The sequence below is a fragment of the Chiloscyllium plagiosum genome, unplaced genomic scaffold (assembly GCF_037043375.1).
Source record: "Chiloscyllium plagiosum isolate Xiang-an unplaced genomic scaffold, Cpla_swu_hap1 HiC_scaffold_9, whole genome shotgun sequence".
Classification (NCBI taxonomy): domain Eukaryota; kingdom Metazoa; phylum Chordata; class Chondrichthyes; order Orectolobiformes; family Hemiscylliidae; genus Chiloscyllium; species Chiloscyllium plagiosum.
In genome coordinates, this window is record NW_028270147.1 from 12,367,831 (window position 1) to 12,432,228 (window position 64,398).

General features: G+C 42.8%; 1 protein-coding gene across 1 annotated transcript; it reads left to right on the top strand.

Moving 5' to 3' along the window:
• Positions 1 to 20,337: 20,337 nt before the first annotated feature.
• On the top strand, positions 20,338 to 47,785 carry LOC122554145 (interferon-induced protein 44-like). Its single transcript, XM_087990403.1, has 8 exons — positions 20,338 to 20,556; positions 23,584 to 24,076; positions 30,307 to 30,346; positions 36,199 to 36,394; positions 38,586 to 38,726; positions 39,180 to 39,342; positions 44,991 to 45,091; positions 46,317 to 47,785. The coding sequence occupies exons 2-8, from the start codon at positions 23,593 to 23,595 to the stop codon at positions 46,479 to 46,481; spliced, it is 1,290 nt and encodes a 429-aa protein (XP_087846529.1). The 5' UTR covers positions 20,338 to 20,556; positions 23,584 to 23,592; the 3' UTR covers positions 46,482 to 47,785.
• Positions 47,786 to 64,398: the final 16,613 nt, after the last annotated feature.

Consider the following 64,398-nt stretch of genomic DNA (forward strand, 5'->3'; position numbering starts at 1 on the left):
TGTGTGTTTGTGTGAATATTTACAGAGAGTGTGAATATTTACAGTTGTGTGTGTGTGAATATTTCTAGGGTGTGTGTGTGTGAATATTTACAGGGTGGGTGGGTGTGAATATTTACAGGGGGTGTGTGTGTGTGAGAATATTTCCAGGGTGTGTGAATATTTACAGTTGTGTGTGTGTGAATATTTCTAGGGTGTGTGTGTGTGTGAATATTTACAGGGTGTGTGTGAGTGTGTGTGAATATTTACAGGGTGTGTGTGTGTGTGTGAATATTTACAGGATGTGTGGGTGCGTGTGAATATTTACAAGGAGTGTGTGTGTGTGTGAGAATATTTCCAGGGTGTGTGAATATTTACAGGTGTGTGTGTGTGTGTGAATATTTCCAGGGTGTGTGAATATTTCCAGGGGGTGTGTGTGTGAATATTTACAGGGTGTGTGTGTGTGTGAATATTTACAGGGTGTGTATGTGTGTGAATATTTACAGAGTGTGTGTGTGAATATTTACAGTGGGTGTGTGTGAATATTTACAGGGTGTGTGTGTGTGTGTATGTGAATATTTGCAGGGTGCGTGTGTGTGAATATTTACGGAGTGTGTGTGAATATTTACAGGGTGTGTGTGTGTGTGAATATTTACAGGGTGTGTGTGTGAATATTTACGGTGTGTGAATATTTACGGTGTGTGTGTGAATATTTACAGGGTGTGTGTGTGTATGTGAATATTTGCAGGGTGCGTGTGTGTGAATATTTACGGAGTGTGTGTGAATATTTACAGGGTGTGTGTGAATATTTACAGTGTGTGTTTATGTGTGTGAATATTTACAGTGTGTGTGAATATTTACAGGGTTTTGTGTGTGTGTGTTTGTAAATAGTTACAGGGTATGTTTGTGTGTGTGAATATAAGGTTTCTTTGTGCGTATATGTGCTTGATAATATTTACAGGGTGTGTGTGTGTGAATAGTTACAGGGTTTGTGTTTGTGTGTATGATCGCTTGTGTGAATATTTAGAGGGTTTGGGTGTGTGCTTGTGTGAATATTTACAGGGTGTGTGTGTGGGCGTGTGTGAATGTTTACAGGGTGTGTGTGTGTGGGTGGGTGTGTGTGTGTGTGTGAATATTTGCAGGGTGTGTGTGTGAATATTTACAGGGTGTGTGTGTGTATGTGAATATTTACTGTGTGTGTGTGAATATTTACAGGGTATGCATGTGTGAATATTTACAGTGTGTGTGAATATTTACAGGGTATGAGTGTGTGAATATTTACAGGGTATGAGTGTGTGAATATTTACAGGGTATGCGTGTGTGAATATTTACAGGGTGTGTGTGTGAATATTTACAGGGTGTGTGTGTGAAAATTTACAGGGTGTGTGTGTGTGAATATTTAGAGGGTGTGTGTGTGAATATTTAGAGGGTGTGTGTGTGTGTGTGAATATTTACAGGGTGTGTGTGTGTGAATATTTCCAGAGTGTGTGAATATTTACAGGGTGTGTATGTGTGAATATTTACAGGGGGTGTGTGTGTGTGTGGGTGTGTGTGAATATTTACAGGGTGTGTGTGGATATTTACATGGTGTGTGTGAATATTTACAGGAAGTGTGGGTGTGTGTGAATATTTGCAGGGTGTATGTGTGTGAATATTTACAGGGAGTGTGCGTGTGAATATTTATAGGGTGTGCGTGTGATTATTTACAGGGTGGGTGGGTGTGAATATTTACAGGGTGGGTGGGTGTGAATATTTACAGGGTGTGTGTGTGTGTGAATATTTACAGGGAGTGTGTGTGTGAATATTTACAGGGTGTGTGTGTGTGAATATTTACATGGTGTGTGTGAATATTTACTGTGTGTATGTGTGTGTGAATATTTACTGTGTGTGTATGTGTGTGTGAATATTTACTGTGTGTGTGTGAATATTTACAGGGTGTGTGTGTGTGAATATTTACAGGGTGTGTGTGTGAATATTTACAGGGTATGCGTGTGTATGTGAATATTTACAGTGTGTGTGGGAATATTTACAGGGTGTGTGTGTGTGTATGTGAATATTTGCAGGGTGCGTGTGTGTGAATATTTATGGAGTGTGTGTGAATATTTACAGGGTGTGTGTGTGTGTGTGAATATTTACAGGGTTTGTGTGTGAATATTTACAGGGTGTGTGTGAATATTTACAGGGTGTTTTTATGTGTGTCAATATTTACAGTGTGTGAATATTTACAGGGTGTGTATGTGAATACTTACAGAGTGTGTATGTGTGTGAATATTTACAGAGTGTGTGTGTGAATATTTACAGTGTGTGTGTGAATATTTACAGTGTGTGTGTGAATATTTACAGGGTGTGTGTGTGTATGTGAATATTTGCAGGGTGCGTGTGTGTGAATATTTACGGAGTGTGTGTGAATATTTACAGGGTGTGTGTGTGTGAATATTTAGAGGGTGTGTGTGTGAATATTTACGGTGTGTGTGTGAATATTTACGGTGTGTGTGTGAATATTTACAGGGTGTGTGTGTGTATGTGAATATTTGCAGGGTGCGTGTGTGTGAATATTTACGGAGTGTGTGTGTGAATATTTACAGGGTGTGTGTGTGTGAATATTTACGGTGTGTGAGTGAATATTTACAGGGTGTGTGTGAATATTTACAGGGTGTGTGTGTTTTACTGTGTGTGCGTGTGAATACTTACAGTGTGTGAATATTTACAGCGTGTGTGTGTGAATATTTACAGCGTGTGTGTGTGAATATTTACAGCGTGTGTGTGAGTGTGTGTGAATATTTACAGGGTGTGTTTATGTGTGTCAATATTTACAGTGTGTGAATATTTACAGGGTGTGTATGTGAATATTTACAGGGTGTGTATGTGTGTGAATATTTACAGGGTGTGTATGTGTGTGAATATTTACAGGGTGTGTGTGTGTATGTGAATATTTGCAGGGTGCGTGTGTGTGAATATTTACGGTGTGTGTGTGAATATTTACGGTGTGTGAGTGAATATTTACAGGGTGTGTGTGAATATTTACAGGGTGTGTGTGTTTTACTGTGTGTGTGTGTGTGAATATTTACAGGGTGTGAATATTTACAGCGTGTGTGTGTGAATATTTACAGCGTGTGTGTGTGAATATTTACAGGGTGTGTATGTGTGTGAATATTTACAGGGTGTGTATGTGTGTGAATATTTACAGAGTGTGTGTGTGAATATTTACAGTGTGTGTGTGAATATTTACGGAGTGTGTGTGAATATTTACAGGGTGTGTGTGTGAATATTTACGGTGTGTGTGTGAATATTTACAGGGTGTGTGTGAATATTTACAGGGTGTGTGTGTGTATGTGAATATTTGCAGGGTGCGTGTGTGTGAATATTTACGGAGTGTGTGTGAATATTTACAGGGTGTGTGTGTGTGAATATTTACGGTGTGTGTGTGAATATTGACGGTGTGTGTGTGAATATTTACAGGGTGTGTGTGAATATTTACAGGGTGTGTTTATATGTGTGAATATTTACAGTGTGTGAATATTTACAGCGTGTGTGAATATTTCCAGCGTGTGTGTGTGAATATTTACAGGGTGTGTGTGTGAATATTTACGGTGTGTGTGTGTGTGTGAATAGTTACAGGGTGTGTGTGTGAATAGTTACAGGGTTTGTGTGTGTGAATAGTTACGTAGTTTTCTTCGTGTGTGTGAATAATTACAGGGTTTTGTGTGTGTGTGTGTGTGTAAATAGTTACAGGGTATGTTTGTGTGTGCATATAAGTTTTCTTTGTGCGTATATGTGCTTGATAATATTTACAGGGTGTGTGTGTGTGAATAGTTACAGGGTTTGTGTTTGTGTGTATGATCGCTTGTGTGAATATTTACAGGGTTTGGGTGTGTGCGTGTGTGAATATTTACAGGGTGTGTGTGTGGGCGTGTGTGAATGTTTACAGGGTGTGTGTGTGTGGGTGGGTGTGTGTGTGGGTGTGTGTGAATATTTACAGGGTGTGTGTGTGAATATTTACAGGGTGTGTGTGTGTGTGTGAATATTTGCAGGGTGTGTGTGTGAATATTTACAGGGTGTGTGTGTGAATATTTACAGGGTGTGTGTGTGTATGTGAATATTTACGATGTGTGTGTGTGAATATTTACAGGGTTTGTGTGTGAATATTTACTGTGTGTGTGTGTGAATATTTACAGGGTATGCATGTGTGAATATTTACAGTGTGTGTGTGAATATTTACAGGGTGTGTGTGTGAATATTTACAGAGTATGCGTGTGTGAATAGTTACAGGGTGTGTGTGTGAATATTTACAGGGTGTGTGTGTGAATATTTACAGAGTATGCGTGTGTGAATAGTTACAGGGTGTGCGTGTGAATAGTTACAGGGTTTGTGTGTGTGAATAGTTACGTGGTTTTCTTCGTGTGTGTGAATAATTACAGGGTTTTGTGTGTGTGTGTGTGTGTAAATAGTTACAGGGTATGTTTGTGTGTGAATATAAGGTTTCTTTGTGCGTATATGTGCTTGATAATATTTACAGGGTGTGTGTGTGTGAATAGTTACAGGGTTTGTGTTTGTGTGTATGATCGCTTGTGTGAATATTTACAGGGTTTGGGTGTGCGCGTGTGTGAATATTTATAGGGTGTGTGTGTGGGCGTGTGTGAATGTTTACAGGGTGTGTGTGGGTGTGTGTGTGTGTGTGTGAATATTTGCAGGGTGTGTGTGTGAATATTTGCAGGGTGTGTGTGTGAATATTTGCAGGGTGTGTGTGTGAATATTTACAGTGTGTGTGTGTGAATATTTACAGGGTGTGTGTGTGTATGTGAATATTTACGGTGTGTGTGTGAATATTTACAGGGTTTGTGTGTGAATATTTACTGTGTGTGTGTGTGTGAATATTTACAGGGTGTGTGTGTGTGAATATTTACAGGGTATGAGTGTGTGAATATTTACAGGGTGTGTGTGTGTGTGAATATTTACAGGGTGTGTGTGTGTGAATATTTACGGTGTGTGTGTGAATATTTACAGGGTGTGTGTGTGTGAATATTTACTGTGTGTGTGTGAATATTTACTGTGTGTGTGTGTGAATGTTTACTGTGTGTGTGTGTGTGAATATTTACAGGGTGTGTGTGTGTGTGAATATTTACAGGGTGTGTGTGAATGTTTACAGGGTGTGTGTGAATATTTACAGGGTATGCGTGTGTGAATATTTACTGTGTGTGTGTGAATATTTACAGGGTATGCATGTGTGAATATTTACAGTGTGTGTGAATATTTACAGGGTGTGTGTGTGTGAATATTTACAGGGTATGAGTGTGTGAATATTTACAGGGTGTGTGTGTGAATATTTACAGGGTGTGTGTGTGAAAATTTAGAGGGTGTGTGTGTGAATATTTAGAGGGTGTGTGTGTGTATATTTAGAGGGTGTGTGTGTGAATATTTACAGGGTGTGTGTGTGTGCGTGTGTGAATATTTACAGGGTGTGTGTGTGTGAATATTTCCAGGGTGTGTGAATATTAACAGGTGTGTGTGTGTGAATATTTCCAGAGTGTGTGAATATTTACAGGGTGTGTATGTGTGAATATTTACAGGGTGTGTGTGTGTGTGTGGGTGTGTGTGAATATTTACAGGGTGTGTGTGTGTGTGAATATTTACAGGGTGTGTGTGGATATTTACATGGTGGGTGTGAATATTTACAGGATGTGTGGGTGTGTGTGAATATTTGCAGGGTGTATGTGTGTGAATATTTACAGGGAGTGTGCGTGTGAATATTTATAGGGTGTGCGTGTGATTATTTACAGGGTGGGTGGGTGTGAATATTTACAGGGGGTGTGTGTGTGTGTGTGAATATTTACAGGGAGTGTGTGTGTGAATATTTACAGGGTGTGTGTGTGTGTGAAAATTGACATGGTGTGTGTGAATATTTACAGGGTGTGTGTGTGTGAATATTTACTGTGTGTATGTGTGTGAATATTTACGGTGTGTGTGTGAATATTTACAGGGTGTGTGTGTGTGTATGTGAATATTTGCAGGGTGCGTGTGTGTGAATATTTACAGGGTCTGTGTGTGTGAATATTTACGGTGTGTGTGTGAATATCTACGGTGTGTGAGTGAATATTTACAGGGTGTGTGTGAATATTTACAGGGTGTGTGTGTTTTACTGTGTGTGTGCGTGTGAATATTTACAGGGTGTGAATATTTACAGCGTGTGTGTGTGAATATTTACAGCGTGTGTGTGTGAATATTTACAGGGTGTGTGTGAGTGTGTGTGAATATTTACAGGGTGTGTGTGTGTGTGTGAATATTTACAGGGTGTGTGTGTATGTGTGTGAATATTTACAGAGTGTGTGTGTGAATATTTACAGTGTGTGTGGGAATATTTACAGGGTGTGTGTGTGTATGTGAATATTTGCAGGGTGCGTGTGTGTGAATATTTACGGTGTGTGTGTGAATATTTACAGGGTGTGTGTGTGAATATTTACGATGTGTGTGTGAATATTTACAGGGTGTGTGTGAATATTTACAGGGTGTGTGTGTGTATGTGAATATTTGCAGGGTGCGTGTGTGTGAATATTTACGGAGTGTGTGTGAATATTTACAGGGTGTGTGTGTGTGAATATTGACGGTGTGTGTGTGAATATTGACGGTGTGTGTGTGAATATTTACAGGGTGTGTGTGAATATTTACAGGGTGTGTTTATATGTGTGAATATTTACAGTGTGTGAATATTTACAGCGTGTGTGAATATTTACAGCGTGTGTGTGTGAATATTTACAGGGTGTGTGTGTGAATATTTACAGGGTGTGTGTGTGAATATTTACGGTGTGTGTGTGTGTGAATAGTTACAGGGTGTGTGTGTGAATAGTTACAGGGTTTGTGTGTGTGAATAGTTACGTAGTTTTCTTCGTGTGTGTGAATAATTACAGGGTTTTGTGTGTGTGTGTGTGTGTAAATAGTTACAGGGTATGTTTGTGTGTGAATATAAGGTTTCTTTGTGCGTATATGTGCTTGATAATATTTACAGGGTGTGTGTGAATAGTTACAGGGTTTGTGTTTGTGTGTATGATCGCTTGTGTGAATATTTACAGGGTTTGGGTGTGTGCGTGTGTGAATATTTACAGGGTGTGTGTGGGCGTGTTTGAATGTTTACAGGGTGTGTGTGTGTGGGTGGGTGTGTGTGTGGGTGTGTGTGAATATTTACAGGGTTTGTGTGTGAATATTTACAGGGTGTGTGTGTGTGTGTGAATATTTGCAGGGTGTGTGTGTGAATATTTGCAGGGTGTGTGTGTGAATATTTACAGGGTGTGTGTGTGAATATTTACAGGGTGTGTGTGTGTGTATGTGAATATTTACGGTGTGTGTGTGTGAATATTTACAGGGTTTGTGTGTGAATATTTACTGTGTGTGTGTGAATATTTACAGGGTATGCATGTGTGAATATTTACAGTGTGTGTGTGAATATTTACAGGGTGTGTGTGTGAATATGTACAGAGTATGCGTGTGTGAATAGTTACAGGGTGTGTGTGTGAATATTTACAGGGTGTGTGTGTGAATATTTACAGAGTATGCGTGTGTGAATAGTTACAGGGTGTGTGTGTGAATAGTTACAGGGTTTGTGTGTGTGAATACTTACGTGGTTTTCTTCGTGTGTGTGAATAATTACAGGGTTTTGTGTGTGTGTGTGTGTGTGTGTGTAAATAGTTACAGGGTATGTTTGTGTGTGAATATAAGGTTTCTTTGTGCGTATATGTGCTTGATAATATTTACAGGGTGTGTGTGTGAATAGTTACAGGGTTTGTGTTTGTGTGTATGATCGCTTGTGTGAATATTTACAGGGTTTGGGTGTGCGCGTGTGTGAATATTTACAGGGTGTGTGTGTGGGCGTGTGTGAATGTTTACAGGGTGTGTGTGTGTGGGTGGGTGTGTGTGTGGGTGTGTGTGTGAATATTTACAGGGTGTGTGTGTGAATATTTACAGGGTGTGTGTGTGAATATTTGCAGGGTTTGTGTGTGAATATTTACAGGGTGTGTGTGTGTATGTGAATATTTACGGTGTGTGTGTGTGAATATTTACAGGGTTCGTGTGTGAATATTTACTGTGTGTGTGTGAATATTTACAGGGTATGCATGTGTGAATATTTACAGTGTGTGTGTGAATATTTACAGGGTGTGTGTGTGTGAATATTTACAGGGTATGAGTGTGTGAATATTTACAGGGTGTGTGTGTGAATATTTACAGGGTGTGTGTGTGAAAATTTAGAGGGTGTGTGTGTGAATATTTAGAGGGTGTGTGTGTGTATATTTAGAGGGTGTGTGTGTGAATATTTACAGGGTGTGTGTGTATATTTACAGGGTGTGTGTGTGAATATTTACAGGGTGTGTGTGTGTGTGAATATTTACAGGGTGTGTGTGTGAATATTTACAGGGTGTGTGTGTGAATATTTACAGGGTGTGTGTGTATATTTACAGGGTGTGTGTGTGTGAATATTTACAGGGTGTGTGTGTGTGTGTGTGAATATTTACAGGGTGTGTGTGTGTGAATATTTCCAGGGTGTGTGAATATTTACAGGGTGTGTGTGTGTGAATATTTCCAGGGTGTGTGAATATTAACAGGTGTGTGTGTGTGAATATTTCCAGAGTGTGTGAATATTTACAGGGTGTGTATGTATGAATATTTACATGGTGTGTGTGTGTGTGTGGGTGTGTGTGAATATTTACAGTGTGTGTGTGAATATTTACAGGGTGTGTGTGTGAATATTTACAGAGTATGCGTGTGTGAATAGTTACAGGGTGTGTGTGTGAATAGTTACAGGGTTTGTGTGTGTGAATAGTTACGTGGTTTTGTTTGTGTGTGTGAATAATTACAGGGTTTTGTGTGTGTGTGTAAATAGTTACAGGGTATGTTTGTGTGTGAATATAAGGTTTCTTTGTGCGTATATGTGCTTGTTAATATTTACAGGGTGTGTGTGTGAATAGTTACAGGGTTTGTGTTTGTGTGTATGATCGCTTGTGTGAATATTTACAGGGTTTGGGTGTGCGCGTGTGTGAATATTTACAGAGTATGCGTGTGTGAATAGTTACAGGGTGTGTGTGTGAATAGTTACAGGGTTTGTGTGTGTGAATAGTTACGTGGTTTTCTTCGTGTGTGTGAATAATTACAGGGTTTTGTGTGTGTGTGTGTGTGTAAATAGTTACAGGGTATGTTTGTGTGTGAATATAAGGTTTCTTTGTGCGTATATGTGCTTGATAATATTTACAGGGTGTGTGTGTGTGAATAGTTATAGGGTTTGTGTTTGTGTGTATGATCGCTTGTGTGAATATTTACAGGGTTTGGGTGTGCGCGTGTGTGAATATTTACAGGGTGAGTGTGTGGGCGTGTGTGAATGTTTACAGGGTGTGTGTGTGAATATTTACAGGGTGTGTGTTTGAATATTTGCAGGGTGTGTGTGTGTATGTGAATATTTACGGTGTGTGTGTGTGAATATTTACAGGGTTTGTGTGTGAATATTTACTGTGTGTGTATGTGAATATTTACAGGGTATGCATGTGTGAATATTTACAGGGTGTGTGTGAATATTTACAGGGTGTGTGTGAATATTTACAGGGTGTGTGTGTTTTACTGTGTGTGTGTGTGAATATTTACAGGGTGTGAATATTTACAGCGTGTGTGTGTGAATATTTACAGGGTGTGTGTGAGTGTGTGTGAATATTTACAGGGTGTGTGTGTGTGTGTGAATATTTACAGGGTGTGTGTGTATGTGTGTGAATATTTACAGAGTGTGTGTGTGAATATTTACAGTGTGTGTGGGAATATTTACAGGGTGTGTGTGTGTATGTGAATATTTGCAGGGTGCGTGTGTGTGAATATTTACGGAGTGTGTGTGAATATTTACAGGGTGTGTGTGTGAATATTTACGGTGTGTGTGTGAATATTTACAGGGTGTGTGTGAATATTTACAGGGTGTGTGTGTGTATGTGAATATTTGCAGGGTGCGTGTGTGTGAATATTTACGGAGTGTGTGTGAATATTTACAGGGTGTGTGTGTGTGAATATTTACGGTGTGTGTGTGAATATTGACGGTGTGTGTGTGAATATTTACAGGGTGTGTGTGAATATTTACAGGGTGTGTTTATATGTGTGAATATTTACAGTGTGTGAATATTTACAGCGTGTGTGAATATTTACAGCGTGTGTGTGTGTGAATATTTACAGGGTGGGTGTGTGTGAATATTTACAGGGTGTGTGTGTGAATATTTACGGTGTGTGTGTGTGTGAATAGTTACAGGGTGTGTGTGTGAATAGTTACAGGGTGTGTGTGAATATTTACAGTGTGTGAATATTTACAGCGTGTGTGAATATTTACAGCATGTGTGTGTGAATATTTACAGGGTGGGTGTGTGTGAATATTTACAGGGTGTGTGTGTGAATATTTACAGAGTATGCGTGTGTGAATAGTTACAGGGTGTGTGTGTGAATAGTTACAGGGTTTGTGTGTGTGAATAGTTACGTGGTTTTCTTCGTGTGTGTGAATAATTACAGGGTTTTGTGTGTGTGTGTGTGTGTGTAAATAGTTACAGGGTATGTTTGTGTGTGAATATAAGGTTTCTTTGTGCGTATATGTGCTTGATAATATTTACAGGGTGTGTGTGTGTGAATAGTTATAGGGTTTGTGTTTGTGTGTATGATCGCTTGTGTGAATATTTACAGGGTTTGGGTGTGCGCGTGTGTGAATATTTACAGGGTGAGTGTGTGGGCGTGTGTGAATGTTTACATGGTGTGTGTGTGAATATTTACAGGGTGTGTGTGTGAATATTTGCAGGGTGTGTGTGTATATGTGAATATTTACGGTGTGTGTGTGTGAATATTTACAGGGTTTGTGTGTGAATATTTACTGTGTGTGTATGTGAATATTTACAGGGTATGCATGTGTGAATATTTACAGTGTGTGTGTGAATATTTACAGGGTGTGTGTGAATATTTACAGGGTGTGTGTGAATATTTACAGGGTGTGTGTGTTTTACTGTGTGTGTGTGTGTGAATATTTACAGGGTGTGAATATTTACAGCGTGTGTGTGTGAATATTTACAGGGTGTGTGTGAGTGTGTGTGAATATTTACAGGGTGTGTGTGTGTGTGAATATTTACAGGGTGTGTGTGTATGTGTGTGAATATTTACAGAGTGTGTGTGTGAATATTTACAGTGTGTGTGGGAATATTTACAGGGTGTGTGTGTGTATGTGAATATTTGCAGGGTGCGTGTGTGTGAATATTTACGGAGTGTGTGTGAATATTTACAGGGTGTGTGTGTGTGAATATTTACGGTGTGTGTGTGAATATTTACGGTGTGTGTGTGAATATTTACAGGGTGTGTGTGAATATTTACAGGGTGTGTTTATATGTGTGAATATTTACAGTGTGTGAATATTTACAGCGTGTGTGAATATTTACAGCGTGTGTGTGTGAATATTTACAGGGTGGGTGTGTGTGAATATTTACAGGGTGTGTGTGTGAATATTTACGGTGTGTGTGTGTGTGAATAGTTACAGGGTGTGTGTGTGAATAGTTACAGGGTGTGTGTGTATATTTACAGGGTGTGTGTGTGTGAATATTTACAGGGTGTGTGTGTGTGTGTGTGAATATTTACAGGGTGTGTGTGTGTGAATATTTCCAGGGTGTGTGAATATTTACAGGGTGTGTGTGTGTGTGAATACTTACAGGGTGTGTGTGTGTGAATATTTCCAGGGTGTGTGAATATTAACAGGTGTGTGTGTGTGAATATTTCCAGAGTGTGTGAATATTTACAGGGTGTGTATGTGTGAATATTTACAGTGTGTGTGTGAATATTTACAGGGTGTGTGTGTGAATATTTACAGAGTATGCGTGTGTGAATAGTTACAGGGTGTGTGTGTGAATAGTTACAGGGTTTGTGTGTGTGAATAGTTACGTGGTTTTCTTCGTGTGTGTGAATAATTACAGGGTTTTGTGTGTGTGTGTGTGTGTAAATAGTTACAGGGTATGTTTGTGTGTGAATATAAGGTTTCTTTGTGCGTATATGTGCTTGATAATATTTACAGGGTGTGTGTGTGTGAATAGTTACAGGGTTTGTGTTTGTGTGTGAATATTTACAGGGTGTGTGTGTGTGAATATTTACAGGGTATGAGTGTGTGAATATTTACAGGGTGTGTGTGTGAATATTTACAGGGTGTGTGTGTGAAAATTTAGAGGGTGTGTGTGTGAATATTTAGAGGGTGTGTGTGTGTATATTTAGAGGGTGTGTGTGTGAATATTTACAGGGTGTGTGTGTATATTTACAGGGTGTGTGTGTGAATATTTACAGGGTGTGTGTGTGTGTGAATATTTACAGGGTGTGTGTGTGAATATTTACAGGGTGTGTGTGTGAATATTTACAGGGTGTGTGTGTATATTTACAGGGTGTGTGTGTGTGAATATTTACAGGGTGTGTGTGTGTGTGTGAATATTTACAGGGTGTGTGTGTGTGAATATTTCCAGGGTGTGTGAATATTTACAGGGTGTGTGTGTGTGAATATTTCCAGGGTGTGTGAATATTAACAGGTGTGTGTGTGTGAATATTTCCAGAGTGTGTGAATATTTACAGGGTGTGTATGTATGAATATTTACATGGTGTGTGTGTGTGTGTGGGTGTGTGTGAATATTTACAGTGTGTGTGTGAATATTTACAGGGTGTGTGTGTGAATATTTACAGAGTATGCGTGTGTGAATAGTTACAGGGTGTGTGTGTGAATAGTTACAGGGTTTGTGTGTGTGAATAGTTACGTGGTTTTCTTCGTGTGTGTGAATAATTACAGGGTTTTGTGTGTGTGTGTGTGTGTAAATAGTTACAGGGTATGTTTGTGTGTGAATATAAGGTTTCTTTGTGCGTATATGTGCTTGATAATATTTACAAGGTGTGTGTGTGTGAATAGTTATAGGGTTTGTGTTTGTGTGTATGATCGCTTGTGTGAATATTTACAGGGTTTGGGTGTGCGTGTGTGTGAATATTTACAGGGTGAGTGTGTGGGCGTGTGTGAATGTTTACAGGGTGTGTGTGTGAATATTTACAGGGTGTGTGTTTGAATATTTGCAGGGTGTGTGTGTGTATGTGAATATTTACGGTGTGTGTGTGTGAATATTTACAGGGTTTGTGTGTGAATATTTACTGTGTGTGTATGTGAATATTTACAGGGTATGCATGTGTGAATATTTACAGGGTGTGTGTGAATATTTACAGGGTGTGTGTGAATATTTACAGGGTGTGTGTGTTTTACTGTGTGTGTGTGTGAATATTTACAGGGTGTGAATATTTACAGCGTGTGTGTGTGAATATTTACAGGGTGTGTGTGAGTGTGTGTGAATATTTACAGGGTGTGTGTGTGTGTGTGAATATTTACAGGGTGTGTGTGTATGTGTGTGAATATTTACAGTGTGTGTGGGAATATTTACAGGGTGTGTGTGTGTATGTGAATATTTGCAGGGTGCGTGTGTGTGAATATTTACGGAGTGTGTGTGAATATTTACAGGGTGTGTGTGTGAATATTTACGGTGTGTGTGTGAATATTTACAGGGTGTGTGTGAATATTTACAGGGTGTGTGTGTGTATGTGAATATTTGCAGGGTGCGTGTGTGTGAATATTTACGGAGTGTGTGTGAATATTTACAGGGTGTGTGTGTGTGAATATTTACGGTGTGTGTGTGAATATTGACGGTGTGTGTGTGAATATTTACAGGGTGTGTGTGAATATTTACAGGGTGTGTTTATATGTGTGAATATTTACAGTGTGTGAATATTTACAGCGTGTGTGAATATTTACAGCGTGTGTGAATATTTACAGCGTGTGTGTGTGAATATTTACAGGGTGGGTGTGTGTGAATATTTACAGGGTGTGTGTGTGAATATTTACGGTGTGTGTGTGTGTGAATAGTTACAGGGTGTGTGTGTGAATAGTTACAGGGTGTGTGTGAATATTTACAGTGTGTGAATATTTACAGCGTGTGTGAATATTTACAGCGTGTGTGTGTGAATATTTACAGGGTGGGTGTGTGTGAATATTTACAGGGTGTGTGTGTGAATATTTACAGAGTATGCGTGTGTGAATAGTTACAGGGTGTGTGTGTGAATAGTTACAGGGTTTGTGTGTGTGAATAGTTACGTGGTTTTCTTCGTGTGTGTGAATAATTACAGGGTTTTGTGTGTGTGTGTGTGTGTGTAAATAGTTACAGGGTATGTTTGTGTGTGAATATAAGGTTTCTTTGTGCGTATATGTGCTTGATAATATTTACAGGGTGTGTGTGTGTGAATAGTTATAGGGTTTGTGTTTGTGTGTATGATCGCTTGTGTGAATATTTACAGGGTTTGGGTGTGCGCGTGTGTGAATATTTACAGGGTGAGTGTGTGGGCGTGTGTGAATGTTTACAGGGTGTGTGTGTGAATATTTACAGGGTGTGTGTGTGAATATTTGCAGGGTGTGTGTGTATATGTGAATATTTACGGTGTGTGTGTGTGAATATTTACAGGGTTTGTGTGTGAATATTTACTGTGTGTGTATGTGAATATTTACAGGGTATGCATGTGTGAATATTTACAGTGTGTGTGTGAATATTTACAGGGTGTGTGTGAATATTTACAGGGTGTGTGTGAATATTTACAGGGTGTGTGTGTTTTACTGTGCGTGTGTGTGTGAATATTTACAGGGTGTGAATATTTACAGCGTGTGTGTGTGAATATTTACAGGGTGTGTGTGAGTGTGTGTGAATATTTACAGGGTGTGTGTGTGTGTGTGTGAATATTTACAGGGTGTGTGTGTATGTGTGTGAATATTTACAGAGTGTGTGTGTGAATATTTACAGTGTGTGTGGGAATATTTACAGGGTGTGTGTGTGTATGTGAATATTTGCAGGGTGCGTGTGTGTGAATATTTACGGAGTGTGTGTGAATATTTACAGGGTGTGTGTGTGTGAATATTTACGGTGTGTGTGTGAATATTGACGGTGTGTGTGTGAATATTTACAGGGTGTGTGTGAATATTTACAGGGTGTGTTTATATGTGTGAATATTTACAGTGTGTGAATATTTACAGCGTGTGTGAATATTTACAGCGTGTGTGTGTGAATATTTACAGGGTGGGTGTGTGTGAATATTTACAGGGTGTGTGTGTGAATATTTACGGGGTGTGTGTGTGAATATTTACGGTGTGTGTGTGTGTGAATAGTTACAGGGTGTGTGTGTGAATAGTTACAGGGTGTGTGTGTATATTTACAGGGTGTGTGTGTGTGAATATTTACAGGGTGTGTGTGTGTGTGTGTGTGAATATTTACAGGGTGTGTGTGTGTGAATATTTCCAGGGTGTGTGAATATTTACAGGGTGTGTGTGTGTGTGAATATTTACAGGGTGTGTGTGTGTGAATATTTCCAGGGTGTGTGAATATTAACAGGTGTGTGTGTGTGAATATTTCCAGAGTGTGTGAATATTTACAGGGTGTGTATGTGTGAATATTTACAGTGTGTGTGTGAATATTTACAGGGTGTGTGTGTGAATATTTACAGAGTATGCGTGTGTGAATAGTTACAGGGTGTGTGTGTGAATAGTTACAGGGTTTGTGTGTGTGAATAGTTACGTGGTTTTCTTCGTGTGTGTGAATAATTACAGGGTTTTGTGTGTGTGTGTGTGTAAATAGTTACAGGGTATGTTTGTGTGTGAATATAAGGTTTCTTTGTGCGTATATGTGCTTGATAATATTTACAGGGTGTGTGTGTGTGAATAGTTACAGGGTTTGTGTTTGTGTGTATGATCGCTTGTGTGAATATTTACAGGGTTTGGGTGTGCGCGTGTGTGAATATTTACAGGGTGTGTGTATGGGCGTGTGTGAATGTTTACAGGGTGTGTGTGTGAATATTTACAGGGTGTGTGTGTGAATATTTGCAGGGTGTGTGTGTGTATGTGAATATTTACGGTGTGTGTGTGTGAATATTTACAGGGTTTGTGTGTGAATATTTACTGTGTGTGTGTGAATATTTACAGGGTATGCATGTGTGAATATTTACAGTGTGTGTGTGAATATTTACAGTGTGTGTGTGAATATTTACAGGGTGTGTGTGTGTGTGAATATTTACAGGGTGTGTGTGTGTGTGAATATTTACAGGGTATGAGTGTGTGAATATTTACAGGGTGTGTGTGTGAATATTTAGAGGGTGTGTGTGTGAAAATTTAGAGGGTGTGTGTGTGAATATTTAGAGGGTGTGTGTGTGTGTGTGTGTGTGAATATTTACAGGGTGTGTGTGTGTGTGTGTGTGAATATTTACAGGGTGTGTGTGTGTGAATACTTCCAGGGTGTGTGAATATTTACAGGGTGTGTATGTGTGAATATTTACAGGGTGTGTGTGTGTGTGTGAATATTTACAGGGTGTGTGTGGATATTTACATGGTGGGTGTGAATATTTACAGGATGTGTGGGTGTGTGTGAATATTTGCAGGGTGTATGTGTGTGAATATTTACAGGGAGTGTGCGTGTGAATATTTATAGGGTGTGCGTGTGATTATTTACAGGGTGGGTGGGTGTGAATATTTACAGGGGGTGTGTGTGTGTGTGTGAATATTTACAGGGAGTGTGTGTGTGAATATTTACAGGGTGTGTGTGTGTGTGAATATTTACATGGTGTGTGTGAATATTTACAGGGTGTGTGTGTGTGAATATTTACTGTGTGTATGTGTGTGTGAATATTTACTGTGTGTGTGTGAATATTTACAGAGTGTGTGTGTGTGTGAATATTTACAGGGTGTGTGTGTGAATATTTACAGGGTATGCGTGTGTGTGTGAATATTTACAGTGTGTGTGGGAATATTTACAGGGTGTGTGTGTGTGTATGTGAATATTTGCAGGGTGCGTGTGTGTGAATATTTATGGAGTGTGTGTGAATATTTACAGGGTGTGTGTGAATATTTACAGGGTGTGTGTGTTTTCCTGTGTGTGTGTGAATATTTACAGGGTGTGTTTATGTGTGTCAATATTTACAGTGTGTGAATATTTACAGCGTGTGTGTGTGAATATTTACAGTGTGTGAATATTTACAGGGTGTGTGTGTGAATATTTACAGGGTGTGTGTGTGTGTGTGAAAATTTACAGGGTGTGTGTGAATATTTACAGGGTGTGTCTGTGAATATTTACAGGGTGTATGTGTGTGAATGTTTACAGGGTGTGTGTGTGAGTGATTACAGGGTGTGTGTATGTGAATATTTATGGTGTGTTTGTGTGTGAATATTTACGGTGTGTGTGTGTGAATAGTTACAGGGTGTGTGTGTGAATATTTACAGGGTGTGTGTGAATATTTACAGGGTGTGTGTGTTTTTCTGTGTGTGTGAATACTTACAGTGTGTGTTTATGTGTGTGAATATTTACAGGGTGTGTGTGTGAATATTTACAGGGTGTGTGTGTTTTTCTGTGTGTGTGAATACTTACAGTGTGTGTTTATGTTTGTGAATATTTACAGGGTGTGTGTGTGTGAATATTTACAGTGTGTGTGTGAATATTTACAGGGTGTGTGTGTGTGAATATTTACAGGGTATGCGTGTGTGAATATTTACAGGGTGTGTGTGTGAATATTTAGAGGGTGTGTGTGTGAATATTTACAGGGTGTGTGTGTGTGTGTGTGAATATTTACAGGGTGTGTGTGTGTGAATATTTCCAGGGTGTGTGAATATTTACATGTGTGTGTGTGTGAATATTTCCAGAGTGTGTGAATATTTACAGGGTGTGTATGTGTGAATATTTACAGGGTGTGTTGTGTGTGTGAATATTTACAGAGTGTGTGTGTGTGTGTGTGAATATTTACAGGGTGTGTGTGGATATTTACATGGTGTGTGTGAATATTTACAGAGTGTGTGTTTGTGAATATTTACAGGGTGTGTGTGTGAATATTTACAGGGTATGCGTGTGTGTGTGAATATTTACAGTGTGTGTGGGAATATTTACAGGGTGTGTGTGTGTGTATGTGAATATTTGCAGGGTGCGTGTGTGTGAATATTTATGGAGTGTGTGTGAATATTTACAGGGTGTGTGTGTGTGTGAATATTTACAGGGTGTGTGTGTGTGAATATTTACGGTGTGTGTGTGTGAATATTTACGGTGTGTGTGTGAATATTTACAGGGTGTGTGTGAATATTTACAGGGTGTGTGTGTTTTCCTGTGTGTGTGTGTGTGAATATTTACAGGGTGTGTTTATGTGTGTCAATATTTACAGTGTGTGAATATTTACAGCGTGTGTGTTTGAATATTTACAGTGTGTGAATATTTACAGTGTGTGAATATTTACAGGGTGAGTATGTGTGAATATTTACAGGGTGTGTGTGAATATTTACAGGGTGTGTGTGTGTGTGTGAAAATTTACAGGGTGTGTGTGAATATTTACAGGGTGTGTCTGTGAATATTTACAGGGTGTGTCTGTGAATATTTACAGGGTGTATGTGTGTGAATGTTTACAGGGTGTGTGTGTGAGTGATTACAGGGTGTGTGTATGTGAATATTTATGGTGTGGTTGTGTGTGAATATTTACAGGGTGCCTGTGTGTTAATACTTATGGAGTGTGTGTGAATATTTATGGTGTGTGTGTGAATATTTACGGTGTGTGTGTGTGTGAATATTTACAGGGTGTGTGTGAATATTTACAGGGTGTGTGTGTGTGAATATTTACAGGGTGTGTGTGAATATTTACAGGGTGTGTGTGTGAATATGTACAGGGTGTGTGTGTGTGAATATGTACAGGGTGTGTGTGTGTGAATATTTACAGAGTGTGTGTGCGTGTGTGTGAATATTTACAGGTTGTGTGTGTGTGAGTGAGTGTGAGTGAATATTTACAGAGTTTGCGTGTGTGTGAATAGTTACAGGGTTTGTGTGTGTGTGTGAATACTTAGTGTATGTGTATGTGTGTGTATGAATATTTACAGGACTTGTGTGTCTATGTGTATGTGGTTAAAAACACACAGCAGGTTTAATTGGAAGCACTAGCTTTCAGAGTGCTGTTCCTTCATCAGGTGGTTGTGTGTGTTTGTGAATATTTACAGGGTTTGTGCGTGTGTGTGTGTGTGTGAATTATTACAGGGTTTGTGTGTGTGTGAATAGTTACAGGGTTTGTGTGTGAATAGTTACAGGGTTTGTGTGTGAATAGTTACAGGGTTTGTTTGTGTGTGTAAATAGTTACAGGGTTTGTGAGTGTGTTGTGTGAATATTTATAAGGTTTGTGTGCACGCTTGATAATATTTACAGGGTTTGTGTGTGTGTGAATAGTTACAGGGTGTGGGTGTGTGTGTGTGAATAGTTACAGGGTTTATGTGTGTGAATAGTTACGTGGTTTTGTTTGTGTGTGTGAATAATTACAGGGTTTTGTGTGTGTGTGTGTAAATAGTTACAGGGTATGTTTGTGTGTGTGAATATAAGGTTTCTTTGTGCGTATATGTGCTTGATAATATTTACAGGGTGTGTGTGAATAGTTACAGGGTTTGTGTTTGTGTGTATGTGAGCTTGTGTGAATATTTACAGGGTTTGGGTGTGTGTGTGTGAATATTTACAGGGAGTGTGTGTGAGTGTGTGTGAATATTTACAGGATGTGTATGTGTGACTATTTACAGGGTGTGTGTGTGTGAATATTTACAGGGTGTGTGTGTGAATATTTATGGGGTTTGTGAGTGTGTGAATATTTACAGGGTGTGTGTGTGAATATTTATGGGGTTTGTGAGTGTGTGAATATTTACAGGGTGTGTGTGTGAATATTTATGGGGTTTGTGAGTGTGTGAATATTTACAGGGTGTGTGTGTGAGTGTGAGTGAATATTTACAGGGTGGGTGGGTGTGAATATTTACAGGGTGGGTGGGTGTGAATATTTACAGGGTGTGTGTGTGAATATTTACGGGGTGTGTGTGTGTGAATATTTACGGGGTGTGTGTGTATGAATATTTACAGGATGTGTGTGAGTGTGTGTGAATATTTACAGGGTGTGTGTGTGAATATTTACAGGATGTGTGTGAGTATGTGTGAATATTTACAGAGTGTGTGTGTGTGAATAGTTGCAGGGTTTGTGTTTGTGTGTATGTGAGCTTGTATGAATATTTACAGGGTTTGGGTGGGTGGGTGAATATTTACAGGGTTTGGGTGTGTGTGAGTGTGTGTGAATATTTGCAGGGTGTGTGTTTGAATACTGACGGGGTTTGTCTATGTATGTGTGATTAGTTTGCGGTGGATTGTCTTCCAGAACATGAAAGGACCTGCTGCTGAAACGTCCTCGCTAAGTTTCAATTTCCTGTTTGACTTCCCCGGAATGGAAACTGAAACTAAAGTTGAGTCTTTGTTGCGATTTCATTTTCCAAGGTGTGGTTAAGGCATTACGGATCGTGGTTGAAAACAAGTCTCTCCAGTCCCTTGCTGTATGTCTGTGGTCGAGTTTGTTGTTTTCCGCTGGTGGTGTTTTTGTTTGATATTTGAATTATTTTGAGAGACCCCGTCAGATCTCTTGGTGTGAACTGACTGTGGTTCCTGTGTTAAGAACTACTTGGAGTACAAATTGAATCTTTTAGACATAACCAGCGGGACACTTCGAGGGGTGAGTATTCGGGTATAATCTTTGTACGAGATATCATGGGGCTTTGCTGGAGATCTTATGGAGCAGTCTCAGGGGATTTGGGGGAATGGCTAATGGCTTCATGTGACAGAGCAGTCTTGGTCCATTTCATTAGAACCGTGAGGTGGAGGTGCCAGTGTAGGACTGGGGTGGACGATGCTAAAAATCACAACTCCAGAATTTAGAGTCAGAGACCTGAACATCAATCTAGGTCTGTTCAATACATCACATCAGTTGTATGACACTGATTTTTTTACTATAAATTCCGTGTCCTATGATCCTGCCCCACTAGCTACCTGAGGAAGGGGCAGCACTCTGAAAGTTTGTGCTTCCAAATAAACCTGTTGGACTATAACCTGGTGTTGTGTGATTTTTAACATTTCATTATATTCATTGGTAGGACCTGGCTGTGGCTGGGTGAGTATCTATTGCCTGATCCTAGTTGCCTTTGAGAAGCTGGTGGTGAGATGCTTTTTGAATTGCTGCAGTCTGTGTGCTGTAGGTACTAAAGCAGAAGAACTTGTAATGTTGATTAGGCGAAAGTGATGACTGCAGATGCCGAAGATTAGAGTCAAGAGTGTGGTGCTGGACAAGCACAGCAGGTCAGGCAGCATCTGAGGGGATTAGGAAGGTAAGGAGGCTTGATGGCATGCATTATTGACATTGTCCTGAGTTTAGGAGTTGTGGCTGTAGGGGAAATTGGTTAGGCTGCTTTTGGGATACTGCATTCAACTCTGGGCGCCCAGCAATAGGAAAGATGTTGTTAAACTTAAAAGGGTGCAGAAAAGATTTACTTGTTGTACCTGCAGGCCAACCTTCTGCACAAGGACACCCAGGACATGAATTGGAGCAGTTCAGTAAAACACCTCAACACCACGTTCTCAAGGGCAACTAAGGATGGGCAATAAACAATGGACCAGCCAACGACGCCCATGTCCCATTAGTGAATTTTTTTTTAAAAAAATTTTTGAAGTTTAATCATTGCTGTAAAGTTGGAAATGTGTCATGAACCTTAATTTTTCCATTGATCAGGATGCTGGGGAGAATTCTTCAGGTTACTCCCATGGGATGTTATGGGTCCACCTGAAAGGACAGACTAAGCCTTAAACATTGAACGTAGGAGCAGGAGCCGGCCATTTGGCCCTTCAAGTCTGCTCTGGTGTTCAAAAAATCATGGCTATTCATCCGACTCAGTACCCTGTCCCTGCTTTGCTTCCATATCCATTAACACCTTTAGCCAGTAGAACTATACCTAACTCATTCTTGAAAACATTCAATGTTTTGGCATCAACCACTTTCTGTGATAGTGAATTCCACAGCATCACCGCTCTCTGGGTGAAGACACATCTCCTCATCTCAGCCCTAAAGGCCCCTCCACCGTATCCTTAGTCTTGGGTCTGGACTTCCCGGTCATTGGGAAGATCCTCCCTACATTGATCCTGTCTGGTCCTGGTAGAATTGTACAGATTTCTATCAGATCCACTGGAGTTGTACCTGAGGACTGGAGAGAGGTAAATGTAGTTCCTCTCTTCAAGAAAGGAAATAGGGAAATCGCCGGCAATTACAGACCAGTAAGTCTCACGTCTGTCATCTGCAAGGTGTTAGAAAGGATTCTGAGGGATAGGATTTATGACCTTCTGGAAGAGCATGGCTTGATTAAATGCAGTCAACACGGCTTTGTGAGGGGCAAGTCATGCCTCACAAACTTTATCGAGTTCTTTGAGGATGTGACTAGAAAAGTGGATGAGAGTCGAGCTGTGGATATGGTGTATATGGACTTCAGCAAGGCATTTGATAAGGTTCCCCATGGTAGGCTCATTCAGAAGGTCAGAAGGAATGGGATACAGGGGAACTTAGCTGTCTGGATACAGAATTGGCTGGCCAACAGAAGACAGCGAGTGGTAGTAGAAGGAAAATATTCTGCCTGGAAGTCTGTGGTGAATGGTGTTCCACAGGGCTCTGTCCTTGGGCCTCTACTGTTTGTAATTTTTATTAATGACTTGGATGAGGGGATTGAAGGATGGGTCAGCAAGTTTGCAGACGACACAAAGGTTGGAGGTGTCGTTGACAGTATAGAGGCCTGTTGTAGACTGCAGTGGGACATTGACAGGATGCAGAGATGGGCTAAGAGGTGGCAGATGGAGTTTAACCTGGATAAATGCGAGGTGATGCATTTTGGAAGGTGGAATTTGAAAGCTGAGTACAGGATTAAGGATAGGATTCTTGGCAGTGTGGAGGAACAGAGGGATCTTGGTGTGCAGGCACATAGATCCCTTAAAATGGCCACCCAATTGAACAGGATTGTTAAGAAAGCATATGGTGTTTTGGCTTTCATTAACAGGGGGATTGAGTTTAAGAGTCGTGAGATCTTGTTGCAGCTCTAAAAAACTTTGGTTAGACCGCACTTGGAATACTGCGTCCAGTTCTGGTCCCCCTATTATAGGAAAGATGTGGATGCTTTGGAGAGGGTTCGGAGGAGGTTTACCAGGATGATGCCTGGACTGGAGGGCTTATCTTATGAAGAGAGGTTGACTGAGCTTGGACTTTTTTCATTGAAGAGGAGGAGGAGAGGAGACCTAACTGAGGTATACAAGATAATGAGAGGCATAGATAGAGTCGATAGCCAGAGACTATTTCCCGGGGCAGAAATGACTAACACGAGGGGTCATAGTTTTAAGCTGGTTGGAGGAAAGTATAGAGGGGATGTCAGAGTTGTGAGAGCACGGAAGGTGTTGCCAGCAGCAGTTGTGGAAGCTAGGTCATTGGGACTATTGGACATGCATATGGTCACAGAAATTTGAGGGTGCATACATGAGGTTCAGTGGTCAGCACAACATCGTGGGCTGAAGGGCCTGTTCTCTGCTGTACTGTTCTATGTTCTATGTTCCATCTTGCCCCCTCCCCCTCTGCTGTTATAACCTGTTGTCATCCTCCTCAAAGCAAAGCTCAACGATAAGTTAGAATCAGGCCAGTTTGATTTTAATTTTATTTTGATCAAATGTTTTCCAGGTTTCAACAATGCGTGATGTCATACCCCGGCTCACGACAGCGGATCAGAAACAATTGTGTGAACTTTTCGGGAAAGTGAACTTCCATTTACTTTACAAAGCGAGTGTTCACGGTTTCCGCGTTGATTCTCTCCACGAAAAATGTAGGGAACAAGGACCAACAATAACTGTCGGGTACAACAAGTCGGGTTTTATTTTTGGAGGCTACAGAACGGAAGATTTTGCTGTCGGGTCTGTAGTGGATAATAAGGCTTTCCTTTTCCGACTGAACACGGATTTACCGGGAAAAAAGCCGTTAAAGTTTCCTGTGAGACAAGATGCTGTGGCAGTTTGTGATTATTATCAAAACAATCCAAATTTCGGAAACAGTCTTTTATTTCAGGTTAATGCTGAAAAAGTTGAGTTGAGATCTGATGGCTCCTACAGTGTTACAAATAGAGCCCTGTTTGGCCGAGATGAAGACCTTGTTGAACTTGAAGTTTACCGGGTGGAAGGTAAGGACATTTTAATTTAACCACCTGGGAATAGTTGAATAATCAGGATCTTCTATACAATTCTCAGATGAAGCCAGTCTGTCAGATTGAACACTGTCTTTTTTTAAACGTTCAATCACAGAATGTGGGCATCTCGGGCTTGGTCTGCATTTATTGTCCACCCCGGATGACTCAGAGATCAGTTTAAGAGTCAACCACCTTGTGGGTTTGGAGTCAGATGTAGACCAGGGAATGCACCAACATTTTCCTTCCCTTAAGGACATTCATGAACCCAATGGGTTTTTCCCTTGACCATCTATTCATGATCATCATTACACTTTTAATTCCAGATTTATTCAAGTCACACTATTGGGTCATTGCAGGATTCAGGCCCAGGTCCCCAGAACATTAGCCGGGCCTCTGAATTAATAGTCGAGTGATTATACCATTCACTGTTTAATTCACTGTTTATACTTTAAGGTCGGATGGACCTGGTTTGTTTTCATGGAACACAGGAGGTCGAGGGGCGACCTGATAGACGTTTGTCAGATTATGAAGGGTATGGAGAGAGTGGAAAGTATGAGGCTTTTTCTCAGAGAGGAGGGGTCAATTACTAGGGGACACAGATTCAAGGTGCGGGGGTGGTGGGATGCTTAAAAGAGAAGTCTTTTAGGGAAGGAATCTGCCATCCTTACCTGGTCTGGTCTACATGTGACTCCAGAGCCACAGCAATGTGGTTGACTCTTAACTACTCTCTGGGCAATAAAGACTGGCCTGGCCAGAGCTGCTCTCATCCCGTGAATTAATTACAAAATCTCCATTCCCTAGAAGTGGCAGGCAAGGTGCATAATCAGGTGGGTTGGTACTGTGCAAGAAACGCACCCCCTTTCCTCTTACCTCAGCAATCAGGTTCTGGCTGGAAAGATCCATGAGAAACTTTCCCGACCCAGCACCCATCATGATGGAGGTGGGGAGTTAATTGTTGCTGAAGCTGTCTGTACTGCCAACCACTTTAACAGCACTGCACCTTCACCCTGCCTCAGCTCATCTGCTGCCGATATCTTTGTTTATCCCTCTGTTACTTCCAGATTCAGCTCTTCCAGTGGATATAACCTTCTGAGAAATTTAGGTTCAGCTAATTCTGATCTCTTGCCAGGCGGTGAGACCCCTGGTTTTGTAGTGGACAGTCCAGTTTTTAGCCACTCTGGCCACTCTCTCATGCCGATGGCTTCACAGCAGGTTTTTGGCCCTTATTCCATGGAGAGGATTTGATAACTGGACATGCTGGAGATCAGAGTCAAAGAATGTAGGGCTGGAAAAGCACAGCCAGTCAGGCAGCATCTGAGGACAGGAGAGTCAAAGTTTTGGGCATAAGCTCTTCATCAGGAATGTCCATGAACCTTGGTAAATCACTGGCAGTGCTGTGTGTCCGCTATAGAACATAGAACAATACAGCACAGAACAAGCCCTTCGCCCCATGATGTTGTGCCGAACATTTGTCCTAGCTTAAGCACCCATCCATGTACCTATCCAACTGCCGCTTAAAGGCCACCAATGATTCTGACTCTGCCACTCCCACAGGCAGCACATTCCATGCCCCCACCACTCTCTGGGTAAAGAACCTACCCCTGACATCCCCCCTATACCTTGCACCCTTTACCTTAAATTTATGTCCCCTTGTAACACTCTGTTGTACCCGGGGAAAAAGTCTCTGACTGTCTACTCTATTTATTCCCCTGATCATCTTATACACCTCTATCAAGTCACCCCTCATCCTTCGCCGTTCCAATGAGAAAAGGCCTAGCACTCTCAACCTATCCTCGTACGACCTATTCTCCATTCCAAGCAACATCCTGGTAAATCTCCTCTGCACCCTCTCCAAAGCTTCCACATCTTTCCTAAAATGAGGCAACCAGAACTGCACACAGTACTCCAAATGTGGCCTTACCAAGGTCCTGTACAGCTGCAACATCACCTCACGACTCTTGAATTCAATCCCTCTGCTAATGAACGCTAATGCACCATAGGCCTTCTTACAAGCTCTATCCACCTGAGTGGCAACTTTCAAAGAGCTATGAACATAGACCCCAAGATCCCTCTGCTCCTCCACCTTACTAAGAACCCTAACGTTAACTCTGTATTCCACATTCTTATTTGTCCTTCCAAAATGGACAACCTCACACTTGGCAGGGTTGAATTCCATCTGCCACTCCTCAGCCCAGCTCTGCATCATATCTAAGTCCCTTTGCAGCCGACAACAGCCCTCCTCACTATCCACAACTCCACCAATCTTAGTATCATCTACAAATTTACTGACCCACCCTTCGACTCCCTCTTCCAAGTCATTAATAAAAATTACAACAGAGGACCCAGAACTGATCTCTGCGGAACTTCACTTGTAACTGGGCTCCAGGCTGAATATTTACCATCTACCACCAATCTCTGACTTCGACCGGTTAGCCAGTTTTCTATCCAACTGGCCAAACTTCCCACTATCCCATGCCTCCTGACTTTCCGCATAAGCCTACCATGGGGAACCTTATCAAATGCCTTACTAAAATCCATGTACACTACATCCACAGCTCTACCCTCATCCACATGCTTGGTCACCTCCTCAAAGAATTCAATAAGACTTGTAAGGCAAGACATACCCCTCACAAATCTGTGCTGGCTGTCCCTAATCAAGCAGTGTCTTTCCAGATACTCATAAATCCTATCCCTCAGTACCCTTTCCATTACTTTGCCTACCACCGAAGTAAGATTAACTGGCCTGTAATTCCCGGGGTTATCCCTATTCCCTTTTTTGAACGGGGCACAACATTCGCCACTCTCCAGTCCCCTCGTACCATCCTCATTGACAGTGAAGACGAAAAGATCATTGCCAACGGCTCTGCAATTTCCTCTCTTGCTTTCCACATAATCCTAGGATATATCCCGTTAGGCCCGGGGGACTTGTCTATCCCCAAGTTTTTCAAAATGCCCAACATATCTTCCTTCCTAACAAGTATCTCCTCTAGCTTACCAGTCCGTTTCATACTCTTCTCTTCAACAATACGGTCCCTCTCATTTGTAAATACTGAAGAAAAGTACTCATTCAAGGCGTCTCCTATCTCTTCCGACTCAATACACAATCTCCCACTTCTGTCCTTGATCGGACCTACCCTCGTCCTCGTCATTCTCATATTTCTCACATATGCATAAAAGGCCTTGGGGTTATCCTTGATCCTACCCGCCAAAGATTTTTCATGCCCTCTCTTAGCTCTCCTAATCCCTTTCTTCAGCTCCCTCCTGGCTATCCTGTATCCCTCCAATGCTCTGTCTGAACCTTGTTTCCTCAACCTTATGTAAGCCTTCTTCTTCCTCCTTACAAGACATTCAATCTCCCTCGTCAACCAAGGTTCCCTCACACAACCATCTCTTTCCTGCCTGACAGGTACATACATATGAAGGACACGTCGTATCTGTTCCTTGAAAAATTTCCACATTTCAACGACATCCTTCCCTGACAGCCTGTGCTCCCAATTTATGCTCCTCAGATCCTGTCTTGCAGCATCGTATTTACCCTTCCCCCAATTGTAAAACCTGCCCTGTTGCACACACCTATCTCTCTCCATAACCAAGGTGAAAGTCACAGAATTGTTGTCACCATCACCAAAATGCTCACCTACTAACAAGCCCATCACTTGTCCCAGTTCGTTACCAAGTACCAAATCCAATATGGCCTCCCCTCTGGTCGGGCAATCTACATACTGAGTTAGAAAAGCTTCCTGGACACACTGCACAAACACTGCCCAGTCCAATCTACTTGATCTAAAGAGTTTCCAATCAATATTTGGGAAGTTGAAATCGCCCATGACTACTACCCTGTGGCTTCTGCGCCTTTCCAAAATCTGTTTCCCAATCTGTTTCTCCACATCTCTGCTGCTATTGGGGGGCCTATAGTAAACACCCAACAAGGTGACTGCTCCTTTCCTATTTCTGACTTCAGCCCATACTACCTCCAAAGGCAGATCCCCCTCGAACTGCCTTTCTGCAGCCATTATACCATTTCTAATTAGCAACACCATACCCCCTCCTTTTTTACCACCCCTGCCTAATCTTACTGAAATATTTGTAACCAGGAACCTCCAACATCCATTCCTGTCCCTCTTCTAACCAGGTTTCCATGATGGCCACAACATCGTAGTCCCAAGTACCAATCCACGCCTTAAGTTCACCCACCTTATTTCTGATACTCCTTGCGTTGAAGTATACACACTTGAACCCATCTGTGTCCGCAAGTATTCCCTGTCAGTGCTACCTTCTCCACAGCCTCCCTACATTCTTGGACATCCTGAAAAATAGCTAACCTACTTGCTGGACTACAAGTCCGGATCCCGTCCCCCTGCCAAATTAGTTTAAACCCCCCCGAAGAGTGCTAGCAAACCTACCTCCCAGGATATTGGTGCCCTTCTGGTTCAGGTGCAACCCGTCCTGCTTGTACAGGTCCCACCTTCCCCAGAATACAGTCCAATTGTCCAAATACCTGAAGCTCTCCCTCCTACACCATCCTTGCAGCCACGTGTTCAACTGCACTCTCTCCCTATTCCTTGTCTCACTGTCACATGGCACTGGCAACAACCCAGAGATGACGACTCTGTCCGTCCTCGCTTTTAGCTTCCAGCCCAACTCCCTGAGCTCCTGAATGACCTCCCCATCCCTCTTCCTACCTATGTTGTTGGTGCCAATGTGCACCACGACTTCTGGCTGCACACCCTCCCCTTTAAGGATTCTGAAGACACGGTCCGAGACTATGGCACAGATTCCATGAATACGGTAACATGTCATGAGCTTGGAAGTCACCTGACACCTGCTGTAAAGGTGCCTGGTCTTGATGATTGCTGATGCTGGATGCTTAGTCTTTATGCACTACCCTCATTGCTCTATCCTTGGTGAACTCTTCCCAACATCTCCCCCCCCACCCCCTCTCCGGCCTGTCACCCTCACCTTAACCTCCTTCCACCTATCGCATTCCCAACTGCCCTCCCCCAAGTCCCTCCTCCCTACCTTTAATCTTAGCCTGCTTGGCACACCTTCCTCATTCCTGAAGAAGGGCCTATGCCCGAAACGTCGATTCTCCTGCTCCTTTGATGCTGTCTGACCTGCTGCGCTTTTCCAGCAACACATTTTTAAGCTCTGATCTCCAGCATCTGCAGACCTCACTTTCTCCATCCTTGGTGGCCCTACACACACCCATCTGAGCCCTAAACCCCGGCATTTCTTCCCTACATTTTTCCTCCTTGAAGATCTTCCCAAAAACCTTCCTCTTGATCGAATTGCCGAATGTTTCGGTTACTAGGGTATAGTGCTTTCTTTCATAATTCCCAGAAAGCACAGGAGCAGAGTAGGTCATTTGTTCCAATGAGTCTGTTCTGCCATTCACTGAGATCGTGGCAAATCTGGCTTTCATGAACTGGACTCCGTCGCCTTTTCCCCATAACCCTTGCTTCCCTTACTGATGAAAAATCTGTCTACCTCAGCCTTGAATATACTGAATAACCCAATCTCGACAGCACTCTTGTGGTAAAGAAATACTATGGGACTATAAGATATCGGACCAGGTTCCACTCTCTTGGAACATATGACTTGTTCACTACATTAGATTAGCTTAAATCTTACCACAATACTTACTGGATCTTCTCTCTGTTTTTCTGTCCTCTCAGTTGATCAAGACCTCTCTCTGATGTTAGTTATTAATTTCTCTTCTGTTGAATTGGTTACTGTGAGATTCTCTACCACAGAAGGTGGTGGAGTCTACATCATTGAACAATATTCAAGAAAGGTTTTTCTCAAGGTGTTAAAGTCATCCAGAGATCAGGGTAGAAAGCAGGAACATGATCCTGAATAGGATGGTCAACCATGGTCATTTTGAATCTTAGAATCATAGAATCCCTATTTTACAGAAAGAGACCATTTGGCCCATTGGGAGTGCACAGACCCTTTGAAGAGCATCCTACCCAGACCCACCCTCCCATAACGCCCCCGTTTACCATGGCTAATACACTTAGCACATCCCTAGACACAATGGGGCCATTTAGCTTGAATAATATAGAGCAGATTCGAAGGCCAAATGGCTTACCCCTGCTCCTGTTCTGTAAACTTCTCCTGGTGCACTTTCTCAAACTCTACTCTCTTTTGTATCCTCTGCTGCTGGTGTCTCCAATTTAGTTGTTGTTTGTTGTTATCTTTTTTTTTATTTCTGTGCTTTCCAGAGATAAAAGCTCCATGGAGGAACATAAACTGGACAAAAGAGTAAGTTATTTATTGGACATTTCTGTTCCATCAACAGGTGCAAACATAAAATTTTTAAAAACTGAAATAAAGTAAATGAAACCCCTTCAAAAACTGTTTTGAGACTTTAAATATTAGTATTCTTTGTTTCTGTTTCTGTGCTCAATCTCAGAATGTTCATTTATGAAGAAGAATCATACTGGACTTGAAACATTAACTCTGGATCTCTCTGAACAGATTCTTCTGATATAACTCCACAGAGGCCACTATCCCGTCACCAAGTCACTCTTTACTTACACTGGTGTAGTATTTGACACTGATCCAGCTCCCTCAGAACCAGCTCTGAGTGAACAGAATCTCTGACACTCCTGTTTGTATCTGTCTGCCAGGGCTCCCTGATTGGGGCTGTTAACATGGTTAACATGGGAAGTCATATTCTATTAGTTCTACCTAGCTGACTTTGTTATGTCCCTCCAACTGGAAGTCTGGGAGCATAGGCCTGTTCTTTTCCTTATACCCTCTCCTGGGATATTTTTGCACCCAGTCTAGTTCCTCTGAGTCAGCCTTGGATATGGATAGTATGTCCTGGTTCGTAGTCAGTCTCTTACACTCGGAGCATCTCAGAAGAAATTCATCCTCACCTTTAGGCAGTAAAGGCATCAACGTTGTGATATCATCTGTGTCTATCTCAGATTCCAAGTTTTCTTTGTTTCTAGATAGAGGGGTAACCCACAGGGTTCTGACAGCCATTCTGGCTGTTCTGAGGGGTCAGGTATGTTTTGCTCCTGCCCCATTTGCAAGTTTGCAGCTTCAATGATGTCCACGTGCTTCTTCAGGACCGCCTCACTTCCCTGAACTTTGTGTGTCACAGGACCTAACCTCGCATCGACGATGTCTCTTACTCATCCGGGGCCATTCGTGTGGTTTGGCATCAAACTTTGTTCCCTGGAGTAAACTTCCTCTCTCTCGCTTAGAGGAGTTGTATATCTGGTATTTGTATTCCTGATGCCGTTTCACCCTCAGTCCCCCAGCCCCCAGATCCAGGATTTAACCTGGTCTGGACCATCCACCCCCCCCCAATAGCAACTCCGCTGGAATGATCCCTGGAGTTGCATGATGAGTAGTTTGATATTGAGCAAAGCTGTTGGCTGTTTCTTTGGACTGCTCTTTCCGCCAGACCATTGGACGATGGATGGTATGGTGCTGTCCTTTTTAGCCAAATGCCAATCGATTTTAGCAAATGGTGGAATTCCCTACTGATAAATTTAGATTACTTACTTAGAGCGTGGAAACAGGCACTTCAGCTCAACAAGTCCACACCAACCCTCCGAAGAGCAACCCACCAAGACCCATTCCTCCACACTTACCCCTTCACCTAATACTACAGGCAATTTAGCATGGCCAATTCACCTAACCTGCACATTTTTGGACTGTGGGAGGAAACCGGAGCACCCAGAGGAAACCCATACAGACACAGGGAGAATGTGCAAACTCCACAAAGACAGTTGCCTGAGGCGGGAATTGAACCCAGGTCTCTGGTACTGTGAGGCAGCAGTGCTAACCACTGTGCCACCATGCCACCCCCTGTTGGCCTGTGAATGTGACTAACATTTCCGAGAGCTCATGTATTGCAGAATATATTTGCAGCTTTTCTATCACTGTTTTGTGTTTGATGAATGAATTTTTACGCATATCTGACCACTTTGAGTGGGTGTCCACAATGACTAGGAACATTGAGCCCATGAAAGGACCAACATAGTTGCCATGTAACCGAGTCCAGGGTTTACCCAGCCATTCCCACCAATGTGGGGGAGCTGCTGGCAGTAATTTCTGTCCTTGTTGGCACTTTGGGCAATGACCCACCAAAGTAACTATGTTTGCATTGCAAAGTGACAGATGTTCATAGAATCCCTAACAATGTGGAAACAGGTCATTTGGCCCAATAAGTCTCTGAAGAGTAACTCATCCAGACACATTCCCCTACCCGTTTATTCTATATTTACCCCTGAGACGGGTACAGTTAAGAATAGAAGTGAGTCAAACAGTCAGGGCAGGCAGGGACAAGGTAGGACTAATAAATTAAACTGCATTTATTTCAATGCAAGGGGCCTAACAGGGAAGGCAGATTAACTTGGGGCATGTTTAGGAACCTGGGACTGGGATATCATAGCAATTACGGAAACATGGCTCAGGTATGGGCAGGATTGGTAGCTTAATGTTCCAGGATACAAATGCTACAGGAAGGAGAGAAAGGGAGGCAAGAGAGGAGGGGGAGTGGCATTTTTGATAAGGAATAGCATTACAGCTGTGCTGAGGGAGGATATTCCCGGAAATATATCCAGGGAAGTTATTTGGGTGTTTTAAGATAGTGATGGAAAAGGATAGACCAGATCTAAAAGTTGAAGTTCTAAATGGGAGAAAGCAGGTCAGGCAGCATCCAGGGAACAGGAGAATCGACATTTCGGGCATAAGCCCTTCTTCAGGAATTCCTGAAGAAGGGCTTATGCCCGAAACATCGATTCTCCTGTTCCCTGGCTGCTGCCTGACCTGCTGCGCTTTTCCAGCAACACATTTTCAGCTCTGATCTCCAGCATCTGCAGACCTCACTTTCTCCTAAATGGGAGAAAGGCCAATTTTGATGGTATCAGGCAAAAGCTGATTGGAGGCAGATGTTCGCAGGTAAAGGGATAGCTGGAAAATGGGAAGCCTTCAGAAATGAGATAACAAGAATCCAGAGAAACTATATTCCTCTCAGGGTGAAAGCGAAGGCTGGTAGGTACAGGGAATGCTGGATGACTAAAGAAATTGAGGGTTTGGTTAAGAAAAAGAAGGAAGCATATGTAAAGTATAGACAGGATAGATCATGTGAATCGTTAGAAGAGTATAAAGGAAGTAGGAGTACACTTAAGAGGGCAATCAGGAGGGAAAAACGGGGACATGAGGTAGCTTTGGAAAATAGAATTAAGGAGAATCCAAAGGGTTTTTACAAATATATTAAGGACAAAAGGGTAACTAGGGAGAGAATAGGGCCCCTCAAAGATCAGCAAGGCGGCCCTATTCTGTGGAACGGCAGAAAATGAGCAACATTCTAAATGAATATTTTGCATCAGTATTTACTGTGGAAAAGGATATGGAAGATATAGACTATCGGGAAATAGATGGTGACATCTTTCAAAATGTCCAGATTACAGCGGAGGAAGTGCTGGATGTCTTGAAATGGGTAAAGGTGGATAAATCCCCAGGACCTGATCAGGTGTACCCAAGAACTCTGTGGGAAGCCAGAGAAGTGATTGCTGAGATATTTATATCATCGATAGTCACAGGTGAGGTACCGGAAGACTGGAGGTTGGCAAATGTGGTGCACTGTTTAAGAAGGGTGGTAAGGACAAGCCAGGGAACTTTAGACTGATGAGCCTGACCTCAGTGGTGAGCAAGTTGTTGGAGGGAATCCTGAGGGATAGGATGTACTTGTATTTGGAAAGGCAAGGACTGATTAGGTTTAGTCAACATGGCTTTGTGTGTGGGAGATCATGTCTCTCAAACTTGATTGAGTTTTTTGAAGAAGTAACAAAGAGGATTGATGAGGGCAGAGCAGTAGATGTGATCTATATGGACTCCAGAAAGGCATTCAACAAGGTTCCACATGGGAGACTGATTAGCAAGGTTAGATCTCATGGAATACAGGGAGAATTAGCCATTTGGATACAGAACTGGCTCAAAGGTGGAAGACAGAGGGTGGTGGTGGAGGGTTGTTTCTCAGACTGGAGGCCTGTGACCAGTGGAGTGCCACAAGGATCGGTGCTGGGTCCTCTACTTCTTGTCATTTACATAAATGATTTGGCTGCGAGCATAAGAGGTACAGTTAGTAAGTTTGCAGATGACACCAAAATTGGAGGTGTAGTGGACAGCGAAGAGGGTTACCTCAGATTACAATGGGATCTTGATCAGATGGGCCAGTGGGCTGAGAAGTGGCAGATGGAGTTTAATTCACATAAATGCGAGGTGCTGCATTTTGGGAAATCAAATCTTAGCAGGACTTATACATTTAATGATAAGGTCCTAGGGAGTGTTGCTGAACAAAGAGACCTTGGAGTGCAGGTTCATAGCTCCTTGAAAGTGGATTTGCGGGTAGATAGGATAGTGAAGAAGGTGTTTAGTATGCTTTCCTTTATTGGTCAGAGTACCGAGTACAGGAGTTGGGAGGTCATGTTGCGGCTGTACAGGACATTGGTTAGGCCACTGTTGGAATATTGTGTGCAATTCTGGTCTCCTTCCTATCGGAAAAATGTTGTGAAACTTGAAAGGGTTCAGAAAAGATTTACAAGGATGTTGCCAGGGTTGGAGGATTTGAGCTACAGGGAGAGGCTGAACAGGCTGGGGCTGTTTTCCCTGGAGCTTCGAAGGCTGAGGGGTGACCTTATAGAGGTTTACAAAATTGCGGGGCATGGATAGGACAAATAGACAAAGTCTTTTCCCTGGGGTGGGGGAGTCCAGAACTAGAGGGCATAGGTTTATGGTGAGAGGGGAAAGATATAAAAAAGACCTAAGGGGCAACTTTTTTACGCAGAGGGTGGTATGTGTATGGAATGAGCTGCCAGAGGAAGTGGTGGAGGCTGGTACAATTGCAACATTTAAGAGGCATTTGGATGGATAAATGTATAGGATGGGTTTGGAGGGATATGGGTCGGGTGTTGGTAGGTGGGACTAGATTGGTTTGGGATAACTGGTCAGCATGGATGGGTTGGATTGAAGGGTCTGTTTCCATGATGTACATCTCTATGACTCAGTGACTCTATGACTAATGCACCTAACCTACACACCCCTGAACACTCTGGGCAATTTAGCATGGTCAATTCACCTACAGCCCAGAACCAATTATCAGTCTGTTAAACATAGAACATAGAACATAGAACAATACAGCACAGAACAGGCCGTTCGGCCCACAATGTTGTGCCGAACATTTGTCCTAGCTTAAGCACCCATCCATGTACCTATCCAATTGCCGCTTAAAGGTCACCAATGATTTTGACTCTGCCACTCCCACAGGCAGCGCATTCCATGCCCCCACCACTCTCTGGGTAAAGAACCTAACCCTGACATCTCCCCTATAACTTGCACCCTTCACCTTAAATTTATGTACGCTTGTAACACTCTGTTGTACCCGGGGAAAAAGTCTCTGACTGTCTACTCTATCTATTCCCCTGATCATCTTATAAACCTCTGTCAAGTCACCCCTCATCCTTCACAGTTCCAATGAGAAAAGGCCTAGCACACCCAACCTATCCTCGTGTGACCTATTCTCCATTCCAGGCAACATCCTGGTAAATCTTTTCTGCACCCTCTCCAAAGCTTCTACATCTTTCCTAAAGTGAGGCGACCAGAACTGCACACAGTGCTCCAAATGTGGCCTAACCAAGGTCCTGTACAGCTGCAACATCACTTCACAACTCTTGAATTCAATCCCTCTGCTAATGAACGCTAATACACCATAGGCCTTCTTACAAACTCTATCCACCTGAGTGGCAACTTTCAAACATCTATGAACATAGACCCCAAGATCCCTCTGCTCCTCCACCTTACTAAGAACCCTACTGTTAACCCTGTATTCTGCATTCTTATTTGTCCTTCCAAAATGGACAACCTCACACTTGACAGGGTTGAACTTGGCAACTGCAGTTAAATGGTGGAATGTGCGTAAGATTTGGGCCTCAAATAAGATTTGGCATTATGCCTTTGGCCCAGAGTAAAAATGGTTAAAACCTGCCACACTATAATAATGCTCTATCATTATCTTCCAACCCACCATGAGCAATACTCAGGGAGATCTGTTGTTTGAGCCGTTAAATCCTGAACTCCACTTCTTTTGCTAACAGGAGCAAGCAAGAACTGCTGAAATTCATCATGGAGTATCAACCATATGTGAGCTCTGTCTCAAAGGCACGGGTTTTACTAATTGGACCAGTTGGAGGAGGCAAGTCTAGTTTCGTCAACTCTGTCAATTCGGTTTTCCGTGGTCATGTCACCAATCGGACTCTGATTGGGAGTGGACCGAGAAGTACGACCACAATGGTAAATATAGAAGTGCAGATACGGCTTTATATTTTTCTTGCCAATGTATTTCGCATCCTCTGTACTTGATTCTTGCATTGCTCTCTAGTCTCTTACACCCTTTGAAATGCTATTAATCCTGTATCAACATTGATAGAAAGTATCAATCCAGCAATGTCTGCACGCACTATTCATTGATAATCCAGGTGATTCACCCTCCCCATGGGTAGGTTTGTGATCACAGCATCTCTATTGTACAGGCTGGTGAATAAACGTGGCTGTCTGTTTTTGGTCTGAACGGATCTTGCTCAAGAGTTGAATTCCTTGACCCACTGAGTGAATTTAGAGCATTGTAGAGTCAGTGTAGACAATACTGCTAAATGGTCTTTTCCCATTAAAACCACCAATGTTTGTCACTGCTTCTTTCAGCCTCACAGGCTGCACAATTCAGGCTAATTGCTGTGTAAGAAGGTTACATTTCTGGGTCACCACGTTTTCAGAAGGATTTCAAGGTCTTTGAGAAGGTGCAGAGATTTATCAGCTTTGTTCCAAAATTTGGAAACAGGCCCTTCAGCCCAACAAGTCCATTTCGGCCCTCTGAAGAGTAACCCACCAGACCTATTATCCTAGGATTTTACTGCTGAATAATGCACCTAATCTACACATCCCTGACCACTATGGACAATTTAGCATGGCCAATTCGCCTAACCTGCACATCTTTGGATTGTGCAAAGATACCAAAGCACACCCCTGTAGGCTCGGGGAGAATGTGTCTAAACTTCACACAGACAGTCACCCGAGGCTGGAATTGAACCTGGGTACCTGGCGCTGTGAGGCAACAGTGTTAACCACTGAGCCAATGTACCACCCTATTTCCTCTTTCCCCCCAGAATTTATTGTCCAAAACCTGTCCTGGAGCACCCAGGTAGATGCGATGGTCAAGAAGCCACAATAACACCTCTCCTTCCTGAGGTGGCTCAGGAAATTTTGCATGTCCATAGGATCCTCACCAACCATTGAAAGCATTCTATCTGGGTGTAATTTGGCATGGGGTGGTCACTGCTCTGCCCAGGACCATAACAAAATACAGAAGGTTGTGTGCACAGCCCAGATAATCACAGAAGCCAACCTGCCATTGATGGATTCCATTTACACATCTTGTTGCAGCAGGAAGGCTGCCAACATCATCAAAGACAAACCTGTATGCCTTACTCTGTCCAAGTTCTTTCACCCTGTGATCTGCATGTCCTTGCTTACTATGATCTGCCTGTTTACTTAAACAAAGCTTTTCACTGTGCTTAGGTACACGTTTCAATAAATCAAATCAAAACCTTAAATCTCTTTCCCCTTGTTCCTTGTACAACCAATTAATGGAACAGTTGTTCGTTTTCTTCCTTACCTAAACCTGTCCACCTTGATCAAATCTCCCCTCAACCTCCTTCACTCGAAGCAGTGCAACCCCAGCTTTTTCAGCCAAAACCTCACAGCTAAATTTTGGAACAAAACAGATAAATCTCTGCACCTTCTCAAAGACCTTGAAATCGTTCTGAAAACCTGGTGACCCAGAAATGTAACCCACTCAGAGTTTTACAAAGGTAGTTTAGAATGTTTTGCCTTGAGAAATACTGAAAATGATGTGCAGTTTCAAAAGTGCTTTGCAGCAATTGAGATGATCCAGTGGTTTCATACTCCATCTCAATTCCGAATGGTTTCTGTCTTCTGAATGCACTGCCTTGCTCGTCTTGCTCTGACCCTCTATCAAATTAACCTCTCTGTATCCAATATCCACACTGTGATGTGGAGGTGCTGGTGTCAGACTGGGGTGGACAAGGTCAGAAGTCACATGACATCAGGTTATAGTCCAATAGGTTTACTTGAAATCTCAAGCTTTTGGAGCACCGCTCCTTTGTCAGGTGAAGTCAGGTCCCTGGCACAGTGAGGCAGCTGTGCTGCCCTACTCTGCCACTGTGCTGCCCTAGCATTGTCAGATTATTTTTTTTGCCTGAATCAGTTGTAGCAATGGTCATCTGACAATTCCACTATCGCTCTATCAGGCGATGGTCATGATGCTAGAAGGAACCTAGAAATATCTTGTCACTTTTTGTCCAAGTAATTCCCACATTCTGTGATGGCAGATCCTTCAGGGCTATTTTTGTTAGTTTACCTTGCAAGTGATTTCACTTTGTGCTTTGGTATTTTTGTTTAATTGCAGTATTCGACATACTCCTTCAGAAATGACACTCCTCCTCTGACCCTTTGTGATACAATGGGACTTGCAGAAGACACTGTGTCAGGGCTGCACAGTGATGATATTATCAGTATCATCAAAGGATATATTCCGAACAAGTATAAGGTAACCTGGTTTTCTTCGTTTCTTTTTATTTCGTCCCCCCCCACCCCCTCATTATTTGTGGCTAAATGTGTAAGCAATCTGATCTAAAATGGTTAGACGGCTGCTTTTGTGATGTAGAGTGATGCTATTCCTTTAACAATACTTGCCGAATCTTTATAATTAATTTGATTTGCTCATCGGCTTATTGCCTGTTACTGCCAAGAGGTAGGGAAAGCACATGTGTCTCCATCAGGAGACTGTTCCAGAATCTGCCTGATTCTCCGCCCTAAGGATTTGGCCATTGTCAACAATTCAGCTCAAAGTCTAACTCTTTCAGAACGATTGTAACTTTGCACCATAATCAGCATGATCTCGAGGTCAGCTCGGATGGATTCTAAATCCCAGCCTCACCAATGATGCCTTAATGAATAAAAATGTAAATATCATTTTAAAGTCAGGTTCTTTTCCTTGTAGTTTGCAGTTGATTCCCCATTCAAAGCTGGTGACATATCGCCAAGAGCTATTAAAGAGAAGATACATTGTGTTGCATATGTGATTGATGTGAGTAAAACCCCTATGCTGTCCACTGAAATGAAAACGAAAATCTGTGCCATTCGATCAAAGATTGATGAATTGGGTGAGTGTTGCATTCTGTACTGAGTATCACTGAAATAAAAGCCAATTTGTCTTGAACTCATCAGGACAGTTCACAAGAATACCAACGGGGGAAACAAGCATTTACACTCTGTCAGATGCTATGCTGATTGGTTGGCAAGTGGATTTTGGTGGAGGTATTACCATGGAGAATGCAGTAATTAATGATGATAAATTGTTAACAAACAGATCGGGTTAACTTTTTTCAGTGCGAGTACCAATTATACTTCTCATTTTAAGAGTTATACCTGGGGAACAAGGCAATTATAATGCGATTAGCAAGATTTAGGATGCATAGGATGGGGAAGAAAACGGCAGGGGATGGGCAAAGTTGAAATGTGGAGCTTTCTCAAGGAATAGCTACTGCCTGTCCTTGATGAATATGTACCTGTTACGCAGGGAGGAAGTAGTCAAGCGAGGGAACCGTGGTCTACTAAAGTTGAAGCTCTTGACAAGAGGAAGAAGAAGGCTTGTATTAGGATTGAGATGTGAAGGCTCAGTTAGGCGCTTGATAGTTGCAAGTTAACCAGGAAAGACTTAAAGTGAGAGCTAAGAAGAGCGAGGATGGACCATGAAATGTCATTGGGGGTGGGATATGGGCCGGGTGCTGGCAGGTGGGACTAGATTGGGTTGGGATATCTGGTCGGCATGGACGGGTTGGACTGAAGGGTCTTTTTAGGATCAAGGAAAACCCTAAGGCTTTCTGTCCGTATATCATGAATAAAAGAATGACCAAAGTAAGATTAGGGCTGAAAACGTGTTGCTGGAAAAGCGCAGCAGGTCAGGCAGCATCCAAGGAACAGGAGAATCGACGTTTCGGGCATAAGCCCTTCTTCAGGAAGGCTTGTGCCTGAAACGTCGATTCTCCTGTTCCCTGGATGCTGCCTGACCTGCTGCGCTTTTCCAGCAACACATTTTCAGCTCTGATCTCCAGCATCTGCAGCCCTCACTTTCTCTCAAAGTAAGATTAGGGCCAATCAAGGTTAGTAGTGGGAAATTATCCATGATGTCCAAGGAGGTAGGACAAAGTCAAAAACCACACAACACCAGGTTATAGTCTAACAGGTATATTTGGAAGCACCAGCTTTTGGAGCACTGCTCCTTCATCAGGTGGTTATAGAATATATGATCGTAAGACACAGAATTTATAGCAGAAGTTTACAGTGTGATGTAACTGAAATTATATATTGAAAAAGGACTGGATTGTTTGTTAAGTCTCTTATCTTTTAGAATGAACATGTTGGTTTCATTTCTTTCATATGTAAATCGCAAAACATTTAAAAGCTACATTCTCAAGTGAACTTTAATAATTGATATCATGTCAGCCTGGATAATGCATTGAAGGTGTGAGTTTGCCTGTGTGAGGCTGTGCCACAATGGTCAGACTGATTCTAATCTAAAGAACAGATTTACAGAATCTTACAGTTGGATTCATGCAGTTTTTGAGCAAAGTAAAATGTAATTCTGCAACTACAAATTCACCCCACAAACTTCTGTGTAGGTGTGGGGGGAGGAGTCGTGGGGGGATCGGAGGTTATGAGTGTCTGTGAGGGAGTGTGTGTGTGTGAGAGTGTGAAGGGGTATAAGTCTGTGAGAGGGTGCATGTGAGTGTGGGAGTGAATGCGCAGGTGTATGCGAGAGGGTCTGCATGAGTTTGTGTGTGTGTGTGTGTGTGTGAAAACAGTACAGTGGGGTCACTTGTGGTATGACATGAACCCAAGCTCCCAGTTGAGGCCATCCCCATGGGTACAGAGCAGAGACTGATAGCCATGGGGATGGCCTCAACCGGGACTTTGGGTTCATGTCACATTGCAGGTGATCCCATTGCAATACACACAGACACACACAGTCACACACAGACAGATACTCCTATATACACGCACACACACACGCTTCTACAGGCACACACACAGACACACAGACACTCCTATATACACGCACACACACACGCTTCTACAGGCACACACACAGACACACAGACACTCCTATATACACGCACACACACACTTCTACAGACACACACACACACAGACAGACACTCCTATATACACGCACACACACTTCTACAGACACACACACACTTCTACAGACACACACGCACACACTTCTACAGACACACACACTCGAACAGTCCTATACACTCACGCAGACCCTTTCTCATACACTCACACCTACACTCTCACACTCACACATGCACCTCCTCACAGACTTATACTCCTTTACACTCACACACATACACACACTCTCTCACAGACACTCATAGCCCCGTTCCCCCGCCACACCACACGCACACACACATAAAAGTTTGTGAGGTGAATTTATGCTTGCAGAATTACATATTACTTTGCTCAAAAGCTGCATTAATCTGTGTAAGATTCTGTAAATCCATTTTTTAAATTAGAATCAGTCTGACCATTGTGGCACAGACAGTCTCACACGGGGCACCTCACAGCTTCAATGCATTATCCAGGCCGACGTGATACCGATTAGTAAAGTTCACTTGAGAATGTAACTTTTAAATGTTCTGCAATTTACATATGAAAGAACTGAAACCAACATGTTCATCTAAAAGATGAGAAACTTAACAAACAATCCAGTCCTTTTTCAATATATAATTTCAGTTACATCACACTGTAAACTTTTGCGATAACTTCTGTGTGTTACGATCTCACACTCCACAACCACCTGATGAAGGATTCTGGATTAGTGGTGCTGGAAAAGCACAGCAGTTCAGGCAGCATCCGAGGAGCAGTAAAATCGACAATTCGGGCAAAAGCCCTTCATCAGGACCTGTATTCCTGATGAAGGGCTTTTGCCCGAAACGTCGATTTTACTGCTACTCGGATGCTGCCTGAACTGCTGTGCTTTTCCAGCACCACTAATCCAGAATCTGGTTTCCAGCATCTGCAGTCGTTGTTTTTACCCACCTGATGAAGAAGCAGTGCTCCAAAAGCAAGTGCTTCCAAATAAACCCTTTGGACTACAACCTGGTGTTGTGCGGTTTTTAACTTTGTATACCCCAGTCCAATACCAGCGTCTCCAAATCCTGAGATAGGGCACATGCTAAATGAATATATTTTGTCATAATCACACTGGAAAAAGACAATGTTGTTGAGGAGAATACTGAGATACAGGCTGCTCGACTAGATGGGATTCATGTTCACAAGGAGGAGGTGTTAGCAATTCGGGAACATGTGAAAATAGTTAAGTCCGTTGGGCTGGATAAGATTTATCCTAGGATTCTCTGAGAAGCCAGGGAGGAGATTGCAGAGCCTTTGGCTTTGATCTTTATGTCATCATTGTCTACAGGAATAATGCTGAAAGACTGGAGGATAGCAAATGTTGTTCCCTTGTTCAAGAAGGGGAGTAGATACAACCCTGGTAATTATACATCAGTGAGCCTTCCTTCAGTTGTGGGTAAAGTGTTGGACAAGATTATAAAAGGAAGGATTTATAATCTTCTAGAAAGGAATAATAGTTTTGTGAAGTGTAGGTCATGCCTCACGAACCTTACTGAGCTCTTTAACAAGGTGACCAAACAGGTGGATGAGGGTAAAGCAGTTGATGTGATATATATGGATTTCAGTAAGGCATTTGATAAGGTCCCCCACTGGAGGCTATTGCACAAAATATGGAGGCCTGGGATTCAGGGTGATTTACGAGTTTGGATTGGAACTTGGCTAGCTGAAGGAAGACAGCGGGTGGTGCTTGATGGGAAATGTTCAGCCTGGAGTTCAGTTACTAATGGTGTATCACGGGGATCTATTTTGGGGCCACTGCTGTTTATCAGTTTTATAAATGACCTGGATGAGTGTGTAGATGGATGGCTTAGTAAATGTGCAGAATGATACTAAGGTCAGTAGAGCTGTGGGTAGTGCCAAAGGATGTTGTAGGTTACAGAGGGACATAGATAAGCTGCAGAGTTGGACTGAGATGTGGCAAATGGAGTATAATGCGAAAAGTATGAGGTTATTCACTTTGAAAGGAGTAACAGGAACACAGAGTACTAGGCTAATGGTAAGATTCTTCATAGTATAGATGAGCAGATAGATCTTGGTGTCCATGTATGTAGATCCTTGAAAGTTGCCACCCAGATTGACAGGGCAGTTAAGAAGGCATACGGTGTGTTAGCTTTTATTTGTTGAGGGACTGAGTTTCGGAGCCAAGATGTCATACTGCAGCTGTACAAACCTCAGTGCAGTCGCACTTGGAGTACTGCGTACAGTTCTGGTAACCGCATTATCGGAAGGATGTGCAAGCTTTGGAAAGGGTTCAGAGGAGATTTACTCGGATGCTGCCTGGTATGGGGGGAATGACTTATGAAGAAAAGCTGAGGAACCTGAGGCTTTTTTCATTAGAGAGAAGAAGATTGAGTGGTGACTTAATAGAGACATGCAAGATGATCAGAGGGTTAGATAGGGTGGACAGGGAGAGCCTTTTTCCTCAGATGGTGATGGCTATCACGAGGGGACGTAGCTTTAAATTGAGGGGTGATAGATATAGGATAAAGCCAGAGTAGTTTCTTTACTCAGAGAATAGTAAGGGCGTGGAATGCACTGCCTGCAACAGTAGTTGACTCGCCAACTTTAAGGGCATTTAAATGGCCACTGGACAGACATATGGATAAAAATGGAATGGTGTAGGTTAGATCGGCTTCACATTGGTTTCACAGGTTGGCACAGTGAGGGCTGAAGGGTCTGTACTGCGCTATAATGTTCTATGTTCTAGGTTCTATGCCTTTCTGCTCTCTCATATATTCTAAAGCAAGATTCTGCATTTATAGAAACATCAAAACTATTAGCTATAGTCAACCATTCAGCTCTTTGAGTCTGCCCTGTCATTCAATATGGGGTTGGCTGATCCTCTGTCTCAACACCACATTCCTGCTTTCTCCACATACCTCTTCATGCTTTTAATATTTAACAATTTATCAGTTTCCTGAGGGTATTCAATGTTTTGACCTCCTCAGTCTTCTGAGAATTCCACAGCTTCATCATCTTTTGAATGAAGACGTGTTTCCTCCTCACAGTTCCAGATGGCTAACCCTGTACCCTAAGATTATGATCTCTGGTTCCAGACTCCCCATTCAGGGGAATCATCCTCCCTGCATCTAGTTTGTTAAGAATTTAAATGTCTCAATTCAATATCTTCTCATCCCCCTGACCAATGTACCATTTGCCTTCCTAATTGCATGCTGTACTACTTGAGATGGAAATGTGTTGCTGGAGAAGCGCAGCAGGTCAGGCAGCATCTAGGGAACAGGAGAATCGACGTTTCGGGCATTAGCCCTTCTTCAGGAATGACACCACAGTGCTGTACTACTTGCACAACCACTGGACATAACCAAATACTTTTCAGACAATGAAGTACTTTTGAAGTAAAGTTGCTTTCATTGTGGAGGTGTTATGATGGTCAATGTGGATATAGCAAGTTTCAGCAAGCAATCATGAACAAAATGATCAAATGGTCAGTTTTTTAATCACATGAGTTACCCTTCTTTAGAGATTTACTTTCTGAAGGAGAATAATTAACAATGTATTTCAGTCGAATACTGCTCAGTTTACTATCAGATATTGTAACCCATCGCAGGAGTTAATTTACTAATAAATGAATTATTCATTTCATTTCTAGAGGTTCCACAGATTGTCTTACTAACAAAAGTGGATGAAGAATGCCCTATGGTTGGGAAAGATGTGGAAACTGTCTACCGGAGTGATCTCATTGCAGAAAAGGTACAGTTCTTACCGTACATTCAGTAACAGTGTCGTCATTTACAAGGTGAACGTACCAGTGTTCAAGCTATGAATTTGTGGCTTTCTTTATGAAGTGATGTGGAATTTGTGGGGGATGTAGTGGATGTGGGGACCCTCACAAACCTGAAGAAATACTTGGATGAGAACTTGAAATGTCATGACATTCAAAGCTATGGGCCCAGTGCGGGACAGTGTAGTTTATTGTAGTTTATTTTAGTGTGGTGCAGTGGTAGTACAGACTTGATGAAGAGCCTCTTCTGTACCTGTACGATTCTATATGGTGTCACTGCCTTTCTGGTATAAAAGGAGGCCATTGAACCGATCATCATGTTGGATCTCTGCAGTGAAATCTGGTCTGATCGCTTCTGCTCCGTCCCTGTGTTCCTGTAAGTTTATTTTCCTTAAATGCCTGTTCTTATCCGGGGCAGAGTCAGTGGAATCAGACCCAGTCCTGGTCCTGGTTTCCTCCCACAGTCAAAAGATGTGCAGGTTAGGTGGATTGGCCATGCTAAGTTACCTGTGGTGTCCAGGGATGTAAGTCGAAAAGTGTGGTGCTGGAAAAGCAAAGCCAGTCAGGTAACGTCCAAGGAATAGGAGAGGCAGAAGCTCTTCATCAGGAATCCAGCTCTCCTGCTCCTCAGATGCTGCCTGACCTGTGCTTTTCCAGTTCAACAATTTTCAAGTCTGATCTCTGGAATCTGCAGTCTTCACATTGTCGTAGTGTCCAGGGCTGTGCAGGTTAGGTGGGTTAGCCATGGTCATAGGGATAGGATAGATGTTGGATCTTGGTGGGATGCTCTTCAGAGGGTCAGTGTGGACCTGATGGGCCAAATAGCCTGCTTCCATGCTGTACGGGTTCTATGATTCTATAGTTTTATGTACAGCCATCAAGTAATGGAGACCATAACTGTGAGTAAGGTAGATCAGAGGAATGAGACATCAAGTGGGGAAGATTCAGCTTTTGGAATTTTCCAACATGTTTGAGATGCTTACAACCTGAATGGTTGATGGTGAAGTCTGTGCTGTTGACAGGGAAGGGGTAAATAGAAATGTAGTCATGATAGACATCTTACAGTAAGTCCCTTCCTTTTGTTGACTTCTAACATTGTTTTGCTTTATCAGGTAACTAGTAGTGAGGAAGAGCTTGATGAACCAAATATCTTATGTTCTTATGTCACTAATAAATCATATGCTTTTTCTCCAGGTGATGGAAGTTGGAAAACAACTTGGTATTGCAGTTTCATGCATAATTCCTGTGCAAAATTATTGGTCAGTTCATGAGCTTCAATATGCTACAGATATTTTAATACTCTCTGCTGTGGTACAGATGTTACGATTTGCAGATGATTATTTTGAGAATTCTGTTTAGTTTATCACCAAACTGTGACATAAGTTTCTCATGACTTTGTCTTTTCTGAATCATTGCTAGTTTTAGTTGGGAGAATTCAAATGCTATGAGCAATCATTTCTCTGTTGCATTTCACAAACTCGGAATGATTTGTTTTCCAAAGGTTTACAGAGGGATGCTGAAAGGGTTAATGATCCTGCCCTGAAATCTGCAAATGTTGTATGGCCATTGAGGTGTGTTTGTACTGTTGTTATATTAATCATTCTTTTTATTAAGGATATTATTAAGAATATTATTAAATTAGAAGGAGTGCAGAAAATCTTTACTAGAATGCTACTTGGACTGGAAGGTTTGAGTCCGAGGAGAGGTTAGATAAGCTGGGATTTTTTTCACTGGAGCGTAGGAGGTTGAGAGGTGACCTTTTTTGAGGTTTATAAAATCTTGAGGGGCATTGATAAGGTAAATAGCCACCAGCGTTTCCTCATGATAGCAGTGTCTGAAACTGGAGGGCATGGGTTTAAGGTGAGAGGGGAGTGATACAAAAGGATCCAGAGAGACTCGCAGGTGGACTCGCACCACCTGCGAGTCCACTGTCAAGGGACTATGAAGCTGTATACCAAGGTCTCTTTGTTCGGCAACACTCCCCAGGACCTTACCATTAAGTGTATAAGTCCTGCTCTGATTTGCCTTTCCAAAATGCAACACCTCACATTTATTTAAATTAAACTCCATCTGCCACTCCTTGGTCCATTGGTCCAACTGATCAAGGTCCCATTGTACTCTGTGGTAACCTTCTTCATTTTTCACTGCATCTCCAAAGTTGGTGTCATCTGCAAATGTACTGGCTGTCGCTTCTATGTTCACATCCAAATCATTTATATAAATGACAAAAAGCAGTGGACTAGCACCGATCCTTGTGGCACACCCCTTGTCACAGGCTTCCATTCGGTAAGGCAACCCCATCACCACCACCCTCTGTCTTCCACCTTCGAGCCAGTTTTGTATCCAAATGGCTAGCTCTCCCTGTATCTCATGAGATCTAAACTTGCTAACAAGTCTCCCTTATTGGGCACCTTACTGAAGTCCATACAGATCATGTCTTGATTATATCTTTCTTCACTTCTGAAGAAGTTGTGTTAGATTTGAAATATTAGCTGTGTTTCTCTCTCCACTGCTGGGTAACTGCTGGGTTTCTCTGGTACTTTCTGTTTTGATTCCATATTAAGCTTGTCACACAAACAAGTAGCACAAAGCTGAGAAGTTACCATGTATTGCAATTTGACTATTGCTAGCTGTATTCAATATTAAACCTTCATTGCACATTAGATGGATCTGTCTGGTTATTTTGTCTTTGGTTACCTACCCTCCTGTACTATCACCAGTGTACACTCTAGGTTGAATGCGTTCTTGTGACATAGTAATAGTGTCCATACCTCTGATCCAGGAGGCTCAGGTACAACTGCCATCTGCTCCAGATAGTGTCTTTGAGCAGGTCGATAAGCAGATGCTCACATTATGGACAGAATGTTTCTTTTATTTTTGCTGTGTTCACTTTGTTGAGTTTGTCAGAGTGTTTCTCACCACGAGGCCTTACCAAACTTAGCTCATTAACCATCGACCCCACCCCATGGGGTTCTTCTCACCAGTCTCCCCGTCCCATTCTACCTCAGAACAACTCGCGACTGCAGGGACATCCTAGAGTTTATGGGCATCCCCGCTACTGATGCCATGGTGCACACAGACCTGTCCAATCAGTTTGCAGCTTCCCTGCAAAGTTTTTAAAAATTCATTCATGGGATTGGACATCACTGGCCAGGCCAGTACTTATTCCCCATCCCTAATTGCCCAGAGGGCAGCTAAGAGTCAACCACATCGCTGTGGGTCTGGAGTAACATGTAGGCCAGACTAGAGAAGGATGGCAGTTTCATTCCCTACAGGGCAATAATGAATCAGATGGTTTTTTTCTGACAATTGACAATGGATTAATGGTCACCATTAGACTCCTAATTCCAGATTTTAATTGAATTCGGACACTACCATCTGCCATGGCTGGATTCGAACCCAGGTGCCCAGAACATTAGAGTTAACGTCCGAGCAATAATACAACCATGTTGTCACCTTCCTAAGGTTCATGGTATTTGCTCTGGACATGGCAAATATGGGAAAATTTGCACCAACTTTGTGGTCAGGGTTTTGGAGATCCTAGTGGATGAGTTGGTGTTGAGGTGGGACATCCTCTTTCTCCCAGGACCAACAGTCAAGGCCTCGGTAAAAACAAGGACTGCAGATGCTGGAAACCAGAGTCTAGATTAGAGTGGTGCTGGAAAAGCACAGCAGGTCAGGCAGCATCCGAGGGGCAGGAAAATCGAAGCTTCGGGCAAAAGCCCCTCATCAAGAATGAAGGGCTTTTGCCCGAAACGTCGATTTTCCTGCTCTTCGGATGCTGCCTGACCTGCTGTGCTTTTCCAGCACCACTCTAATCTAGACAACACTCGAGGCCGTTTCCCCAGACCCTGCCCAGCCTGGTCTGACGTTGCCACCTGGGTCAGTGCACTGACTGATTGATTGACTCTATCCAAACCCCCAGACTGGTATCTGAGGCTTGCCTGGGCATCCTAACCAAAGGTATCTCCCTGCACTGAGGATTGCTGATGATAACCATAAAATGTCCTGGATTTGTTTCTGTGTTAAAGGGTGAGGATGGTATCTCTGGCTGGGGAGTAGTTGCAAAAGGGCAAGGCAGGAACGCTGTGGTCATTCAGGTAGTGAGTGAGTGCAATGAGAACAAGCAAACCAGCTCAAGATGGTGTCTTGACCATGAGCTGGGTCGATGTCCCTGAGTACCCCAGAAACTACAGAACATTGGCCTTTGGGGCCGGAGATTATTAGGCAAAAACTTTCAAAAGCTAACTGGGGACAGATGTTCGGAGGTAAAGGGTCATCTGGAAAATGGGAAGCCTTCAGAAATGAGATAACGACTGTCCAGAGACAGCATATTCCCGTCAGGGTGAAAGGGAAAGCTGGTAGGTATAGGGAATGCTGGATGACTAAAGAAGTTGAGGTTTTGGTTAAGAAAAAGAAGGAAGCATATGTCAGGTATAGACAGGATAGATCGAGTGAATCCTTAAAAAAGTAGAAAGGCAGTAGGAGTATGCTTAAGAGGGAAATCAAGAGGGCAAAAAGGGGGCAGGAGATTGCTTTAGCAAATCGGGTTAAGGAGAATCCAAAGGGATTTTATAAATACATTAAGTACAAAATAGTAACTAGAGAGAAAATAGGGCCTCTCAAAGATCAGCAAGGCAGCCTATATATGGGGCCGCAGCAGATGGGGGAGATACTAACCAAGTATTTTGCATTAGTGTTTACTGTGGAGAAGGACATGGAAGATATAAAATGAGGGGAAATACATGGTGACATCTTGAAAAATGTCCATATTACAGAGGAGGAAGTGCTGGATGTCTTGAAATGCATAAAAGTGGATAAATCCCCAGGACCTGATCAGATGTATCTGAGAACTCTGTGGGAAGCTAAGGAAACGGTTGCTGGGCACCTTGCTGAGATATTTATATCAGCAAGACTCACAGGTGAGGTGGCGGAAGACTGGAGGTTTGCAAACGTGGTGCCACTGTTTAAGAAGGGTGGTGATGTAGTGGACAGCGAAGAATGTTACCTCCGATTACAATGGGATCATGATCAGATGGGCTATTGGGCTGAGAGGTGGCAGATGGAGCTTAATTCACATAAATGCGAGGTGCTGCATTTTGGAATAGCAAATCAGAGGAGGACTTATACACTTAATGGTAAGATCCTACAGAGTGTTGCTGAACAAAGTGCAGGTTCATAGCTCCTTGAAAGTGGAGTCGCAGGTAGATAGGATAGTGAAGAAGGCATTTGGGATGCTTTCCTTTATTGGTCAGAGTATTGAGTGCAGGAGCTGGGCAGTCATGTTGCGGCTGTACAGGTCATTGGTTAGGCCACTGTTGAAATATTGTGTGCAATTCTGGTCTCCTTCCTATTGGAAAGATGTTGTGAAACTTGAAAGGGTTCAGAAAAGATCTACCAGGATGTTGCTAGGATTGGAGGATCTGAGCTACAGGGAGAGGCTGAACAGGCTGGGGCTGTTTTCCCTGGAGCGTTGGAGGTTGAGGGGTGACCTTATAGATGTTTACAAAATTATGAGGGACATGGATAGGATAAATAGACAAAGTCTTTTCCCGGGGGTGGGGGAGTCCAGATCTAGAGGGCATAGGTTTAGGGTGAGAGGGAAAAGATATAAAAGAGACCTAAGGGGCAACTTTTTCATGCAGAGGGTGATACATGTATAGAATGAGCTGCCAGAACATGTGGTGGAGGCTGGTACAATTGCAACATTTAAGGGGCATTTGCATGGGTATATGAATAGGAAAGGTTTGGCGGAATATGGGCCGGGTGAATATAGAACATAGAACAATACAGCACAGAACTGGCCCTTCGGCCCACGATGTTGTGCCGAACATTTGTCCTAGCTTAAGCACCCATCCATGTACCTATCCAATTGCCGCTTAAAGGTCACCAATGATTCTGACTCTGCCACTCCCACAGGCAGCGCATTCCATGCCCCGACCACTCTCTGGGTAAAGAATTCACCCCTGACATCTCCCCTATACCTTCCACCCTTCACCTTAAATTTATGTCCCCTTGTAACACTCTGTTCTACCCGGGGAAAAAGTCTCTGACTGTCTACTCATTCTATTCCCCTGATCATCTTATAAACCTCTATCAAGTCACCCCTCATCCTTCACCGTTCCAATGAGAAAAGGCCTAGCACTCTTAACCTATCCTCGTACGACCTATTCTCCATTCCTGGCAACATCCTGGTAAATCTCCTCTGCACCCTCTCCAAAGCTTCCACATCTTTCCTAAAGTGAGGCGACCAGAACTGCACACAATACTCCAAATGTGGCCTAACCAAGGTCCTGTACAGCTGCAACATCACCTCACGACTCTTGAATTCAATCCCTCTGCTAATGTACGCTAATACACCATAGGCCCTCTTACAAGCTCTAGCCACCTGAGTGGCAACTTTCAAAGTGCTATGAACATAGACCCCAAGATCCCTCTGCTCCTCCACCTCACTAAGAACCCTACCGTTAACCCTGTATTCCGCATTCTTATTTGTCCTTCCAAAATGGACAACCTCACACTTGACAGGGTTGAACTCCATCTGCCACTCCTCAGCCCAGCTCTGCATCATATCTAAGTCCCTTTGCAGCCGACAACAGCCCTCCTCACTATCCACAACTCCACCAATCTTCGTATCGTCTGCAAATTTACTGACCCACCCTTCGACTCCCTCTTCCAAGTCATTAATAAAAATTACAAACAACAGAGGACCCAGAACTGATCCCTGCGGAACTCCACTTGTAACTGGGCTCCAGGCTGAATATTTACCATCTACTACCACTTTCTGACTTTGACCAGTTAGCCAGTTCTCTGTCCAACTGGCCAAATTTCCCACTATCCCATGCCTCATGACTTTCCACATAAGCCTACCGTGGGGAACTTTATCAAATGCCTTACTAAAATCCATGTACACTACATCCACTGCTCTCCCCTCATCCACATGCTTGGTCACCTCCTCAAAGAATTCAATAAGACTTGTAAGGCAAGACCTACCCCTCACAAATCCGTGCTGGCTGTCCCTATTCAAGCAGTGTCTTTCCAGATACTCATAAATCCTATCCCTCAATACCCTTTCCATTACTTTGCCTACCACCGAAGTAAGACTAACTGGCCTGTAATTCCCGGGGTTATCCCTATTCCCTTTTTTGAACAAGGGCACAACATTCGCCACTCTCCTGTCCCCTGGTACCACCCCCAGGCTGCTGGCAGATGGGCCTAGATTGGGTTGGGATATCTGGTCGGCATGGATGGGTTGGACATGCTGTACATCTCTATGTGACCATAGCCCATGTCATTCAGGCCCTTATTAGCTTCTGCAATGGGTGGGTATTTTGAATCATAGCATCAAACCCAGACCTAATTTATGATTGTTTGAAATTACTTGAAATCTCGATCAGTCCAATGCCTCCTTTGCAGCTCCAAATACACATATATTTCAGGTCAGCATTTGCATGTTGGAAATGTGTTGCTGGAAAAGCGCAGCAGGTCAGGCAGCATCTAGGGAACAGGAGAATCGACGTTTCGGGCATTAGCCCTTCTTCAGGAATGTTGCCTTGCAAAAGTAGAATTTGTATTTAAGTCGTACCTTCCATATCACTGGGAACACTGAAAGTGCAACAAAAGCAGATGTATCAGCATGACTGGATCAGAAATGTTAACTGGATCAAAAATCTTCAGCAACACAACTCTGAAAAACCTACTCTTCCAACTTAGCTCCTGCTCCCCACCGCTCCTGATTCAGCATGTCTCTCTGATTCATTTGCTCCTGGGTGGCACCAATCACCAGCTGCTGAGCTGGTCTGGCCATGACTACCTAGACCAGGTAAGGGCAGCAGTTTCCTTCCCTAAACGGCATTTGGCGACCAGAAGATTTTGTCCGACAATGTTTTTATGGTCATCTTTTGACTCTTAAATCAAGATTTGCATCGAATTCCGGTTTCACCATCTGATATGTTGGGACTCCAACACAGAACCTTACCAAGGTCTCTGGATTAATAATCTTGCAATAATGCCCTAGGTCATTGACTTCACCACTGACACATTGTGAAAGAATATTCCTTTGAATATGCCCTTTCAGGTGCTGATGAATCGATTCATGATTGTAATATCTTTGCTTCATTTTTACAGAACATAAAGCCACGGTATGGTGGATTCTCTCAAATCTTGAGAAATAATTTTGTTTCTTTAAGTGCATAATGTAACTGGTAGACTTGAGTTGGCACTCAATTGGCACAGGAGCTATGGAGTACCATTGGGTGGGCTGAGGTCCTTAGGTTGGCATGGGAGGGCATGAGGGACCATGGAGAGCTTAAGAATGCACGGGATGGAATATGGAGAGTGTCTGGTGGGTGAATGTATTTGAGGAGAAAGTGAGGTCTGCAGATGCTGGAAATCAGAGCTGAAAATGTGTTGTTGGAAAAGCGCAGCAGGTCAGGCAGCATCCAGGGAACAGGAGAATCGACGTTTCAGGCATAAGCCCTTCTTCAGGAATGAGAAAAGTATGTCCAGAGGGCTAAGATAAAAGGTAGGGAGGAGGGACTTGGGGGAGGGGCGTCGGAAATGCAATAGGTGGAAAGAGGTCAAGGTGAGGGTGATAGGTCAGACTGGGGTGGGTCAGGAAGAAGATTGCAGGTTAGGAAGGCGGTGCAGAATTCGATGGATTTGACTGAGACAAGGTGGGGGGAGGGGAAATGAGGAAACTGGTGAAATACGAGTTCATCCCTTGTGGTTGGAGGGTTCCTAGGCGGAAGATGAGGTGCTCTTCCTCCAACCGTCGTGTTGTTGTGGTCTGGCGATGGAGGAGTGCAAAGACCTGCATATCCTTGGTGGAGTGGGAGGGGGAGTTGAAGTGTTCAGCCACAGGGTGGTTGGGTTGGTTGGTCCGGGTGTCCCAGAGGTGTTCTCTGAAATGCTCCACAAGTAGGCGGCCTGTCTCCCCAATATAGAGGAGGCCACATCGGGTGCAGAGGATGCAATAGATGGTGTGTGTGGAGGTGCAGGTGAATTTGTGGCGGATATGGAAGTTTCCTTTGGGGCCTTGGAGGGAGGTGAGGGGGGAGGTGTGGGCGCAAGTCTTGCACCTCCTGCGGTTGCAGGGGAAAGTGCCTGGAGTGGAGGTAGGGTTTGTGGGGGTGTGGATCTGATGAGAGAGTCACGGAGGGAGTGGTCTTTATGGAATGCTGATAGGGGAGGGGAGGGAAATATATCCTTGGTGGTGGGGTCTGTTTGGAGGTGGCGGAAATGACGGCGGATGATGCGCTGTACATGGAGATTGGTGGGGTGGTAGGTGAGGACCAGTGAGGTTCTGTCCTGATGGCGGTTGGAGGGGCGGGGCTCAAGGGCGGAGGAGCGGGAAGTGGAAGAGATGCGATGGAGGGCATCGTCGACCACGTTGGGGGGGAAATTGCGGTCCTTGAAGAAGGAGGCCATCTGGGTTGTGCGTTTTTGGAACTGGTCCTCCTGGGAGCAGATGGGGCGGAGACAAAGGAATTGGGAGAATGGGATGGCGTTTTTACAGGGGGCAGGGTGGGAGGTGGTGTAGTCCAGGTAGCTGTGGGAGTCGGTCGGTTTGTAGTGGATGTCCGTGTTGATTCGGTCGCCTGAGATAGAAATAGAAAGGTCGAGGAAGGGGAGGGAGGAATCTGAGACTGTCCAGGTGAATTTGAGGTCGGGGTGGAAGGTGTTGGTGAAGTGGATGAACTGTTCAACCTCCTCGTCGGAGCACGAGGCGGCGCCGATACAGTCATCGATGTAGCAGAGGAAAAGGTGGGGGGGTGGGGCCAGTGTATTTGAGGAGTGAGGGCTGGATGGACTTATTTTTGTTTTACTGCTGTTTTAAAAGCTTCAACAAATTGGCAGTCTCTGGCCTGTGTCTTCCCTCACTAATTTCTACATTTAACCTGGGATCTTTTGGTCTACTTCCCAGAGCAGCCTAGCATCTTGGAATGGAACTTCTGGGTCACACTCTCCCTGCTCAGCTTTCCCGAATCAAGTCAAATCCACAACTCAGGGCTGCAACTACATTTCACAATGTCTATGTTTCAGAAATGTAACATTAAATTTTTAAAAATGTAAATAAATGGAAAACATAATAAGAAACTGGTAATAATAGACTCGCTGTAAACACAAGTCAATCAAGCCTGAGTTTATTATGTTCAAGAAGGTCAGATAGTGAGGACGGTGAACAGTGAATGAGCCATTGTGGCATTTTCTGGTAGAGTCATGACTCTATAATTGTTCCAGCAAGGGAATTAAATTATTTGTTTTGTTTCCAGATGGAAAGACAGCTGGTAAGTGAAGAGATTGCTTGGATCCAAAGGTTTCGAAAGCATTAATGGAATCATGGTCGCTTGGTGGTTACAGCACCAGGGACCCCAGGTTCATTTCCATCCTTGGGCAGCAGTCTGTGTGGAGTTTGCACATTCTCCCTGTGTTTGTGTATTTCCTCTGGGTGCTCTGGTTTCCTCCCACAGCCCAAAGATGTGCAGGTTAGGTGGATTGGTCATGCTAAATTGTTCATAATGTCCAGAGATGGACAGGCTAGGTGAACTGATCATGGGGAATGCAACGTTATGGGGCAGTGGTGGGTCTGGATGGGATGCCCCTTCAGAGGGTCAGTGTGGACTCAATGGGCCAAATGGCCTGCTTCCACACTTTAGGAATTCTATGTAAATTATTCATTTTGGTCACAGAACCAACCAGAGTTATGTTGAAGAGTTTAAAAAATTCTTTACATTTCTGTTTGGAGCATCCCAAGGCATGCCACATCATCATGGCAATGGTCCATGGGATTGTGGGTTTGCTTTAATCTAACTGGCTATGTTTGTGTGTGTGTGTGTGTCTGTGCATGTTTTGTTTGTGTGCATATCTATGTTTTTGTGTGTGTGCATATCTGTGGGTGCATATTTGTTTGTGTGTGACTATGTTTATGTGTGTGTGTATGTGTCCGTGTTTGCATGTCCGTGTTTATGTGTGTAAAAGGTGTGTCTGTGTATGTTTTTTTTTGTGTGCATGTCTATGTTTTTGTGTGTGTGCCTATGTGTGTGCATATCTGTGGGTGCGTATTTGTGTGTCTGTGTATTTGCTCACACAAGGCAGTCTGCAGGCTACATTTTACAATGTGGTTAAATATGAAATTCTACATGTCATTGCCAAAAACAAATGAACTGTATGGATGTGTGAATGTACTAAGGGATCCAAGCTGGTGTAGCAAGCAATTAGGAAGTGGTATGTTGGCCTTCATTACAAAAGGATTTGAGTTGAGAAGCCTGGATGATTACTGCAGTAATACAGGACCTTGGTGAAACTGTATCTAGAACATTGTGTGCAGTTTCAAACTCATTACCTAAGAAAGGATCTACTGTGGAAAGAGTGCAGTGGATGTTCACTGGGCTGGTACCTGGGCATGGCAGGACTGACCTACGAAGAGAGATTGAGTCATACAGTCATAAAGATGTACAGCACGGAAACAGACCTTACTGTCCAACTCGTCCACAACGATCAGATAGCCTAACCTAATCTAGTCCCATTGCCAGCAATTGGCACATATCACTTTAAACCCTTCCTATTCATCCACCCATCCAAATGCCTTTTAAATGCTGTAGTTATACCAGCCTCCACCAATTTCTCTGGCAGCTCATTCCATACATGCACCACCCTCTGTGTGAAAAAGTTGCCCCTTAGGTCCCTTTTATATCTTTTCCTTCTAACCCTAAACCTAAACACTCGACTTCTGGAATCCCCCACCGCTGGAAAATGAATATCCATGCCCTTCATGATGTTATAAACCTCTATAGGGTCACCTCTCAGCCTCCGACACTCCAGGGAAAATATCCCAGCCTGCTCAACCTCTCCTAGAAAGCACAAATCCTCCAACCCTGGCAACATGCTTGTAAATCTTTTCTGAACCCTTTCAAGTTTCACAACATCTTTCCAATAGGAAGGAGACCAGAATTGCGCACAATATTCTAACAGTGGCCTAACCAATGTCCTGTACACCTGCAACATGACCTCCCAACCCCTGTACTCAATGCGCTGACCAATAAAGGAAAGCATACCAAACGCCTTCTTCACTATCCTATCTACCTGCGACTCTATTTTCAAATAACTATGATCCTGCACACCAACGTCTCTGTTCAGCAACACTCTGCAGGACCTTACCATTAAGTGTATAAATCCTGCTTTGATTTGCTTTTTCAAAATGTAGCAGCTCGCGTTTTTTCTAAATTAAACTCTGTTTGCCACTCCTCAGCCCTTTGGCCCAACTGATGTGATGTATTGAAAATACCTAGATTGCTGTTCAGATCTTTTGTTATAAATTCTGGAGTTGTGTGATTTTTAGCATCGTCCACCCCAGTCCAACACTGGCACCTCCACATCATGGTTCTAATGAAATGTACCAAGACTGCTGTGTCACATTAAGCCATTAGCCATTCCCCCAAATCCCCTGAGATTTTCACATAAGATCTCCAGCAAAGCCCCGTGATACCAGTACAAAGATTATACCCGAATACTCCTGGTTATGTCTAAAATCCCGTTATAATCTGAAGTAACCTTCTTTGCTGTCCACTACACATCCAATTTTGGTGTCATCAACTATACCTCCTATTCACATTCAAATCACTTATATAAATGATGAAAAGTAGTGGACCCAGCACCGATCCTTGTGGCTCTCCACTGGCCTCCAGTCTGCAAAGCAACTCTCCACCACCACCCACTGTCTGCTACCTTCAAGCCAATTCTATATCCAAATGGCTAGTTCTCCCTGGTGCATCTGTAGAAGTTGATAAGGGTCCTTATGGACATGTCGAATTTCCTGAGTCACCTGAAGAAGAAGAGACGTTGTTGTATCGTCTTGACCTTCTCGAGGTTTATAAATTCATCAAGGACTAGGATAGGTTGAATAGCAAAGCTTTTTTTCCTCAGTTGAGGGAGTCCAAAATTAGTGGGCATAGGTTTAGGGTGAGAGGGGAAAGATATACAAGGGACTTAAGGGACAACTTTTTCACACAGAGAGCGCTGCGTGTCTGAAATGAGGTGGCAGAGGGAGTGGTGGAGGCTGGTGCAATTATACATTTAAAAGGCATCTGGATGAGTATATGAATAGGAAGGGTTTAGAGGTAGAGGGGTCACGAATTGGACCGATGGGTTGGGTTTCATTCTGTACATCTGTTTCATCTCATTCCATACATGCTCCTCCCTCTGTGTGAATATGTTGCCCCTTGGGTCCCTTTTAAATCTTTCCTCACTTACCTTAACTCTATGCCCTCAAGTTCTGGACTCCTCTACCCTGGGAAAAAGACCTTTGCTATTCACCCTATCCATGCCCCTCATGATTTTCTAAACCTCTTCAAGGTCACCTCTCAGTCTCTGATGCTCCAAGGAAAACAGCCCCAGCATATTCAATTTCCTTCTATAGCTCAAATCCTCCAACCCTGGCAGCATCCTTGTAAATCTTTTCTGCAGCCTTTCAAGTTTAACAATATCTTTCCCATATCAGGGAGACCAGAGTTGATTGCAGTATGCCAAAAGCTGCCTAACCAATTTCCCCTACAGCCACAACATGACATCCCATCTCCAATATTCAGGACAATGTCAATAATGCATGCACCATCAAGTCTCCTTACCCTCCTAGTCTCGGGGATATATTTGACCAGGAGATGAGCTAATCAACATTACAAGTTCTTCTGCTTTAGTACCTACAGCACATGGACTGCAGCAGTTCAAGAAGGCGTCTCACCACCATCTTCTCAAAGGCAACTAGGATCAGGCAATAGATACTCACCTAGCCACAGCCAGGTCCTACCAATGAATATGATGAAATGTTAAACAGTGCCAGGTTATAGTCCAACAGGTTTATTTGGAAGCACAAACGTTCAGAGTGCTGTCCCTTCCTCAGGTAGCTAGTGGAGCAGGACAATTGGACACGGAATTTATAGTAAAAGACCAAAGTGTCATACAACTGATGTGATGTATTGAACAGACCTAGATTGCTGTTCAGATCTTTTACTATTAATTCTGACGTTGTGTGATTTTAAGATTCGTCCACCCCAGTCCAACACCAGCACCTCGACATCATGGTTACAATGAAATGGACCAAGACTGCTCTGTCACATGAAGCCATTAGCCATTCCCCCAAATCCCCTGAGACTTTCACATAAGATCTCCAGCAAAGCCCCATGATACCTCGTACAAAGATTTTACCCGAATACTCACCCCTTGAAGTGTCCTGCTGGTTATGTCTAAAATTTGTATTCCAAGTAGTTCTTAACACAGGAACCACAGTCAGTTCACACCAAGAGATCTGACGTGGTCTCTCTCAAAATAATTCAAATATCAAACAAAAACATCACCAGCATAAAAAAAAACTCGATCACAGACATACAGCAATGTACTGAAGAGATTTGTTTTCAGCAACGATCTGTAATGCCTTAACCGCTCCTTGGAAAATGAACTTGCAACAAAGATTCAACTTTAGTTTCAGTTTGCAATCCAGCAAAGTCAAACAAGAAAACAAATCTTAGCAAGGAAGTTTCAGTAGCAGGTCCTTTCATGTTCTGGAAGACCATCCCCGTCAAATAATCACACACACACATACAAAGCCTGTAAATATTCACACATACACACATAAATCCTATAAATATTCACACACACACTTACAAACCCTGTAAGTATTCTCACTCTCACACACACACACACAAACCCTGGAAAATATTCTCACGCACACACACATATCGCTGAAAATATTCTCATGTGTATAGCACACACACACAAACCCTGTAAATATTCACACATACATACATACACCCTGTAAAAGTTCGTTCACGCACTTACAAACTCTGTAAGTATTCTCTCTCTCACAAACACACACACGCACACCCTGGAAAATATTCTCACGCACATACACATACACAAAACCCTGTAAATATTCACACATAAACCCTGTAAATGTTCACAAACACGCCCACAAACTCTAAATATTCACACACACACACACACAAAAACCCTAGAAAATATTCTCACAGACACACACAATACCCTATAAACATTCACACAGACAAACCCTGTAAATATTCACACATACACACATAAACTCTGTAAACATTCACATTGACACTGACAAACCTCTCTCTCTCACGCATGCACACACACACAAACTCTGGAAAATATTCTCACACGCATACACATACACAAAACCCTCTAAACATTCACACACACACACAAACGTGAACCCTGTGAATATTCATACACACGCAAACACTGTAAATTATCGCGCACACACATACGCACACAAGCCTTGTGAATTATCTTACACATACTGTTACAAAGCTGGTCACTTTTTTTCCTAAAAGCTGATCCTTGGCTCAAGGAGACTCTGTCCTTGATTTTTTTTCAGAGGGACAATATACTGGGCCAGACTCCAATCAGTCGGGTTTGGTACAGAGATGAAAATGATTTTGAGAGGCCTTTTGTTTACCTGTATACAGATGAGACTTCAGGTGGGTCATGTATTAGAAGCGAACTGTATAATGAAAAGGGAGTGGTCAGCTCTTTAACTGACCTGAGCTGAGCAGTTTAGTTCAGTCTTGAACTGGGAAGTTCAACAGGGAGCTGTGTGGACATTCTCTCTCTTTTCTGCCCTTAAACTTTGACCTTTAAGCATGTGTACCATTTATACTGGTTTTTAAAGGGAGTTTGCTTATTAGGACTGTTGTGTATGTTCGGAACAGCCTAATTAAGTCCAGTTGGATAGGCTGAATTCTTTAGGGATTCGTTATTCTGTTCTTTGTGTTTCATTGTGTAATTTTGTGATTAAATTTTTTGTCTGTTTTAAACCCTGGTAGTCAACCTAGCTAACTTACTCCAGGTAATTTTCACTGTAGGCTTACCGAAACAAATTGCAAAGTTAGGTCTAGGGCTGCATTCTTAAGAATTTTTTGAGTGGTCTAGCTGAGTCCATAACAATACACAAACCCTCCAAATATTTACACACACACTAGCCCTATAAATATTAACATGCATCACCCTGTATCTATTCACACATTTTTCACTCCCCTGGAAGCTTTAATACACACCAGTCCACTGTAAATGTTCCCACACACAAAGTCTGTAAACATTCACAATCATCACCCCACTGTAAATAATCACACATGCCTACCCATACTACATAGATATTCAAACATGCCACCTCTCTAGTAAATACTAAAAGTAAAATTACCATAGTCTCTCTCTGTCATTAGAGAGGAACTCTCCTCCCTTAGCAGCTATGCACCAAAAATGCAGGGGAAGAATACACCCTCCTTGGTATTCAGTGAGCTGACCCCCTGATTGACCCTGACTGATGGGTGACATTGAGCCCCCTGAATGAATATATGGACTTCAGTAAGGCTTTTGACAACATTCCTCCTGGTAGACTGATTAGCAAGGTTAGGTCTCATGGAATACAGGGAGAACTAGCCATTGGCTCGAAGGTAGAAGACAGAGGGTGGTGATGGAGGGTTGCTTTTCAGACTTCAGGCCTGTGACCAGTGATGTATCACAAGAATCAGGGCCGAGTCCACCACTTTTCGCCATTTATTTAAATGATTTGGATGCAAACATCAGAGGTACAATTAGTAAGTTTGCAAATGACACCAAAATTGGAGATGTAGTGGACCGTGAAGAAGGTTACCTCAGATTACAATTGGATCTTAATCAGATGGGCCAATGGGCTGAGGAGTGGCAGATGGAGTTTAATTTAGATAATGGTGAGGTGCTGCATTTTGGAAAAGCAAATCTGAGCAGGACTTATACACTTAATGTTAGGGTCCTACAGAGTGTTGTTAAACAAAGAGACCTTGGAGTGCAGGTTCATAGCTCCTTGAAAGTGGAGTCGCAGATAGATAGGATAGTGAAGAAGGCGTTTGGTATGCTTTCCTTTATTGGTCAGAGTATTGAGTACAGGAATTGGGAGGTCATGCTGTGACTGTACAGGACATTGGTTAGGCCACTTTTGGAATATTACATGCAATTCAGGTCTCCTTCCTATCGGAAGGATGTTTGGATGTTCCCAGGGTTTGAGGATTTGAACCATAGGAAACAGCTAAGTAGGCTGAAGCTGTTTTCCCTGGAGTGTCAGAGGCTGAGGGGTGACCATATAGAGTTTTATAAAATCATGAGGGGCATGGATAGGGTAAATAGACAAGGTCTTTTCCCCAGGGTGAGGGATTCCAGAACTAGAGGACATAGGTTGAGGGTGAGAGGGGAAAGATATAAAAGGGATCTAAGGGGCAACATTTTCATGCAGAGGGGGGTGCGTGTATGGAATGAGCTGCCAGAGGAAGTGGTGGAGGCTGGTGCAATTATAGCATTTAAAAAGCATTTGGATGGGTAGATGAATAGGAAGGGTTTAGAGGGATATGGGCCAAGTGCTGGCAAATGGGACGAGATTAGGTTACGATATCTGGTCGCCATAGACGTTTTGGACTGAAAGGTCTGTTTCCATGCTGTACATCTCTATGACTGTATGACTCCACGACAACAGGCCCAGTTGAACCAATCTCTCTTCATAGGACAGTCCTGCCATCCCAGGTACCAGCCCACTGAACATCCACTGCACTCTCTCCACAGTCCATCCTTTATTAGGTAACGGGTCTAAAACTGCACACAATGTTCAAGATACGGTTTCACCAAGTCCTGTATAACTGCAGTTAGTCATCTCTGTTTCACTACTCAAATCCTCTTGCAATGAAGGCCAACATACCACTTCCTAATGGCTTGCTACACCCGCCTGGATCCCTTAGTACATTCACACATCCATACAGTTCATTTATTTTTGGCAATGACGTGCACAATTTCATATTTAACCACATTGTAAAATGTAGCCTGCAGACTGTGTGAGCAAACACACAAACAGACACAGACACAGACACAAACACATACACATAAAAACACATACACACAGAGACACACACACACACACACACATGCACACACACACAGAACTGCACAGACACACAAACACGCACACATAAACATGGACACACAAACAGACACACACAGATAAACACAGACAAGCACAGACTCACACATACACACAAACATAGCCAGTTAGATTAAAGCAAACCCGCAATCCCACGGACCATTGCCATGATGATGTGGTATGCCTTGGGATGCTCCAAACAGAAATGTAAAGAATTTTTTAAACTCTTCAACATAACTCTGGTTGGTTCTGTGACCAAAATGAATAATTTACATAGAATCCCTAAAGTGTGGAAGCAGGCCATTTGGCCCATTGAGTCCACGCTGACCCTCTGAAGGGGCATCCCATCCAGACCCACCACTGCCCCATAACGTTGCATTCCCCATGATCAGTTCACCTAGCCTGTCCATCCCTGGACATTATGAACAATTTAGCATGACCAATCCACCTGACCTGCACATCTTTGGGCTGTGGGAGGAAACCAGAGCACCCAGAGGAAATGCACGACACAGGAAGAATGTGCAAACTCCACACAGACTGCTGCCCAAGGATGGAAGTGAACCTGGTGTGTTTCCATTGACCTTTTTCAAACATCTGTATTTACCGAGCACTCTCTTCATTTAGCAGCTGTCTTTACCTTCTTTCCATCTGGAAACAAAACAAATAAATTAAATTCCTTGCTGGAATGATTATAGATCATGACTCTACCAAAAGAAAAGCACAGTGGCTCATTCACTGTTCATCTTCCTCTCTATCTGACCTTCTTGAATAGGTTATCTTTTAAATATAATAAACTCAGGCTTGTTTGACTTATGTTTACTGCGGGTTTGTTTTTACCAGTTCCTTATTATGTTTTCTATTTATTGACATTTTTTTTTAAATCTAATGTTACATTTCTGAAACATAGACATTGTGAAATGTAGTTGCAGCCCTGAGTTGTGGATTTGCCTTTATTCGGGAAAGCTGAGCAGGGAGAGTGTGACCCAGAAGTTCCATTCCAAGATGCTAGGCTGCTCTGGGAAGTAGACCAAAAGACCCCAGGTTAAATGTAGAAATTGGTGAGGGAGAACACAGGCCAGAGATTGCCAATTTGTTGAAGCTTTTAAAAACAAATATAAAACAAAAATAAGTCCATGCAGCCCTCACTCCTCACATACATTCACCCACCAGACACTCTCCATATTCCATCCTGTGCATTCTTAAGCTCTCCATGGTCCCTCATGCCCTCCCATGCCAACCTAAGGACCTCAGCCCACCCAATGGTACTCTATAACTCCTGTGCCAATTGAGTGCCAACTCAAGTCTACCAGTTACATT

Bases quoted from the DNA above. Each gene is read 5' to 3' on its own strand.
- LOC122554145 (XM_087990403.1), top strand. From the start codon at position 23,593: ATGCGTGATGTCATACCCCGGCTCACGACAGCGGATCAGAAACAATTG. The intron at 36,395-38,585 runs GTAAATATAGAA...GTTTAATTGCAG, and splicing joins CGAGAAGTACGACCACAATG to TATTCGACATACTCCTTCAG. The intron at 45,092-46,316 runs GTACAGTTCTTA...CTTTTTCTCCAG, and splicing joins GTGATCTCATTGCAGAAAAG to GTGATGGAAGTTGGAAAACA.